Here is a 64,580-nt window from a genome sequence, read left to right as displayed (position 1 = left end):
ATGCAAATCTTGTCAAAAACTGAGTGATTAGGCGGCTTAAACAATTAATGAACTTCTCTTATGATTAATTATTTGGGAGAATTTAAAATCGATTTCTGATATAAATAATTATTGCTTAGATTTTACATATTTTTTTTTATCGAACTTAGAATCCATACCCCCCTAAAAATTGGTGGATTAAGAAAAAAAAAAAAAAAAAAAAGGCAGCTATGCAAATCTTGTTTTAACATCTAAATTTAAATGAAGTGACGGAGCGAGAAAAAAAAAATACTAGGGTGGGCCGCCAAGAGTGGTGGAGCTAGATTTTATTTTTTAGGAAGACAGTTTGTTTGTGGCCAATTTGTTTAGTACGTTAAAAATCAGTCTAGTTTTCAACTCGATCAATGTACTAGGGTACCGTTTGGCCAGGCTTTTTTTCGGTCTAAAAGCTACTTTAAAACAAAGTTAAAATAAAGCTCTTTAAGAAAAAGGTTAAAGCTGTTTGGTTTTTTATTTTTTTTTTAGTTCTAAAGTTATTTTTGAGTTAAAAGCTGTTTGGCAAAATATTGTACAAAACTTTGAATTTATTATTTTTTGGTGGTGTCTGGGGTTCGAACCCGGGACCTTGCATATATTTATGCATTGTCTATAAATAAAAAAACTTTGAATTCATTATGAATTAACATAATAAATAAAAAAATGTCTAAAATATTTTTTGAAGGGAAAAAATGTTTAAAATATAAAAGATATATTTTTACCAATACTATATTTACTCAATGACGTTTATTTTGTGTAACATGAATACAAATTTGTATCATCATATAAACGACTTGTTAAATATTTGAATAGGATAAATAATTTAAGGAGGCTCAAATAATAACATAAATAATATCAAAGTAGTTTGGAAAATTAAAAACAATAATCATTTTTTTTTAAAGACATAAATCATCACAAACTCAAATATTTCTACTCTCCATCAACGCAACTCCTATTTGATTTCTAACTTTATTCATGTAGCCTCCATCTTGCACTCTTCCTGGATTATATGAACTGATTTCTTCATTTATATTGCTTTCTTCGTCACGCTCAATCATATCTATAATATGTATATGTGTGTATATATAATGAGAATAATTGGTTTTTTCTTTTCCAATTATACTCTATAACAAATTTTGTTATAAGAATACCATATTTTTAGTGTTGGTCAAAAAGATAAGAATTTATATATATAATATTATATTTGTTACATTGCTGGTGTCATTGAAAAAGATATGTTTAGTTTTTTTAATAAGAAAAAGATATGCATAGTTTGTTACAATACAAATGTGTAAATTATATATAAGTATAATTTTTTTAGGCAACTACACTTGTACTTTTAATTAAAATCAAAATTTTATAAAAATAATTATACGCATTACACAACACTAACAAAAATTATACGCATTAGCATAACAAAAAAAAAACAGAAAGAGGAACATAAAGTATTACTCTAAACACTAATGTGTGTGTGTATTTCCGTGGTTGAAGAAAGGGAATAAAAATATTCGGTGTCATTCATTGACAGCGTGAATACAAATATTTGCGTGGTTGTGATGATCAAAAGATATTGAAATTAATATATAAGTGATAAAAAGATAATAAAATTCCTTAAAAAAATAGATAATAAACTTAAATGGAACCTCATTAAAAAATTAAATGGACCGGTTAAAAAAAATAAAAAAAAATAAAATGGATGAAAAAAGCGTATTGAAAAAATAAAACAAAAGGTTGCCGGCGGGAGTTGAAGAGAGGTGCTTGTGAAATAAATTGGGGAGAAATAGTTTTTTGAAGTAGCATTCAACAACTTTTGGTTAAAGCTCATTCCATTCAATTTTATGCATTCTAAAAAAAGTACTCTTTTTCGAAGGTACTTTATTGATATTGTGTTTGGCCTAACTTCTCCTTAAAAACGTAGAAAAGCTGAAAAAAAGCCGGACCAAACGGTACCTAGGTCATTGATCGAAGAACTAAGTTATTAATTAAACCACATGATTTAACTGAATAATTCAATAACTCATATGTGTAACTCAACTTTTATAAAAAAAAAATAAAAAAATATAGATATTAAATCGGATTGACCTGAATGACCAAGTCTAATTTATGACATACACTAAAATCAGTAAAATCATTGCATGATAAATTATATTAATAATCAAGTAAGATAGTAAAATTTGTCAAAAAAAAAAGTAAAATAGCGGAATATATTTTAATTTAACAAAGAATATAGTATTTACTTTGTCAAAAAAAAAGTATTTACAATTTTTTTTTTTAAAGAACAAAATTAAGTATATAAGGATATTTTAACATTTATATTATATAATATGTGTTTTATTATATTACACATATAAAGTTGTTTTAAACTCTTTAAAAAAAAATTGTTTTAAATTGAAAATAGTTGTGTTTTATAAATTCCTCTATAAAAGTAACTTATTAATTCATCGCTGTCAATTAATGACATTTTTTTAATAAAAAATAAAAGGAAGAATCAAAATTAAAGATACTGCAAGAATTGATCCAACAACATAACCCAAATCAGAAGCTTCAACAACTACTGAACTAAACACAGCTATTTGTTATAGTTTTCACAAACTAACACATATAATATAATTGTTTGCTATAATATGAGTATATACCTATAAATAATGTTTTTTTGGGGTGGGCCATAACCCACCTCAGTTCATAAGCTCCTCCGCCACTGTTTAAATGGATCATCGTGAGCTTAACTTGATTGGTATGGACAATGCATAAAAATATGAAAGTTTGGGGTTCAAACTCGGCTAAATGAATTTCTATTCAAATCTAATCTAATTTAATTTGATTTGATAAGAACAAGGGATAATTGGATTTGATGACAACAAACAAATAAAGTATAGGAGAGGGTCTTATTAGGTAAAATAAAAAAAGGAAAGAACATGAAATACTTTCCAACTTTGTTATCAATAATAAAAAAAATATTAATGATAAAAAAATAAAACAAATACTTTTTTAGTAAATAAATAAAAATAATAATTTCCAAAACTCTGAAAAAGAAAATAAAAAAGAAAAAAGAAGAGTAAACTGAATGATGAAAGTGGTCCTCTCTCTTCTCTTCTTCCTCCTCCTTTCTTCACACCGTTAATTCCGGGGCCTTTACTTTCTCTCTCTAAATCCACTTTCTCTCTCTATTACTCACTCTTTTCACTCTCAATTTCAGATTTTGATTCTGATTCTCATTCTGTAAGACCCTTTTGCTATTTCAATTCAATTTTCAATTTTGTTTACTTCTGCAACTGTTATTTGATTGAATTTTAGATTAATTTCATGTGGGTGTTTTAAAGTTTCAGTTTTTCGGACTTTGGGTTAGTGTTGATTTTAATAGATTATGTGTTAGTTGAAGTAAAAATTGATTCTTTTGTTTTTTGATTGATGGTTATTGGATCACTGTGATTGTGATTGTTCAAGGTTGTGATTTGATTTTGTTTTCGTTTACCCTTTTGACGGATTTGACTTGTTGTGTGTGAAATTGAGTTACTTGATGTGTATATTGTGGATCGCTGTTTGAACTGAAGATGGGTGTTGATTGAGTAATTGATTGATCAAGCTTTGAATTCTATAGTTTTTGTGTTGCCATGGGCTTTTGGGAAATCTGAAATTTATGTTAGGTTTAATTGTGCTATTAGATTGTTTTGATTTTGACTTAAACTGAAATTGATTAATTTGTTTACACTAGTTTTTAAATTTGATCAAGATTTTTGAAGTCTGATTTTTCTGTATAATTTGGATCACAGGATCCTAGGGTGTGGTTTCAATTTTATGAGCTTTATTTGGAGATTATTTTGCTTTTTTTTACCGTCTTATGTTTAGCTTTAATTAATTACATTCTTAGTGCTGCTTTTGCTTAATTGCTCTGCTTTTGCTTATTTGCAACAACAAATTTTCTTGTCAAAAAATTTGGTTATTTATGATTACCCTCTTCATTTTGATGTGTTCTTTATTTTAAAATGAGTTCTTAAACTTGTTTTTGTTTATTTTCATTTGTAAGTATCCACATTTTACTTCTGATTTAACGACTCTTAGAGTCTCTTAAACTCTATCTGCTTGTTGAAGTTTTGCTTCTGATCAGCTAAATAACCATGTTCATGCTTAAGTTTACTGATCCATTACCATTTTATTTTCTGTTTGGACAGAAGTAAGTGTGTGGTGCTAAATGGCTCCATGATTTCTTTGCTGGCAAAATGAGATTCTTGGTTAACAAAACTTCTAATATTAAGTAGTCAGTTAAATAGCGTATGTAACACAGTGGGATTAAGCTCTTTATAAAATGGATAGTTGCTGGTTCCATAAGTTCAAGTCAAAGGACAAAATGCATTCTTCAAAAAACAAGGAAACTGCAGGTGTTGCAAAAGAAAGGTCAAAGCCCCCAACAAATGAAGAAGCTCCTTCAAATGTCACCAAACAGAAGGTTGAAGCTGCAAAGCAGTACATAGAAAACCATTATAAGAAGCAGATGAAGGACTTGCAGGATAGAAAAGAACGGTATGTTCTCTCAACCTAAGTTTTGGATCATTATGACAGTGAATCTGTTTACGATGATTGTTGTAGCATGTAAAAAAGTTGCTTTAACAACCTATAGTCATCTCTAAGGAAATATAAATGAGAATTTTCTTTAATGTCCTTGCTCACCGTTGCCACAGACCAACAAGGTAGCAACTAGTTAGTATTCTTTGACATTGAAATATAATTTTGCACGACGTTCTTGACATATTATCATGTACTGTCTGTGATGTGCTGCTGTTGAGGAGTAAGTTCAAATACGACCTACAAATGGAAATTGTTGTAAGCTCTTAGTAATGCTAGACACATTTTCTTGCAGCCGTAATATGCTAGAAAAAAAGCTGGCTGATTCTGAAGTCTCTGAGGAAGAGCAGAACAACCTGCTTAAGTATTTTGAGAAAAAGGAGAGGGAATACATGCGACTTCAGAGGCATAAGATGGGGGCTGATGATTTTGAGCTTCTCACCATGATAGGGAAGGGTGCATTTGGAGAGGTACAGTCTACCTTTATTTTTCATTAAAATAAAACCGTGTTTCTAATGTTTTCCATGTGTTACTTTGACTTTGTTAGAATATTTGAAAAATATCTTGTTTTCGGCAAATCGTTATTTATCATAAAATATGTCAGTGTCTTAGGTTATCTCTCTCTTTTTTTTTCTTTCCATTTTTTCTTATTTACTAAATAAATATGGATCAGTGGTTTGTCTTATGTAACATCAGCCGATATATCATTTCAATAATATCAATAAATTTTTATTTTATTTACTATAGTTTTATAATTTTTTTGGGTATAGGTCAGGATCTGCCGAGAGAAGGCAACTGGTAATGTATATGCTATGAAGAAGCTTAAAAAATCAGAGATGCTTCGCCGAGGCCAGGTACTAATAGCATCAGAGCTTCCGCAGATTGTTGATGTGAATTGTCTGTGTCTTGTTATAGTCATTGATTACTTTTATATTCGTTGTTTAGGTTGAACATGTAAAAGCAGAGAGGAACCTACTTGCAGAAGTTGACAGCAATTACATTGTAAAGCTTTACTGTTCCTTTCAAGACGAACATTATTTATATCTTATAATGGAGTATCTTCCTGGTGGCGATATGATGACATTGCTCATGCGGAAGGATATACTGACTGACTATGAGGCCAAGTTCTATGTTGGGGAGACTATCCTAGCAATAGAGTCGATTCATAAACATAATTATGTTCACAGGTAAGCTCAAGCAGTAAATAGTAATATTACATTGTGGAAATTTTGCTATACTAATCTTACAGTAGTCTATTTATCTTGTATTAAAAAATATTTGATGTTCTGATTTGATATTCTTTTCAGAGATATCAAGCCTGATAACTTGCTGCTAGATAGAAACGGTCACATGAAATTATCAGACTTTGGATTATGTAAACCACTAGACTGCAGTAATCTTCAGGAAAAAGACTTCTCTACAGGAATCAACAGAAGTGGAGCCCTTCAGAGCAATGGACAACCTGCGGCTCCTAAAAGGACTCAGCAGGAGCAACTGCAGCATTGGCAGAAAAATAGGCGAATGCTTGTAAGTCATATCAAATTTTCTTAAGTAGGCATTACTGCTTTCTTATTTTTTTTCAGGTTAACAGTTTTTTTTATTCCTTCTCCTATTAACTAACAAACTATCCTTATTCATAATGTTCTTCACTGTGCCTATAAATCTGGTGACCTTTTGTTCTGACTTCCTGTTGTTTTTCCCAACAAAAAAATATATTCCCATGATCCAATTGTGACTTGAGACTTGCAGCATTTGAAACTTTTCTTTCATTGCAACACTGCAGGCCTATTCTACAGTAGGAACACCTGACTATATTGCTCCTGAAGTTCTACTGAAAAAAGGATATGGCCTGGAATGTGATTGGTATATCATATATCATGTTTTTCTAGTTTTCCTTTTCAAAATTTCTTTCAAGTTTTCATGGTTTTATAAGCTTCATATTCTTTCTATATATTCTGATGAGATTGCTCTAATGTTTCCAGGTGGTCATTGGGAGCTATAATGTATGAAATGTTGGTGGGATATCCACCTTTTTATTCAGATGAACCAATGTTGACTTGTAGAAAGGTAATGCCTGGATCAACTATTGGTGAATTACAATGTGTGGATTAAGGTTTAGCACATATGTAGGAGTAGGACTCTGTGTTCATGAAATTTTGACAGGCTTCTGTGCTTAAAGAAAATCTATATTTCTATATTAAGTGCAAGATAAATAGGAATTACAATGTTATGTAGGACTATCATTGATATTAACCTTAAAAGTAAATTATTGGCTTTGTTTGAAAAAATGAAGCTTTTTGTCTATTTACAAATTGAGAATTGTATATTTCTATTTCTCTGACATGATATTAACTCCCCTCTTATAGTAGTATCAAGCAAGTATGTTGTTCACAAAATAGATTTGGACTTATTGACCAGTACTGGTATGTTGTAATTTAAAGTTAGATGTCACATATGAGTGATTAACATTATAATGTTTCTATCTTCTTCCTTTTACTGTGTAGGCTTTTTTTTAATCTATATCATCATATTGTATGTCTTACCCTCAAATTTGCAGATAGTAAATTGGAGAACATATTTGAAATTTCCAGAAGAAGCTAAACTATCACCGGAGGCAAAGGATCTTATTTGTAGACTTCTGTGTAATGTTGAACAGAGGCTTGGAACCAAAGGGGCTGATGAAATAAAGGTGTTTTGATGCGTTCTTTTCTAAATTCTATAATTTATTTTGGGTTACAGTTCAACATTAACAAAATAATTGGCTGGTCAATTTTTTTAGGCTCACCCATGGTTCAAAGGTGTTGAATGGGATAAATTGTACCAAATGAGAGCTGCTTTTATTCCTGAGGTCAATGATGAATTAGATACTCAAAATTTTGAGAAATTTGATGAGGTATGTTATTTATGTTTATTTTCAAGGATATTTTTTTTCCGTCTGTTCTTGTAATCCAGCATCACCCACTCTCTCTTGATTTCCTTATGATATGTAGGTGGACAGCCAATCTCAACCTTCTTCAAAGTCAGGTCCATGGAGAAAGGTTCGTTTTTATTTGAATTCGTTGTGTAAATGGTGTGTTGGTTTCTGTAATTTTATATGTGTCATTGCTAGTTTAATAGGCGTTGATTTTTATTAGGGGCTCTTTCAGTAGCACATTTCTTCTTCTTTGAAGCTTAACTGATATGTTGTGAAATTATTGGATTTTTTTAGCAAAAGTAAAGCTTCTATCGTATGCTCCGGTGTTTTTCTTTTCTTTTAAATCCTGTACAATGTCTATCTAACTAGTAATTTTTGTACCGCTTATCTGTATTAGTTTCTGTTTTTGGTGAAACAATAAATATCTTGGACCTGTAACATGGCATGTAATAAGCATGAAGTAAAATCTTTGAAGTAGTTTGAGTAAATTTTGAGTAGTTAATTAAGGGCCTGTTTGGATTTAAATTTTTTTGAAGTCTTAATTTAAAAAACGCAACCTTTCACTTTTTTTTTTCTTCTTCAAAGTTTTGTACAGGAAACAGTGAAAACAAGGTGATATTTTTGTAATTAAAACTGAAAACAGAAAACATTTTCTGATACCAAATCTTAGGTTTTGAGTCTAATTTAACCCACAAAACCAGCTTGCAGGGTTAGGGGTGGCCGTTCTTTATAAACTACTTTCAAACTTTAGATTTATTCAACGTAGGGGTTATGCTTGCATTAGACTAGTTAGTTTGAAGATAATTGATTTGCTTTACATGGCACTAGAGTTTTACACAACTCTCTATAACGGTAACTCTGAATACAAATGTTTTTTTATTGAAATTCATGGATAGTGTTGATGAGGAATATACATTCTTTCAAGTCTGGATTTGTAACTTAGGCTTGTTTTGCTGCAGATGCTGTCATCTAAGGATGTTAACTTTGTTGGCTACACATACAAGAACTATGAAATCGTGAATGATGATCATCTACCTGGAATGGGTTTGTACATCTTTAATTTTATGTATATATTTGTTGCCATTGTTTTGTTTAACTTATTCATCTCCCTTCCATCATTTTTTCTGTAAGTAAAAAATTCCTCTCCAACATATTGTTTCTTGTACTCAGTTCTTTTGCAAACTCCTCACATTCCCATGCAAGCCATTGGATAATACCTTGGTCTGACTGTAGCTTATTTTGAACGGTCCAGATTGTGCACATACATACCTTGCATTATATGTGCAAATATCTTTGACCTTTTCATGCTTAATCAGCTTACGCTTCCTACTATTTTAAGTTTAATAAACGCTTGCCAGCTTATTTGAACCCATTTTATTGATGTTTCAAATGCAACATGTCTTTGAAAAAAAATAGTGTGTCTTCTTACTAGAATAGATGTATGTTATTCTACCCGTTGTTATTTTCTTGTTTAACTCATTTGCACGCTACATATGGAACATTCATTATTATATTTGGGCACTAATATCTGTAGCTAGTTTTGACGTTGATGCATCAATTCACTTCAATAGACTGTTTTTGTTGAACCTTGCAATTATTGTAGTTATTTCATGCACTCTTTGTTTTATTGTTCCCTTGGGGACCCCCCAAATTTTTATTTCTCTATCCTAGTTGATTCATCATTGCAACATACTTCCATAAATAATTTGAGTGTGTTTTGTCTTATCAGCTGAATTGAAGAAGAAGAGCACAAAACCTAAACGGCCATCTATTAAGACCTTGTTTGGTAAGAAGAATATGCTCGTTGTATTCTTTTATTTGAGTGTTTTTTCTTCATACTGTAAAAGTAGCAATGTCTAATGATATGCTTGAGATCTGATGATTCACTGGACTTATGGTTACTGTTGCGGATTAACCTAACGGTTTATGACTATTTGCCTCCGTCCCGATAGCCAAATCTCAACCATTGGATTAATCTAACAGTTGATAGTGTTGATCTCTCATCCATTAAATTAATCCAACTGCTAAAGTTTTCTTGAAGAGGCTGCAGGATCCAAACTCTTGAATCTTGATCTTACCACTCCTTGTAGAAACAATTACTCGACATTGATGAAAAAATTGATTGAAAACTTTTTAACAATTTCGTGGTTTTAGTTTAATAAATTATGCTATTTACATGCCACAGATGATGATTCAGCTACAACTGCTAATCAACCTGTCCAAGGAAGCTACTCAACAGGAAGTTCCCGAGAAGTGTGAATATTCACAGTGATAGAAAGTAGAAACCAAAAATACTTTACAAGTTCTATAGATGGATGAGTAAATGCAAAGTTAAATACTGACTGTTTTACTCTTTCTTACATTCTTTTGTTATTTATGGGAGGGGAAGCCTCTAAAACTTTGGTTTTGGGTTGAGTGGAGTATTTTATGTGTAGAAAAATCTCTAGGTATATGTTTTTTGTACATTTTTGGTTGGTGGTGTTTTCTTTTGTTCACCATTTTTCTAAGCTGCAATCTGATAAGTGTCTAAGTTATTATATCTTGTAATTAAGTCACTGCTTAAGTGCTGAAAAGAATGTGATATCCATCACATTCTTTAACAGATTACTTAATCTGTAAGGTTGCTTTTTATATCTTACGTGAAAAAGAAAATGTTGCTTTCACCATTTTCTACAAATCCAATCTTTAATCTCACTCTTTCTTTAATATAAGTATGTCATTTTTTTCTTCATAAAAGATAAAAATGTAGATTCTTGGAGGCACACCTCATGCAAGGACGGAGAAAATCACCAACATATTGCGGAATTTTAGACTATAATTCAAACTACAATTGATGTGAGCGGAATGTCTAACTATCTATTTCAATTGCAACCGGTTTGTTCGTATCACTTAAGTACTAAATAATTGATTGAAAAACAATCACTGTTTGTCAAAAGAATCTAAGGCTCTGTTTGGTAAAAATAGCGGATAGTTTATAGCTGATAGCTGATGACTTATAGCTGATAAACTTGTTGAAGTGTTTGGTAAAATTAGCGGTTCAATTGACTTATAAATGTAAATGACATAAAAGGACATTCTTATTTCATATTAAAATTTATATTCATTAATATTTAAGTATTTATAATTTATTAATTTAATATATTTTTTATGCATTATCTTTAGAAAAATATAAAGAGTATCTACTGAGAAAACAAAATATAAAGAGTAAATGATTTGGAAGTAAAAAAAAGTATGGAAATAAAATATAACGAGTTTAGTGAATTTAAGTAATAAAAATAATGTAAAAATGGAAGAAATTTTAAGAAGCTATCAGCAATAAGCTCAAACGCTGTTTGGAATAGCTTCTGAAAAATAGCTTATAAGCTCATGGTGAAAAAGCATTACCAAACAGAGTTTTTTTTGTCAAACGAACTTATAAGCTATAAGCTCATTGAGGTGTTTTACCAAACTGAAAGTGACTGAGGATTCAAATTCAATAACGCCATAGATTCAATTATGTGAGTTGAGCTGTGAATTCATCTAAGAAATATTCCAACTTTCTTGCCACTTAATCCAATAAAGAAATTAAATATGCCATATGTCATTTGATTTGAAATCACATGCTTTATTTACATTGTGATGCTGAGGTCTTACTTTTGTTGTTTTCCTTGATTTTTTTATTGATAAAAAATATTTTAATTGCATGAGTCACAAACTCTATTCACAAAGTATGCATTATTTGATTTCTAATTGTTTACCTCTATTGAAGTCCAAATTACCAGTTCTGAAAAGGTCAAAACCCAAAAAAATATGCATGATTAACTGTACTTTGATTAGTATATATTTTTTTTCAAAAGTTCAACATTAAAATATATTAGAAACAAAAAAAAGTCAAATAATGAAGTATAAAATAACATAAAATTCAAAATTTTAGAATTTAGAGCATCACAATAACAGTGAAACAGAAAATTAATTTTCTGAACTGGAGTTATTATTAATTTTTAAGGAGCAAAGTATGTCTAATGTTAGTGAAAAGGGATCAAAATTGTCAAAATTTCTCAAAACTAAGGGATCAAACATAATTAAAAAATCTATGGAGATCAATCGATACAATCAAAGTAATATGTATTCTGACTATACATATAGATTATCCGCTGGGGGTTGGAATTTGGATAACTCAATGTTTGGGCTACGAAATCAATGAGAACAAAAATATTAATTTAACAATTAATACAAAAAAATTGTAAATTTTAAAAAATAGAGGGTAAAATTGAATTTAAATTAGAGAGTAAAATTGAATTTAAATTAATGTAGGATAAATAAATAGTATATTTTGCATTTATAAAAAAAATTGTATAAAAACAATAAAAAAATCTTATATAATATCACACCACAAAGCTAAATCATACATCTTTCAGCTTAATTAAAAGTGTTTAGTTTGAATCCGATCTAAAAATACCTTTAATAATAATGTGTTAAATCTCTTTAGAAGAACATTGTCATCTATTATGATCGTATCTGATTTACTCGAAGAATTAATATTTATGGTTCCGTGTAGAAAATACCAGATTAAAAAAGAGGTGAGATTTAGCATGGGAAAACTACTTTTTTCCCACCATGGGAAAATTAGTTTTTGACCATTAGATCAAACGAAGAACACATCCTTACCATACTCCCTCATCACTAGATTTTGTAATTTTATTATTTTAAAACCATTTTTTTAAAACAAAAAATATATTTCGAAATTAAAATAAACATATAAAAATAAAAAATAAATTTAAAAATATGGAAATTAATTTTCCAAAATTTTAAAAAATATAAATAAACTTTTTGAAATAAACTTGTTTTCGAAAAATTTAATTATGATTTTCGAAGATTTAATTTTTGTAATTTTCAAATTTAATTATGATTTTCCGAAACTTTGAAGAATCCTAAACTTTGAAGAATTCTCGATTTCACCTTCAGGTAAGGTTTTACATTTTTTTCGAAATAAAAAAATTCTAAAAAAATATGGAAATTAATTTTTGAAAATTACAAAAATTAAATCTTCGAAAATCATAATTAAATTTTTTGAAAACAAGTTTATTTTAAAAAGTTTATTTATATTTTTAAAAATTTTGGAAAATTAATTTCCATATTTTTAAGTTTATTTTTTATTTTTAAATGTTTATTTGATTTAATGGTCAAAAACTAACTTTCCCATGGTGGAAAATAAGTAGCTTTCCCATGCTAAACCTCACCTAAAAAAAAAAAAAAAAAGAAGGAAATACTAGTTTTGGTGTGGACAGTAATCAATTTTTCTGTTATTTCTTTCCACATCTCATCTATCCCACCACCTGACTTCACATCACAGCTTTTCTTTCCATTTTCTTTCTTTCTCTTTCATTCCACTTTTCTTTTCTTTCCTTTTCCCGGAATCCCGAAATTTTCCCAGAAAAATTCACACCTTGTCCTCTAAGACAGATCCAAAATCCACCCATCCATATCCTCTTTCCACACTATTCACTATCTTACCCCAATTTCACTTCATCGACTCAAATTTAAATCAAATTTTCTCATCCCCTTTTCGCTATTTTACCTATTTTCGAGGAAAAAAAGTTTCTTTTATTCAACACATAATCGATTTTGCGTGCAATTCAGGGTTTTGTTGTAGATTCTACTTCTTGATCTTATTTTCATTCATCAAAAATCAAAATCACTTTTTTCCTCTGTTCTGTTTGTGGGTTTTCATTTTTGAGGTACTGGGATTAGTAAAGTCTGAATTTTTTAGTTATTCAACACCCTTTTGTATCTCAATTTTGGATCTAAGATTGTGCTGGAAATATAGGAAATAATTGTTTTAGCAATTGATGGGTGAAGTAGAGTGGTTTTGAAATTCAGCTTGAATTAGGAGATTGGGTTTTGTGATGATGGATCATGTTATTGGTGGAAAATTCAAGCTTGGAAGGAAAATCGGTGGTGGGTCATTTGGAGAGCTTTACTTGGGTATGCATGCACTATGTACCTTATATATTGTTTTGGTAGGATTATGAACTTTTGTTTAATTTGTATAATAATAATTTGGTTTTCTATGCTTTTGTTTGTTTTAGGTGTTAATATACAAACTGGAGAGGAAGTTGCTCTTAAATTGGTGAGTGAAGTTATTGACTTCTATTGTTTGCTTAGGAATGTTGATTTGATGTAGAAGTGAAGTAATTAGTATCTTTCTTGTTATTTATGTGAAAACAAGATGCATGTCAATAAGGCTATTTATTTTTTTGTGGTCAAGTAGTCTGGTGGCTGGAATTGCACCCATTAAGGTGAATAGGTGCGGAATCTGGGCTTTGAACCCCGGACCTTTCATATTGCAATGCATTGTCCCTACAAACTCAGCTATGCTCATAGGGATGTCAATAAGGCTATATTAGAAGCTATATCTTTGTTTACTTTGTAATGGAAAAACTTACAACTCTTGTAAATGCATGCTCCTTTGTGTTACTGAGATGGTGCCTTTAGAAGAAATGAATTTTTAAGGATAACTATTGAGTTGGACATTTTGACGATGAAAAACTTAAGGGAGATTGGTACTTGGCAGATTCCTTTGTGATGGTGACTTCTGATAGTAGTGTAAATCTCATTGAAATTAGAGACATGTAACTAATAAATGAAAGGGTTAATACCTCTTTTTGTCCCTGTAATATTAGCGAATTCCGGTTTTAGTCCCTGTAAAAAAAAAAAATTTGATTTTGTCCCTGTAATTTCAGATTCTTCCACTTTTGGTCCCTCCTTTAATCACGTCAGCAGAATCTACATAAATTATGTCCCTGTAATTTCAAATTCCTCCCGCTTTTGGTCCCTGTAATTTCAGATTCCTCTACTTTTGGTCCCTCATTTTACGTGCCATGTATGCAAATTCTGCTTATGTGGTGGAATGAGGGACCAAAAGTGAAAGAATCTGAAATTACGGGGACAAAATCTAAATCTTTTTTTTTACGGGGACTAAAACCAGAATTCGCTAATATTACAGGGACGAAAAGAGGTATTTACCCTAAATGAAAAGATTGTATGGCTATAGTTTGATCAAATGGAGATTATTTCAATAGACAATAATGATACATAATGTACCTTGAGTCTTGGCATAGAGTGCATATATTATATGATTATATAATTGTTATGAGACTATGTTTGTATCCATTGGAAAAAGGGACAAACAGAGAAAACAAATGGTCTAAGATTTTATTTGTATACATCATTTGACATGCTGGTTTATGCTTCAATATCTACCACATCTGTCGGACCAGCATCCTTTTTAATTAGCTTGATCTTTTTAACAACTCATTCTGTGATGGCGTCTGAAAGTTCAGTTCTGTAAAGCATAGCAATATCCAGATTTTCATTTCTGCATTCAATCAGCCTTAGTATGGACAATTTGTTACCTAGCTGTTTCAAAGTTAAGCTATTATCAATTATTTTTTCCTTTCTCTTCCTTTGTTTGTCAGGAACCTGCAAAGACCAAACATCCTCAACTTCACTATGAGTCAAAATTGTACATGCTTCTTCAAGGGGGAAGTAAGTTTCATCCTTTTATTATTTTTTCCCTCAATGTATGCTTCTTCAGCATTTTTTTCTTGTTGTCAGGACAGTCATTTGTTTACATAACATTCATGACGTAAAATTAGTAGTTTAAGAACGTGTCTGATTGATTAGCATGTTCCTCTTTTCTTTTTGAAGCGGGTATTCCCCATTTAAAATGGTTTGGAGTTGAGGGTGACTACAATGCCATGGCAATTGACCTCCTTGGACCAAGTCTGGAAGACTTGTTTAACTATTGCAATAGGAAATTCTCTCTAAAAACAGTTCTGATGCTTGCAGATCAGCTAGTAAGTATGGATTTAATTTTAATATCACCATACTTTTAAAAGAAAGCTATTGTATTTTTACTTATAACTACTCGGTTCACTTAGCTAAACAGAGTTGAGTACATGCACTCCCGGGGTTTCCTTCACCGTGATATAAAGCCTGACAACTTTTTAATGGGTTTAGGCCGCAAAGCAAATCAGGTATCATCACGTATCCAGCATTGACTTGAATTCAGCCTTATCTGGTTGGCCATTTATGCACAACTTACTTCTCACTTGCATTCTGAACTAGTTTCAGTTGTGATTTAAAATTAAAATTATGATCAAAGATCTTTCATTCAACTTAGTTGATTTGATGAGGACTTCAATACTTGTCACTTGCATTCTGAACTAGTTTCAATTATGATTTAAAATTAAAATTATAATCAAACCTCTTTCATTCGACTTAGTTGATTTGATGAGGACTTCAATGTTGTTGTATATTCCTAATAATTTTTTTAATGATCTCTAGTGTGTAGTATCCACTATCCATAGGATAGATTATTTACTTTTCAGATCATGAATGCTGTAAATAAGCCGACCTTGCTTTTCCTTTAATACTTTATCACTCCCAATAAACTTGTATGAAATAGCCTCTATTTATTGGGATTATTTAATCAATCGTACGTACTCGTATTTATTAAGCTGAAAAGGAAGAATTACAAAAGATGAGAAGAAGTAAAGGAGATCTCCTAAAGTAAAGAATGAAATTTAGATACAGATGAAAATACAGAAGATTATTGTAACAAAGTTTTCCAATCCCTCGATATATATGAAAGAATATAAAAAATTAACCCTGCAATAATGCTTTACGCCGATCTAATAAAGCCATGTTGTAAATTTGAGGATTAAGTATCCTGAATTTGTTTATGTTTAGATTTTAAGTATGGGGGTTAAGCCCCTTTTTCCTAAGAGTAAAAGAGATTTAGAAGAGCAAAGGCTGGAGGGATTGGCGAGGCAGTTACTCATTAGCATTATCATTAAACTATACAATTATAATTGTTATCCTTCTAAACCGCTAAAAACGGACGCAATGGTGCTTATGTTCATTCACCAAATCTGTTATTGATAGAAATCACCTGTCACCCTTCTCTTACCCCCCTTTCTTACACCTCGCCTCCATTCAAGCCATAACTTAACATCCTAGCAAAAAATTCTCTCTTTTCAATTATCATTCTCTGTCTTGATTGTTAAAGCTTTTTGCTAAGATGTTATGTTTTGAATGGGAGGACTGGGAAGGAAATAGGAAAAGCAGACTGGTGATTTCTATCCTTCTATTATAGGTTTAAGGAATCATAGGCCAAAATGATTTCTATCCTTCTATTTCCCGAAACGCATAGCTTTCAATCTGATACATTGATGCTATCTACATTTACCATTATTGATTGATATAGCCCAAAATCTTTATTTAGTTTAATGTCTCTTCCATATATAACTTCATGGCAATTTTATAATGTATAGCCGATTGTTTGAAATTCATGTCTCTAATTTTAAGAGGAATTTTTGCTCTTGATATTAATATTTTCTATCATAAAGCAAGATGTTTATCTTTATCCCTTTGTTGGTTAACATTTTTCTAATTTTCACAAACTTTCACGCATCACCTCAGTTAGATGTTACTTTTGGTCCATATGCTTTGGTAAACGGCTGAATTACCCCATTTGTCAGTGTTCCTTATCACTTGTCAGCCTTGATATCATAAATCATAATTATTTTGGAAACAGCATACATATACATGATTCAACTATGTAGGATTTTTATGAGCTAATTGGACACAGTATTTCTACAAGGAGTCTGTTCATTGAAGAATTCTACTCCTTTTTCTTCTTGGCCTTTGAATTACCTTCATTTTGATTTTTAGGTATTCTTTTTGGCATGTGTTTGATTTTCGCTCACGCTGCTACTCCCACTTTCTGTAGTTACATCTAATTCTCCTGGGTTTTCTATAACATTTAATGAAGTTCATGAATTGAAAAATTGTACTCCTGTTATTTCCTAACCAACTACACACTCTCTGAGTCAATTTAAGTTGAGACCATAATAAGCCATTCTTTGAAAATCAAGTTAAACATGAAGGTTACCAAAAATATTTAGACTCAAACAATGTCATAGGAACTTGACAGGTTTCATGTATTAAAAAAACACTAAGTTGGTTTTTTCTTTATGTTGAAGTTTCTAATGTTTAATATCACTAACTGAAATTATGTGCTGAATTGTTTTTAATACATTGCAGGTATACATAATTGATTATGGCCTTGCGAAAAAGTTCCGAGATCTTCACACACACAAGCATATACCATATAGGTACCATGTTTGATTACTGTAACATGTTCTAAATTTATTCCTTGAGTATGTGGTTTATCATATTTCCTTTTCACCTTTTGAAGTTTATAAACATTATTTTGTTGTTTGCCCATTATGTGGTTCCATATGGCCCATTATGTTTTTTGCTTCTGTATTTGCTTTTCTTTTTTGTAAGTTTACTGCTTTTAACCGTCTTCCAGCTCATTTATGTTAAAATGAAATGGCTCTTCATATTCCTCTTTAGATTCCTTGGGTTGTCTTCACCTTGTCTTGAATAAATAATGATTGTTGTGTTGCTGAATTTGGGATAACTAGCAGACAGGTTAAATTTTACTAGGATGTAAATGGGTATGTGCAACAGTGCAACTTGAGTTTTACTACTTTTGAACCTGAACCAGCATCCAAAAAATATTCCCAAACTTGAACCTTCACCTGATGCCTGCATATGCAAGAAAATCCTCCCATATGTGTCATCACCTGAAGCCATCACTTGTTTATTTATCGTTGATTTTAAAAAGTAATTGTTTTGCCCTACACATTCATCTCCTTTTCTTCCGTGAATGACCATGGTACTTTTGTTCAGGGAAAACAAAAACCTCACTGGAACTGCCCGGTATGCGAGTGTTAATACTCATCTAGGAGTTGGTGAGTGAGATTATCATCTTTTGCAGCTACTAATCAATAAGTTTGATTAAAATTTAAGAATTCAAGTGATTGTGAATTTATAATATAACTCATTCTGTTCATACTTGCAGAACAAAGCAGAAGAGATGATCTGGAATCGCTTGGTTTTGTCCTCATGTACTTTTTGAGAGGAAGGTTGATTGCAATACAAAATCTTATCTTATTTCTATTATCATCTTTCTCTTTTTATTTGAATAACTCGGGAAATTGTTTCCCAGTCTCCCTTGGCAAGGTTTGAAAGCTGGCAATAAAAAACAAAAATACGACAAGATAAGTGAAAAGAAGATGCTTACTCCTGTAGAGGTATTACAACCTGCTTGAAAGCAGCCTTTATGTGATTGTTATGATTACTAGAATGCTTGGGACGATTATCGATAGTGCAAAAAATAATTTCCAATTATATATGTTGCAAAGAACTTATTGCATGAGTTTCTGCATCAGGTTTTGTGCAAGTCACATCCGTTGGAATTTACATCATACTTCCATTACTGCCGATCGTTGCGGTTTGAAGATAAGCCTGATTATTCATATCTCAAGAGACTCTTTCGTGACCTATTCATCCGAGAAGGTTAAATTTGAATTCATATAGATTTGACTATTTCCTTGTGAAAATTCTTTTAAAGCTTTCTAAATGTTTCTTCACAGGCTATCAGTTTGATTATGTGTTCGATTGGACTATATTGAAGTATCCACAAATTGGATCTAGTTCCAGAGCCCGGGTGAGTACTTAATAGCACTAATCTTCATTTTGTGAAGAGTTGTGTCACTCATTACATTTCTAGCAAAACCAAAGGTGTGTGCTAATCAACTCTTTTTGGTGCATTTTCAACAGCCAAGTGGGAAACCAGTCATAAATCCAGGACAATCAGGAGAGAGAGTAGAACGGCCTTCAGGTTTCTTCCTTCAACAGCAAGATCTGGAATCTTTATTTTTTCCTCTAATAATAATGGCATATTCATAATACTTAAAAGTTCTATTGTTCTTTATGTCTGTGCTTTTATCATCAGTATCAGTTTGAAACTGATCATTTTCGCTTGTTTAAATAATTTGAGTCTGTAGATTGTACATGACAAGGTAGTGTATTGTTTCAAGTCCTACAGTTGTATGGTAAAAGGTGTTGGTCAAGTTCAACTAAGGATTGTCATGCCTATATTTCAGGTGGACCAGAGATTCGGGATAGATTCTCGGGTGCAGTTCAGGCATTTGCAAGAAGGAATGGATCTGGCCATGGTGTGCATGGTGATCATTCCAGGCATAGATCTTCAGATGAGCCATCTTCTAAAGACGTGGTTAGTACTTGTTGCGTCTTTTTTTTTTTTTTTTTCTTTTCTTTTTCTGTATTGGGTACTTTCAAAACTTTGTTATGAAGGTAACTAACTACTTGTACTCTGCTTGTTACCTAATACTTATTTTTTGCAGCAAGCTGATTCTGAGAGGCCACGTAGCTCTTCTCGTCATGGCAGTTCCTCCAAAAGACCTGTCTTATCAAGCAGCCGTCCAAACTCTTCTGGTGAACCGAGTGAAAGCCGCTCTAGCCGATTGCTCTTAAGCAGTAGCAGACTATCTACTACTCAGAGGACTCAACCAGGTCTTGAGTCCAAATCATCATCATTTAATAATCGTGCTTCTGGGGCAAGAGGTGGTCGTGATGATACCCTCAGGAGCTTTGAACTCCTGTCACTTGGCACAGGAAAAAGGAAATGAAGAACTAACTCTGATCAAGCAGACTTCTTGAGTTAAGCAAGGGTCATGGTTCTGTTCTGATACTTTTTCTTTGAAGATGTCTACCCTTGTTGATTACTCTGTATATTTTCCATCCAATGTTGGGTTCATTCAAGGAATTTCTTCTCGAAGCTTTGGAAGACTCCTCTTATATCTCTTTTGATGTTCTTCCATGAATATTTCAGCATGGACCCGTTCATGAAGAGACAACATGTTACTTTAGAAATTTGTTAATATATGGCTGCTTGTAATAATTACATGCTCTATTTTTTCTGCTGAAGAGAAGGAAAAGAAACTGCAATTTGCAAAATTGCTATGTAAGTTTCTGCACCCTTGTGATGCATATTTTATACCTGAGTACTATGTTCTAGTGTACATTCATGGAAGGGAATAGGCGAGTAAGGATTGGGACATAAAACACCAACCTTCTCCTTGAACAAATCATCAATTTGCAACTTATTATTTAAAAGCATTCTACCAACAAAAAAAAAACGTCTTATTTGCAACATTTTAAAACATAGGGGGAAAAAGGTGCATTTAAGTCTATTATTTTTTTAGAGGAAAAAACTCACTCCCTCTGGTTTAAAATAGCGTCACTTTAGCTAAAAAAAATTATTTTAAAATGAATGTCATTTTCGATTTTCAATGCAATAATAACTTTATCTTTTCAATTGTACTCTTTAGTTAATATTATGTACACTACTTCTAAAGTATTACATTTTTCTTTAATGAAAAATAAACTAATACTACTAGTTGATTAAGATAATTTGATAAAATAACATATCTCTTTCTTTTAATTAGTGTATTTCCTAACCTGTGCCTTTAAAAAATAATAAATAATTTTGTATTGAAAGTATAAGTATCTATAAACTTTTGAAAGTATAAATAATTTTGTTTGTGTTCATTATGCATGGCAAAATAGTTGGTGATTTATTGAGATGGGTGCACATTTGAAACAAACTATTTGAATTTGCCCTCTAAAATTTAAATGACTAATATATTTAGTATATGATATAATTCATGGTGTAAGATATCAAGTTGATGTGGTATATGAACTTCATATCATTCATGGTGTAAGATATCAAGTTGATGTGGTATTTGATAAAATAACATATCTCTTTCATTTTCTTTCATCTCAGTTTGCATATTGCTTAGATCTAATTTTTGTGGTTTATGGGTTTTTGTGTTTATTCATTGTTTAAGCTTGTGACAGTAATTGTGCTGCAATTACACATCAACAAACACAAAAACCTTGTATTGTGTGCCTCCGGTTACTTTTCTTGGCATTCCTCTTGGTTTTTTCTGAGATGAGACAGGTGGAGTACTAGCAGTTTGAGTATTGTTTGCAGCAGTTTCAGTTTGAGTATTATATCTGTGCAGTTGCAGTTTGCTAACAAGCATCATATGTCTTCTTTTCTGGATCGTTTTCCCTTATGCGTTCATGTTATTCAAGTAAACACCGGAGGCCACATTTTCCGACATAAATTAAATGAAATGTTTATTATTTTGCCATATGGATCTCAAATCTCACTAAAACTCAGCACAGAATAACTAACTTTGGAGGCGGCACTCATGCCATGAGTTTTAGTTCATCTCAGATGTGACATTTGTAGAATACTGTTTTTGAGTTAAAAGAAAAGTACTGATTGTATATTCTAAATATTACTCCTATTGTTTTTGACTGTGCAGAAATTTATGTTATAGTATTAATAGAGACTTATTGAAACTGTGACCGTCCAATTTTTTTTTATGTAGAGCTACCAATCACGGGATGAGATACTGGAAAATGGACAGAGCAATTTTTTTATTATTTCATTTAAAAAAATGACATGGGAAAACAGTTGGAATTTTTTTTTTTTGAAAGAATAAAAATGAAAGATTTGTTCACAAGAAACAAAAAAATCATATGTGACAGTGACAGCATATGTAATTCTTCCAAATAGTAACTACAAAATACCTCATGTATGATTAGCCAAAATATGTTTGTGAATTGATATGTTTTTACAGATTCTTTTCTTTCTCGTGTTAAATCCTTGGATTAAATTGTGACAAGTTGCATTATCATTTATTATTTAGTGAGCGCATCATGCATAGCTTGTTTGGACCTACTCATTCACTCATCTAATTAATTAATTAATGGTATGATTCAGGGATTGCTGAGAGTAACAAGAGAAAAAGAGATTGAAGTACTTGTGACTGAGATTGATGGCTTAAAATTCAAATTAACAGATGGGTTGATGTTGCACATGATGGTACTATTTATTTCACCGACGCTTCATCAAAATACTCAATCAAGGATTCTGTCCTAGATATATTAGAAGGAAAACCTAATGGTAGGTTTTTGAGTTATAATCCAGCAACAAAAAAGACAACCCTGCTAGTCAGTGACCTCTACTTTCCTAATGGAGTTGCAGTCTCACCTGATCAAAATTTTGTGGTCTTTTGTGAAACCTCCATGTAAGTTATTTATCACCAGACTCATTATTTTCTTACCTTGTTGATTTATCGCGTGCCTATTCAGTTCGCATTATAAAGTTCGAACAATATGAACAATCCCATAAAAAAATTTCAAAACACGTTAAATTATTTCAAATTTTAGAATCCGAATGGAACACGCGAACGGATGGGAAAAACAATGACCTACTTCTAAATGTTGTTGGACTTATTTTAATTTTATTGGCTAATGTTGCAGGATGAATTGCAAGAAATATTACATACATGGATCAAAAAAAGGTAGCACAGACAAGTTTTGTGACCTCCCTGGCATGCCTGATAACATTCATTATGAGGTGGCATTTACAATGCACAAGACACAAATTTGTGCATCATGCACAAATTGTTTGATGAATGAATAATAGCCATTGATATATTATTAATTTAAAGGAACGGCCTAGATTTCATGATGGCAACCTTCTCTTAACTTATTGGTGTTAAACATATCACAATAAATTTGACCTCACAAAGAATATTTTATGTACATAATTCCACCCCTACATACCATTGAAAATTCCTATTTTATCCTCTTACCATTTGATTTCATCTGCCGTCTACACTCAATCCTGTTTTTTCATCACCATCTTTCGACAACAACCTCTCATATCCTTTTCCTGTCTTTCTCTTCCAGATCTAGCTTTAATTTAATTTTGAATTTTGAGTTTTAAATTATATTCTTTTTCCTATGCCCTATTTAAATTTTAACAAAATCAAAATAATTGTTCTACTTCCACACATTCAACAGAAGAGGAGCATTTGAAGAGAGAGACCACCACTCACTTATGACCCATAAATCTATAGCTTTGAAAGAGGTGGAAGAATAATCCGTCAATGTTGAAGAGAGTGAATAAAGAAAAGATGTGAGTTGTTTGATTTGTTTGTAGAGATGACATTGCAAAAGGGCTTATCGGTTCAGATTTGAAAAAGAAATAAATTATTCAACCTTCAAAAGTGGGAAATGGAATAAAATCGAACACATTTATTCATTGATGATGATCTTTTTAGAGTTAATGGACAAAACGATTTTGCTGGTGAAATGAATGCATATCTGAAAATATGAAGAAAATAGAGGCATACAGATTGTTTTTCAAAGCAGAGGTGTATATGAAAACTGGAAAATTAATTAAAAAAACAAATATCTGATATTCTGCATTAATATATTAAAATATGATTTGGGATTTTTTTAGTTTTTTAACTAGCAGGTGATCAACTGCCAGCTGTCCTTCCAAACCATATTTGTGTATCATGCACAAATTTGTGTCTTGTGCATTGTAAATGCCACCCCATTATGATGGACAAGGGCAATACTGGATTGGAATAGCTACGGTATTATTTGAAGTCACTATTTTATTTTTAGGCTTAAATATGGAAATGGTCCCTGCAAATATCTGGTGTTTTGGTTTTAGTTCCTATAAAAATATTTTTTTGGTTTTAGTCCCTACAAATATAGAATATTTGGTTTTGGTCCTTTGTATTTTGTTTTAATCCTTGTAAAATCATTTCTTATTGAGATTGGTCCCTATAATATTCATTTTAGTCCTCATTTTGAGGGACTAAAATCAAATATTCTACATATTACAAGGACCAAATCCAATATGAATCAATTTTACAAAGACGAAAACAAAATACCAACGACCAAAACCAAATATTTTATATTTGCAGAGAAGCTTAAATCGGTACCTACCGGTAACTTTGAAGAGAAGCCTAAACCGGTACCTACCGGTGTTCATGTTATTCAAGTAAACACCGGGTCATTTTTTACAACAAATGAAAGATGGAAAGATCGAGAAGAATTACTTGGTTGGGTTCGTCGACAAGCGGGTAGGGCGGGATTTACTATTTCTATAGATAAATCTAGTACTATAGTGCCATACATGACGATGCCATGTGAGAGGAGTGGTGAATACAAGCCACCTAAGACGAGGAAGAAACCGAAGCTTGAAGGCACGGGCTCAAGGAAGTTGCTTTTTTAGTTTTTGGATAGCGCCTTCGACGATCTCATGTCTAAGGAGCTGATGCCGCCAAACAAACCAACAAATGAGCACAATCCTATTAATTTGGACACTCCGGAAAAGTCAAAGCAAGAGATCGAAGTCATGGATGAAGATGAAGAATATGCATTATCACTAGTCTAGTTAGATAGGTTATGACACTTTTGGGTCGGTCAGTGTTCGTCAATTTTTTTTTGTGGTATTACACCCCGACATATTTTTTGGTGGCCGGTTGTGTAATTTTGATATTTATGGCCAATATGTAACTAATATTATATAAATATATGAAATGAATTATTTTGGATCGTTTACGTGTCATTAAGTGTGTTTAAATTATTACGGATAATTACCGGCGAATTTGTGAAATTTGGACCTTTGGATCGTTTATGTGTGATTACGTGATTGTGAGAAAAACGATGTTTTTGAGTAATTTGGATCGATTATGTCGTATTATCCGATAATCTTGTTAAACTGGCGTAATTCGGTTAAGTTATGAATGTGGCGTGATTACGGGTCATTCTACACTTTTCAAGTTTCAGTTCTGTTATTGCAGTTTCTGTTGTCAGCTATGAACGTGAGTTAACTCACGCTGGTGCAAATGGCAACGTGAGTTAACTCACGTTGCACAATACACTAGCACATGTTAACTTGCGCTAAGCATTGAACAAATAACTCACAAATAACACTAGCGCATGTTAAGTCACGCTACTTATCTTAAGTTACGTTATAATTTGCAGTTTCTGTTGTCTGCTATGAACGTGAGTTAACTCACGCTAGTGCAAATGGCCACGTGAGTTAACTCACATTGCACAATACACTAGCACATGTTAACCTGCGCTAAGCATTGAACAAATAACTCACAAATAACACTAGCGCATGTTAAGTCACGCTACTTATCTTAAGTTACGTTATAATTTGCACTAGCGCATGTTAACATGCATAGGGGCATTTCGGTCATTTACTTTGAGAATGAGCGAATCCATTTGGGTAATGAGCATAATTCTAGTAAAAATCATTTCATGGGTTGCCATTTGGTTCTTCTCAAATTTGTCTGATCTTGTTGCCCCCCCCCCCCCCCATTTAAGACTTCTAAATGTATTATTTCTTCTATTGAATCTTTATTTAAGTCTTTCTAACTAAATGTATTATTTCTTCTATTGAATCTTTATTTAAGTCTTTCTAATGGGGTGGGAATGATATTTCTCGTAAAATTGGCTAATTTGGGTAAAATAATTAAGTTTTTAGGCTTTAGGTTTTATCATGTTAGTCTTCTTTTGTGATTATGATTATGACGTGGGAAATATTTGATGTGGCTATTTTTTATGATGTGGCAGGCCACATAGTTTTGTGAGTCATCAACATTTAAAAAATATTATATCTAAATGTTCTTTTAGTCTCCCTATTAAAAAAATAAAAAATAAATCTTAGTCCTATTATTTTAAGGCAAAATTACATAAACAGTCCCTTAACTTAATTTTAAGTAATGTTTTAGTCCTTTATCTTTTTATTTTCCCATTTTAGTCCTTTATCTTTTTAAAACATTACACACTTAACCTTTAAGTAAATTCTGTTATATTCTCTGTTAACCTCACGTTATCTTCTTCCTATCAAATAGCTAGAAGTTACAACTTGAAACTCAAAAATTGCAATCAATTGCTTCATCACTCGAGGCTCAAACACCCAATCATTTATTGTGTTGTATCGTCTTTCATTTTCTTTCATCTCAGTTTGCATATTGCTTAGATCTAATTTTTGTGGTTTATGGATTTTTGTGTTTATTCATTGTTTAAGCTTGTGACAGTGATTGTGCTGCAATTACACATCAACAGACACAAAAACCTTGCATTGTGTGCCTCCGGTTACTTTTCTTGGCATTCCTCTTGGTTTTTTCTGAGATGAGACAGGTGGAGTACTAGCAGTTTGAGTATTGTTTGCAGCAGTTTCAGTTTGAGTATTATATATGTCCAGTTGCAGTTTATTTATTGGATAATTGAGGTGCCCGTGCCCGGGGTGATTTTTTTTTTTTTTTTTTTTATAAAATCGCCTAGTGGATATTGCATAATATAGGAGATTTTATAATTTTAATTGGATTCTAGATTTTATCTTGAAATAATATATAAATCATTAATTTATCGGTGAAAAATATATATTTTGTCGGATAATTATATATATATATTCGTCGGATATTTTATCAAAATATATTTCGTCGGAGATCCTAAATTATCCAATAAAAAAACAAAAATGAAAAATTGGATGGTTCATGCCTCATGGTGTGTGAATCTGGTTTTAAAAATGGTATATATATTATTGGATGCAAAAATTAACATCAAATGTACACTGGCTTAGTGGCAACACAGACTGGCAATGTCCCACACGCGTCTGGTTCGATTTCCTCTGGGAACAAAATTGAAATTTTTTCTCAATTTTCTGGATACACTACAGGACAAAACAAAAAGCGGTTGGCTTTGACATGTGTCAAAATCTGCCGGTCCCGCCATTTCAAATGGCGGTAATGGCAAAAAAAAAAAAAAAAAAGGCCAGTCAGGATGTGACACGTGTACCGGCGGCCCAGTCCCGCCATTTCAGATGGCGGGAACGAGGAAAAAGACAATAAAAAAAAAAGTGGGTCATTTTGGTAAAAAAAATCAAAGGGGGTCAGACTTGAAATTTTTTTTTATAAAAGGGTCAGAAAAAAAAAATTCTTAACATGTAGGAACAAATTAAAGACACTCTGGCTCGATGAAATAAATTTTGGTCTTTGTAATTCAACTATCAATAAATCTTACAATGGATTTCGCCCAATTTTGGCTTTTTCCTCCTTTTCCAATGAAATCCGCCCTTCTCCGCGTTTGTCGCTGAACTGTGTCAGTTTTCTGCTTTCCGTGGATTTGTAGCTGTGTTCCGCCTCAGCTATATTTTTGGATTTTTGTGGGGTTTGTAGGGCTCGTCGCCGTTTGGGTACAAGGTTGATCAGGTCTTCTGTAAAGGCTTTGTCCTTGTATTCAGAGTTTTTTAAAATATTACAAATTCGTCAGATTGCAAGATTTTCCCCCTCTTTTCATTTCCGTTTTTCACATTCCAAACCACAACAAAAAAAATTTGTTCGCTTTAAAAAATTGTGCTGATGGAGAAGCCTTTTCATTCCGTGTCTGAGATTGCCACTGGTAAGGATGGATGGAAAATCAAGGTTCGTGTTCTGAGGCTTTGGGAGGTGCCTGCTTTTCTCAACCCAGATCAAACAAACTCTGTTGAGATGGTTCGTTGCTCTTTGTGCAGACCCATCTGTATTGAATGATTTTTTTTACATTTGTTCATCTATTCATGTTATCTTCCATTGTTTTGCTTCTTTAATTCTGCAGGGTACCAAGATCCATGCCGGTGTGAGGAAGCAGCTTCTTTATGTTTTCCAAAGCAAGTTGAGCGAGGGAAAGGTTTATCAGATGTCATGTTTCTCTGTTGCTCCAAGTGTTGGTTCTTATCGCACCACCTCACACCCATACAAGATTGTTTTCCAAATGACAACCAAGGTTCAGGTTTGTGAAGATGCTTCAATTCCTTCCTTTGGAATTTCTCTCTGCAAGATTGTTGATGTCTGCCAACACACTTCCGATCATGACTACTTAGTTGGTAATTAATCTGTGTTTGCATCTATTTGTTTATGTTTGTTTTTATACCCCTTCTTTTTTCGGTTGTGATTAGTCTATTTCCCTCTTATTTTGTAGATGTTCTTGGGTTTATGACTGATATCTCTGCTGAGAGAGAGTATGTAAGGGATGGTAAGGTCACCAAGATGGTTGTTTTTGAGATTACTGATGCAAGGTCATCCATGTTTCCATTTTTGTTCTATTTTCTTTGACAAAAAATAACCAGCTTTCATGTATTTGTTCTTCTAACTTATACCTTCTAACTATAACTTTTTATTATCTCATTTTTGAATGTTAGTGGTAAGTGTGAGTGTGCTCTCTTTGGCCAGTATGTTGACACTTTGAACAAACTGATGGGTAAGTCTGCTGGTGGGATGCCTATAATCTTGGTGCAGTTTGCCAAGGTGAAGATATTCAGAGGTATTTTAGTGGTTGCTAGATTGTCTTTTTGTTGTTTTTAATTTAGTGTTTCAATGTTTATGTTTGTACTTAATTTGGTCTTGGTCATTGATTTTTTACCCCAGACAAGGCATCCCTTCAGAATGTAATAAACACCACTTGGATTTTGATAAATCTTCCGATAGAGCAGGATGACCAAGTCAGGAAGAGGTTGTTTTTCCTATTTCTCATTTATGTTTTCTTAATTAAAACATCCTTTTGTTTGTATTGTTTATTGTTTATATTCTTTAGATTCTTCGGTTTTGTTGCATGCTTTGTATTGTTTTGATTGAATTTGTTATTGTCTTGATCTATTTTTATTTTTTTTTGTATCGTATTTTTTCCCAGTGTTACTTTTGGTAGTACGGATGTCTCATCTATTCCCAGGATTGGGTCACGTTCAAAGGTATCCCTTGAGGAGGATTTTCTTCGAACATACCCCAAAAAGACTCTTGAACAATTGCACTCAACCTTTGACGATGGAGTATTTGTTGTTTATTCTACAATTAGTGGGCTGGTTGACCATGAAGATTGGTGGTATCCTGCCTGTAAATGCCATAGGAGTGTGTCAGCTGATTCTGGTGCGTTTTACTGTAAGGGGTGTGCCAAGCATGTTTTTCAGATGGTCCCAAGGTATTGTTTTTGTTGGACTGTTTTCCTTTATCCATCTATATCGAATATATGAAATTGTCTGTCTTCATTCAGTCTCTCTGTGTTGTCTTTGTTCAGGTTCAGGGTTAAGGTTAATGTTAGCGACGCAACCGATGTTCGATGGTGATATGCAGAATTTGCTCAACACACCCTGCAGTAGCCTTGAGTCCTCTTCCTTTGCCTAATATTACTTTAACCCACTGTCCATTTTGCATCTTTGAAGGAGGACTCCAATTAATTTGTGCCGTAAATATTATTTTTTTGAAGGCTGAAAATGCTGGACATTATCCAGCTGAGTTTGAAAAGTTGAAGGGTAAGAGGATGTTGTTCAAGATTGAGAAGTGTACCGGTCGAAGCATTTTCTTTGACGGTTCCTTTAGGGTTAAGAGGGTTTGTGATGATCCTGCTATAATTCAGTCCTTCGATACTCTTGGTGGTCAATATACTCCGTCAAAGATTGTTTTATTACGTTGCTCCATTGTTTACCTTAGGATGTAATATCTGTGTTTTTTGGTTATTATTTATTATTTATTTACTCTGGTTTGATCTTGTGTCTTTAGTCGGTTGCCAAGGCCTTTGTGGATGAAACCCCCCCTGCTGTGCCTCATTCCGATGGAGACGAGTCTGCTTCGTCTGATGTGTTTGTCTCCGACCAAATTGTGACCCCAGCCAGTGTAACGTCTGACTCTTCTAAGGTGGTTTTCATTTTCTATTCCTTTCTTCGGTATTCTACTCTAATGGAGGATGTCTGTTTCGTTGGTTATAAGTTTCCTTTTATGTGGCTTATTTAATTTAATTTAATGTCTTTAAACCTTATATTTGGTAGGAATTTACTGCTGATCTCCCAAGGGATGTTTACCATCTCGGTGATGAAGATGTCGTCGTTCGTTCGTTTGTTGATGCTGCTTCTGGTGAAGGTTGTTCCAGTCCAGTTGCTTCTGTTGGTGAATCTGATTTGCATACCACCTGTGTTGGTGTGAAGAGGAATCTGGAGGGTACCTTCGTTGAGATTGATTCTGATGATGAGCCTTGTCTTTGAGATATGGCAAGTTGAAGCAAGGTTGAGCTCTTGATTGTCTACCTGCAGCTTCCTTTTGAACAATATAAATCTAATGTTTTGTAATAATTGGATTCTTCCACCCACTGGACAAGTTTGTTTTATCATCCTGCTGTTGTTTGTTCCTGTTGGCTTTGTTATGTAAGATATTTGCTATGCATGGGTTTATATCCCATGTTTCATGTTCCTTTGCCTCATGTACCCTCTATTGGAATTAATATATCCACCTCTTGTGGATTAGTATCTTTTTTAGTTTTATAAAATTTCATCTAAAACTTTTGCACTATTTTTGTTGTATCCCTCCATCCTGCAGTTATTCATTCTCCTACTTTTCTTTTTGTTATTTGAGGTTGATATGTATCCTTACCAAAATTATAATTATTGTAATTGTAAAAGTAAACATTGCATTAAAAAGGTTGTATGTGAGGAATATTAAGTGGTAATCTTTTTGACCATGTGGAGTCACCCTCCCTCTATTGCATTGCCCTTAATCCTAGCTATATAAGCCGTTATTTTGCAATGGCATTCCATTTTCTCTATTTATTATGAATCTTTTGCTGTACACGCACCTGTGCTGCTGGAATAATGTAATAGACTCGCTTGATGTTTCCCTATTTATTTGTTTTGTGCAATATCTCTTGTGCATAATATTATCCCTTTTGTTGTTCAATTATCAGTCTAAGCAAACAATTTGTTCGTATCATCTTGGTTCTCTACCAAGTTTGTTTGTAACTTTATTCAATTCACAGAATTCTGCCTCCCTTTGCTTGGTGGTTATTTGTTTTGGAAGGATGACAGTCTTTTGTTCCATTTTCATTTATATCTTCTTCAATCTTTAATTTTTAAATTTTTAAATTTTGTTAATCAATACTTATTGTGTAATGATCTTTTATTGTTTATGTGTATTTGTTGCTTATGTTGTTCTTATTATGGTGTATTTGTTTTTGCGGCATCATCCTATGTTGTTCTTGCATTTATTTTTACAAATAGCGCATAAATTTGACGATTTGTTTTGTTACAAATTTGCATTAATAATCGATAAAAATTTGATATTCACAACGAATAATCGGCCCGTGCATCGCCACGGGTCACACACTAGTTGAATATACATAACATCAATGTTTTAGAATCTTGTCTGACTATTACTTTTTCCACCCTATAGGATTCTCGCGCGCCCTGTGTTTTTTTCAAAAATGCCCTTGAGGTTTCTGGATTTCATAATCCAGAATGGTGTTTTTCTTTGTTATAGGGTGAAAAATGGAGTTACGGATTTTTTCGGATTTTGTAATTTGGAAACTTCAAAAAATAGGGCGCGTTACATGATGTTTCCGGATTACATAATCTGGAAACCCCCTAAACACCCTTTTTTAAGGTAAAATAGTTCGGATTATATAATCCGAACTGTATCAGCACAAATCCTAAACATATTTGTAACATGTATAGCCATTTTAAGGACAATATTTATCTTCCTAAATCTTATCCTTTTGTTTTGGGTCATTGTTACCTGTTCTTAGTCAAAAATCGGGTTTTCGGGCTACTTGATCGGATTGCTCTGAAACTTCCCCAAAAAATCAGAAAAAATTCGAGGACCGTGACTTCCATAAAAGGGACTTCTTACGGGACTACGTCCCTCAAAATCCAAAATTCCATTGTTTAGACCCATTTTTAATTTTTTTTTTAATTATTCATATTCTCATAAAAATCTGAAAAAATTTGCACTAGTTTTATTTGATTTTTAGAATTTTTTGGTGGTATTTATATTTTTATGATTTTTTTTTTACAGTTTTTTAGCATTTTATTACTTAGTTTTTTTGTTATTTTTAGAAGCAAAACTCAAAACTGTTGAAATGTGGAAGATTCTGATGGCTGATTATACATAAGAATTGTCCGAATTATAAAATTCGAAATAGTAAACATGATTTCGGATTATGAAATTCGGAAACCTCAAGGGCATTTTTAAAAAAAACGCAGGGCGCGCGAGAATCCTATAGGGTAGAAAAAATAATACTTTATAATCTTTGAACAAACATAACATAGTAGGATTTTTTTATTTTTTTTTGAGGGAATAACATAGTAGGATTTGATGAAAAGGTTTTTAGAATGCGAAGACAGTTACATTTTCACTTTTATAATCAATAGAAAGATTCTTTGAATTTTCTCTCATTTCTTCTACGAATGTCATTTTTCATAACACATAACATATTAATTAATGTTTTAGTATTATTGGACAAACATAACATAGTGAGATCTTCTAAAAAAAGATTTTAGAATGCAAAGACATTTGTGGTTTCTCATATATTGTCTGATTATATGAAGAAAAAAAAAATGCCAAAATACCTCTTTTGAAAGTTTGACAAAAATACAGGTTAGTCCTTTAAATTTTAAATAGGTTTTTAAGTTTTTCAAATAAGTACTTTAAGTTTTTTAAATTTCAAATAGGTCGTTTAAGTTGTTAATTTAATGCACCTATTTAAAGTTTTTATGTTTTAAATAAGTCCTTAAAAGGGTAATAAGGACCTATTTAAAACATTAAAAACTTATGATTAATCCCGTATTTATGTCAAAACTTCAAAGATTAATCAGGTATTTTTGTCAAACTTAAAGAAACAAAAGATGTATTTAACCAAAAAAAAACGGGGTAAAGTTGACAAACTTGATCGTAATACTTTTTAGAAGAAGTTGATACACTTATATGCACCAATAACTCGTAGTCTTAGTCAATATCATGTCACCAGAGCTTCTAAAAAGAGCAAGAAATGACATTCTACATTCATACACCAATCTTCTGTATTTATTTTCCTTTATTGCTGCCTTTGATTAATCACATTTTTTATGTTGCTAAATAGTTAGTCACACATCCTTAAAAAAAAATGGTTAGTCACACTTCGACAAATTAAAAAAAAATTCAATGGTAACAAAGTATATGAAAAAGGAAAAAAAAACTTAAAAGAAAAAAACCATAGAGTATAAATTATAAACACGAACTTATGATATTGTAAACAAACAAATCTTTCAATTTGACATTCAATCAAACACATAACATTTACAAATCAATCTCAAATGTATTGGATGATCTTCTTTTGGGGTAATAAGTTGAACTCCATCTCTCTATAGTAAAAGAGATATGGTCAGAAAATTTAAATACACAAAATGATATTTTCAATGACCACATGTTATACTCAACCAAGCAATAAGTGACAATATTATAGTATATGAAATACATTGTTCTTAGTTCTTACTCAATAGTTTGTACATAAGATTGTAAATTCAATCGACATTTATTCTCTTCAAAGACAAATGTATATATGTATCTTTAAATTTTTAACCATCTAATTGAATATCTTTAAGTTCATGTTCTTCGTGGATATTATCTAAAAAGGTTGAAACATCAACTCTTAATAAAAATATCATCACAAGTCCATGACTATATTCAACAAAGCTTTGGTTGTTTGTGATTTTGTGACGACGACGACAACAACAACAAAGTTTTGATCAACATAACTATATTCAACAAACACTTGAAGTCAATATGATACCAAAAATGAAACAAACAACAACCCTCAAAGAAAACATGAGCTATTTCCGAACACTTTCCTACAAAAATAATATAAAAGACAAGGAAATGTGAAGAAAACATAACGTAATTTTTTAAAGAAAAAAAAATCGGAAGAGAAAAAGAGTAGAGGAAGAAGCTTTAATTGAATATGGAAGAGAGAAGCTTGCAATGGAAAAATGAAATGAGAGAAAGAACTTGAGATAGAGTTGCTTCTACCGATTTGATATTAGTTGGAAAGAGTAAAAACAATATTGAACAAAGCTTTGTTGGTAGGTTTAAACAAAAAAACAGCTTTTAAAAATGAGTACAACTTTTGAAAATAGATACAAAGCTTGATCAAAATTTTCCATACCATGTGTCACAAAGTCTTTAATCCATGTATCAATAATTGGCAAGCCTAGAGAAATGTTAAATTTTGAAGCAATGTATTCACTTTTCTTATATTAAGAGTAGAAGAGTAGATTAAGTGTAGACTTCATATCATAGTCATATAGTTCAGTTGTTGTCCCATAAAAGGATTGACAATACAAAAAAGAATTGGCTGCTGTTTCATTAAAAGATTAGCGATACATAAGAAGAAAAGAAAAAAAAAAGTGAGGTATTGTTGTTTAAATAGCTACAACAACCAACCATCAATATTCTACTAAATGGTGTCGATTACATGGATTAAATGATGTTATAATATTCTATCGAATACTATTTTTCTATCCAACTCATGTATGTATATCCCTAGTGTCATGTCCCTGAAGATTAACAGAAGATAAACAAATACCATGGAGGCACAAAATGCATGTTAGAGTGAGGGGGAAGAAAAGGTTTACAAATTATTTCATTAGGGGGATATTTCAAGAGGGATCCAGCTCCCTTGCGGTTGGGAATTTCCTGCACAGTTGAAATATCAATGGTCGTTCAATCATGATCGGACGGTTTAAATTTAAATTTGGTATATTAAATTATAAAATAAATAAAGTTTTTGTAGATTGTCTAGTCTTGATTGTATGATCACCAATATCTCAAATTCATGAACCAAAGATATCCTACTGGCAATAAATCCAAATTTATTTTAAGAGACACAAAGGAAGGAATGATTGTAAGTTGTCCTAATAAATTTCTTCTATATTTTAATACTTCACTGTCTATTATTTATTTTTCATTATTATGATAAATATTTAAAAGATTATATAAAATATCCATTTATGTTATTTTGTATATTTAAGGTATAAAATTAGATCAAGAACGCCTTATTTAAAAACTTCAACAAAGTAAACTATTTTTATTTAAAAACTTCAACACAATTAATTGTTGAATAGATATGTTTTTCTTTTTATACTTTTTTCGTCAAATGAAAATGAACAAAATATAGTTTTTTTTTCCTTTCAAAATGTTCTTACAATCTTTTCCAAATGACTGTTTGTACTTACGGGACAACAAAATAGAAATTTAATATACGAGTCAATAATGAAAATTCATTGTCCTTCAAAAAAGAAATGAAAATTCTTTGTCAAGGCCACAACTTTATTTTAGGAGAAATATCATGAGAAATGATTTTTATTATTATAATTTTATTATCATATCTTAGACAAACAAAAGGACTGAATTCCCTTGCATCTTTAGAGCCTTAATTCTAGATTCACTGTGTCATCATTGATCACAATAGCTGGATTATCAATAACCTTATCGATGGGTTTATCTAGTTTATTGATATATGGCTTAGTTTCATCAATATGAGAAACTTCCATATAATCTTGGTGGGTTGGTGAAGTTGGTGACAAAACCATTTCAGCAACATTTTCCTCAGCAGATGGCATACCATGTTGTAAAACATGGAGTGGATGTGAAACAACAGCATGCATGTCACTAAACATTCTTGGTCGAGGTATTGCCAAAGGTGGTGCCTCAAATTGAGGGTTGATGTTGGTTAGCCTGCTTAGGGCAAGGTTTTCTTCAACCATATGAGACTCCATATGAGTTATGAGAAATCGAATGTTTGTGAAAACTTTGTAGCACAATTTGCATGCAATAGTATTATTGCTATCATTATTGTTAGCCATGGTGATTGATGATAGTTTATGCAATGGATGGCCTTTTATATACGTAAATATTCATAAACATTAATTGAATGCATTAATGAAAATTCTTAATTCTTAATATTGTGTTGAAAAACTTCAATTCAGTTTCAAAAGAAGACAAGAGAAACTTTATAAAAAGTGATATCTAATCTGCTCAAAGGGTAGATAATTTACCTAGTATGAGAAGCTCTTTATTTTATTTTTTTGATTTTTTTTTCTTTTTTGGGTTAGGTTCATGACCATCAATTTTTAATAAATTTTAGCTTTATAAAAAGTAAAAGCAACTGTAATTCAATTTTTCTCTTGTTAGAAACATTCATTACATTTTCATTTGTACTACAATAATTGTCACATTTAACTATTTATACAAATTAAAAATAAATGATAAATAAAAGAAAGAGAATAATGATTTGACTGAGTTATCTTTTTAAAGGATATTTTGAATAATACTAGGAGACATCATCGATGAAAAAGAAAAACAAATAATTTATTACTTATTTAAGGGTTAAATTCTTTTTAGTGATTACAAAATTTTCAAATTTTGTTTTTTGACCTCATAAAAATCTCACTTTTTAGTCCCTAAAAAGATTATAGTTTTAGTCTTTGTTGTTAAGCCGATCTATATATTTTTGAATTATCTTCCATAGACATGTTTCGCACATAATAAAAAGTTCCTTAAAAAAAAATTACAATTTTATTAACATGAAATGAGTTAAATATGAATTCTTTTTAAATACAAAATGCTCAAGATAATAGTAACGAAAATATGTTTAGACTTAGAGAGCAAATTTTGAGTCCTCGTGAGCTTAGTTCAGTCGGTTTAAACAATGCATAAATATATACAAGATCTGGGGTTCAAACCCTCTTAGCACACAAAAAAAAATAAAATTTTGAGTTCATTTTTATGGATAACTTTTGATGGTGTTCTAAAAATCATTCAAAAATATATTTTGATTAAAAAAATGGACGGAAAAACCTTGGATGATAATTTTGTAGTGACTAAAAAGTGAAAGTAGTTTTTTTGTCGATGAAGAGCAAAATTTAAAAAATTTGTAAGAAAAAAAAAATCTAACCCTTTATTTAAAAGGGTCAAGATAACTTGTGTGCTAAGAATATAGTTTTACCATTCAGAAAGCTCCCAATATGTGCTAGTGGGAACATACTGCACCATCTTAACATGTCTTTCCAGTTTCCACATTTCATGAGAAGCAATTCTATGACTACCATCATCATTAATTGAAAGTGCAATCATAGTTGACAATAAATAAAAAGGTAAATATAAGAAAAAATAGAGAAAAATAGGATTGAACAAAGTGACTAACCAGGGGATATGGAAATGGATCAAACCAAAAGCTAGTGAAAGAGGAAGTAGTTTGGGAGGGTCAGGTTTGTTGAGTAACAAGAAAACACATAGAAAGTGATGGAAAATAAAGGAAAAGGAGAAAAAATGCATAAGCTAGAATATAGCTTTCTTATTCAATTACTTGAGAATGAAGTCATAACAACTATTTATAGAGTTTCTATTTGATAGACTACGCTAAGCTACTGTATACTCTATCTTATAGGATTGCATCCTTCTCCATAACAAACTCAGAAGTTAGTTAATTACAACTGTTTTCCTTCATTAGAACTTGTGATAGCTTGTGTTGCAAGTAATTGTGGCATACTGTGTTCTTCTTCTTTGTTTGCTAGCAAGCTTGATTCTAAGTCCTTGATGTTATGCTTCAATAAGGTTCGTGGGTTTCTGGCTATGCCTTTCATTCTAGAAATATTTCAAAGAACAAAATGCCGATGAAAAGTAACATCTGTCTTTTTCTTTTCTTTCTTTTATTTGGAAATACCATTTGTTGTTTAATGGGTTAATAATTAATGTATTATAAGGATAATGATGATACAAATTATGAAAAATTACCGTTGAAACTCTTTAGGAGAGTTTGTCGCTTATTTTGATCTACAAAACTCGAGTGATTAGTCTTTACAGTTGTGCACAAAAAAGAAATTAGAAAAAACGTCCTTATTATACACTATATTTAAAGTACTATTGACATTGTAACTTTCGTTGTTAGCTAATAAAATCTTCAAAACATATAAACAATTGAGTTCAAGTGGTTAATGAGCTCCCAAAGGACAAATCGTTTGGAAAAACCGAGTTCTATTTATGATGGAACAATTCATGGCAGACTATACTTACCTCACGGGTGAACTCGGATTACTAGGGCTCATTCCCCTAAAATAGTAGGGTTGACACAAAAAAAAAATACAATTGACCATATGAGAATACCGATAGTAAAAATATATTCCAAATTGTTTAAGTGATTGTCAACGACTCTTAATAAATCAAAATATAACCTTTTCCTCCAAATCATATCTACCCATTTTTGTAATCAACAATCGAGTTCCATTTCACATTCCTGCAGATTGATCAAGGTTTCGCACTGACACGCCAACTTTCAATTTTATCATATGATTTGGAAGTCGATGCAATTGTGCTTAAGAATTCAAGAGTGTGAATGTAATCATGTGCACCGTCATTTGAGTTCATTTAATACATAGAATCAAAACTCAAATATGTTCTCTCTTCTCCAGGAATCAATGATAGCATGTAAATATTGATCTCACAGCAACTAAATTATTTGGAGTTAGTATATACGTGTCTTGAAAATATGAGTGATCATTCTTATTAGACAAAACATCAGGATATGCAACAATAGACACAATACGAACACCAAAGTTTTGAATAAACAAATCATATGTATATAATGGTGATATCTTCATCATTACTCTCTCTGATACTTCCATCACCACCAATATATGAGAGTTTTTGTTGTTTTTCATTCGTCAACATCATACCTTTTTCATTAGTCCATGCATGAGTAACTTTACACGCCTATGATTATTCTCAAAGTGACTATGAGTACCTCAAACATGAATGACGTCAAATATGAAAAATTGCTTCACAAGACATTGCAATGAGCATGTAGACATGTTCGCAATGTAATATCAAAATGAGCATGTACTCATATTCCCAAGAAGACCAATTTCCAAAGGTTTTTGGAGAAATACAAAGGTCGTAATAAATTAAGTGAAATCCATACACCCTCCGGTCACTAATATAAGCAAAAATCCACTTTTTAGATACATTCAATTAATGATGTATGTGGTCTTTATTATATGTCACATACATCCTTAAATGAATGTATCTTAAAAGTGAATTTTTGTTTATATTAGTGACCGGAGGGTGTAGTAGTTAGAAGTTATACGTATTTTAAGGTGACTTCGAGCCACTCACATATTAGTGACATTGAGATATGAAAGGTTGGTCGGAAAGGCAATCTAGTATCGAGCTTGTAGACACATGCACATTTAATAAACGGGTTGTTTGTGGTTTAGTGCATTTAAATGATTGCTCGTATTTCAATCTGTTTCCAATATTTTCTTGAGAATATGATATATCCTACTAAAGGCATGTAAAACGTGCAAAAGTGTGGAATAAAAAAGGTGAGATCACTTTTCAAAGAAGATCAAGTCCATCTCTAATGGTATGGTCTTCACCATTTAACATCCGGTACCTAATAGATATCTCCATTGAGGAAAACAAATTTGAGGTCTCTTAAGACCATCATTTTTAAGTGGACCTCACATCACTTTTTAATAAAATAATCATTGTTTGGTTACTTTTGTTGAAATGTAAATGATAAAGAGTTATTGGTATGACCCATTTAAACATTTTGTTAGAAGATCTTTAATGGAGTTGTTGAATACCTATTAAGTACTATTATTAAAAAATATAAAAAGTAATATGTCTATGTGAGATCCGTTTAAGACCTCAAAATTGAAGATCTCGATTGTAGATGCTCTAAAAAATTTATCAATTTTGATTATGGTAATGTCTTAATTGTCCAATATAAACAATTGTCGTCAGAATATATAATCCAAACAACTCATGTATGTGTTGTGGAATTTAAAGATGATCAAAAGGTAAGGTTACAACGATGATAAAGTTGTTACCAAATATTCATTCTTCAAAATTAAAAAGAATTATCAAATACATTTATAAATCATCAAAAACATTCTCCATTTTAAATTTCAAATAAACATAAAATCAAATCAAGCGATCAAGCTGAAATATTTAATGAACTCCATCAAAAGACGAATCATTCGAAAGATCTCAAATTCATTCATAGATAACTAGACTTTATATCCACATCTGATTGAAAATAAACACAAAATCAAACCTAATCAAAAAACTCATTGTCTTTTTTTTTTTTTCCCTTGAAAATATTCAAAGTTAGTCCACCAAATGAAGAAAAAAAGCATTTTAAAAATTTCATACAACTTGTTAATTGCAATATTTTTTTGATCAAGTCTTTGTTAATTGCAATTACCAACTCATCCAGTCACATAAAAACAACACATACACTCCCGTCTCTCTACTGTTTCTCTCTCATCATTACCATTTCGATTAATACCTCAAATTCGTCCTTGAATTTTGAAAAATCGGTCAATTTCGTCCCTGAATTTTGTGAAATATCAAATTAGTCCCTGAATTTTACAGACGTCCGTCAAATTAGTCCCTCCGTCCAAAAGGTCCGTTAGTAATGATGATGTGGCTTCTTGCATGTTGTGTTGTCTTGTACACGTGTCAGCAAGTCAGCCATGTGTACAAGGACTAAATTGATGGAAATAGTCAAAATTCGAGATTTAACATTTCAGTCTCTTTTTTCCTGTGTTTCCAATTATACCCCTCTATTACCATTGTCTTTCATCCTCACATTTTCACTCATAAGCATCAAACAAGTCCCTAACCTTTCACCTTCCCGCCTAAACCGTCACCCTATTCACTTCACCAAAATCATCATCATCACCGACGATCATCCTTGGAAAAGATTCAGTTTTGAAGTCAGATTTCGTGGTTTGTCAAGGTAACGCCATTCAACTTTGTTTTCCATTCACTCTTGTCGTTTCTCCCTGTTTTGTGTCCGTTTTTTGTGATTTTCGGTTTTATTTTTAGGCATTATTTTTTCAACTTTTAACTTCATATCATGTTTCGTTGATGTTTGTTTGTGATTGTTGTGTGTTTGATTGCGTTTTTTAGATTAGTAATTTTAGGTTTTTTTGTTAGAAACTTAATAATTTAATGTCTTTATGTTTGGTTACTAAAAATGAAGAACATTATATTTGTATTGAACGAAATCACGTCCTGATTTAAACAATTTATAAAAAGGGTTTTTTGAGGTTGGTATTGAAGTCTGATTTGCATTTTTGATGTTGTTTTGCTTTTGATTTTGACGATGTTGACAAAATTCGCAGGATGGAAGACTCTATTACGGTAATCTTGCATCACACTGGTTGTTTAGAGCGAGATGAGTATCGGAGGCTGCAATACATCTGTGGTGAGTTTTGTGTTTGGGAGAAAATGGACGTTGATCAGTTATGATTGTGGGACATTGAGAAGATGGCGAAACGTTGCAGAGGTTACTTTAAGGTATCTAAACTGTGGTATTGAAAGATGTATGAAGGTGCCGAAGATGATATATTTGGATAACAGGTAAATGTTGTTGTTAGTTACTTATATTGTGTACTTACAGGTTCTGGCAGTTAACAGGTAAATGTTGTTGTTAGTTACTTATACTGATGGTTTATGTATATTTGGATATTTATTTTGTTGGTTCGAATGAACAGGAATGCCATGTATACATGCATGTTCAACACTTGCATTGAGAGGATTCAAGCCAGAAGATCATTGTCATACTTGGTTGACCCTTGGATCATATATGACAACTTATAGCTACTTTATTCAACCCGTGAATTCTCAAATTTACTAGGAACCAACACCTTATGAAAAACCTGTGCCACCAAAGGTGAAATTGTCAGCAGGAAGACCTAAGAGAGGAGAAAGGATGGCAATGAAGAACCTATTGGTGGGAGTAGCATGAAGAAAACCTATAATGACACTCAATGTGGAAGATGTGGACTGATGGGACATAACTCAAGAAGTTGTGCAAAGCAAGGTGTGACTAGGAGGCCAAAGAATTGGATTGACACTGAGCCTGAAGAACAAGTACAAAGTAATGTGGCAAGTGTGGAAACTGTTGTTGAGAATGTTGCTACTAAGGTGCAACAAAAGAATGTTGCCGCTGAGGTGCAACAAGAGAATGTTGCTACTAAGAATGTTGCTACTGATAATGGACCTGTAACTGATGCAGTTTCTAGACAAGTATGACTTTATCCAAAATGTGGATCGATTTGAGACTTACTGTTATAATTTGAGGACTAATTTGATGAATTTTGTAATAATTTAAGGGCTGATATGATTGATTTTATTTGCAGAGAATGAGTACAAGGAGATATGGCATGAGAGGACCAGTGATTTCAAATGACATGCATAAACAAACACCAATAAGGGGTCCTGCTCCACAAAATCCAACTGCTCCGGGAGTTATTAGAGTTCCAAATCCAAATTACAGGTCATCCACTTCTACTCAACCCCAATACATGAAGTTTATTCCAACTCCAGGATTTCCAAAACATTGATGCATGTTTAAATTATTCTTTTTGACTAGTTTAATTAATGCTTTTTGAACTTGTTTAGTTTATGCTTTTTTGGATATGTAAACACTTAAGAACATCAAATGATTTGATGACTTGATGGCTATGTAATGTTGTTTTTTTGGTTATGTAATGACTTATTAACATCAAATATTGACTTATGATATAATGCAAATGTCTGTCTTTTTACAATCAAATTGTTTGTCTTTTACTTTTTACTTTGTTCAGCAAATGTATGCACCAAGGATCACATTGATATCTGTTGTGAAAATTCAAGGACATATTTGATAGTATTTTCACTAATTTGAGGATCGAAAGGATGGATATGCATATAATTCAAGGACCGATTTGATTGAATTTTTTTTGACAGAAAGGTTGATTCATTCATTGACAACCTCTTTTCATTACAACTTTACAACATTACATGGACTTGGCACAATACAATAGCATTTTAAACAACTCAATCAAACAAAATACTCCTATCAATATCTTAATCAACCTAAGCTGCCTTCCTAGACAATCAACTTTATCCATCAACCTTGCCCTCCAAACCTCTTCCCTGCCCCTATCATTTGCCTTCTCTATCAACCTTGCATTTCTTCCATGACCATCACCATTGTTTTTAAAATAGCCTAGTTCTTCAGATTCATCAACCCACACAAAAAAATTTACAATTTTCACAATCATCCTATACAATCAAAAGACAAAATCAGTATAATTTAAACAAAACATTCATACATCAAATAACCATTGTTAAACAAACCTTATGCTGAGGGCAAACATAGAAAGACCTTCCTGGGTTATTGATAGTGTTTGCTTTTCTTACAACACAAATTCTAGGACACCAACATTGAAGCTCTCTCACATCATCATTGTACATAGAGTTTGAAGATGAAGACCGGTTGTTGTAGTTGTTTTTGCCCATTCACCCACCACCCATTAATTCTGAACACCGAATCTACAAGGCAGACCACTTGATTTATGAATTTCGAATTTAATCAAAAAAAATCAGGGTTCTAAGTTTTTTGAATTGGGGAAGAAATTTGACATCAATTCATGGAAGAAATTTTGGGGATTTTGAACTCTATGTAAGGAATTATAAAATTAGGGTTCCAAATTTATATATTTGTGGAAGAAATAGCTGTTAATGAGGAAGAGGAGAAAGATCCGTTACTCACAAAGAAGAGAGAGAGCCATTGCCAATTTTCTGAAAATCCATCAATTTGGTCCTTGGAAATTTTGTGTAAATCAATCAGTTTGGTCCCTGCTTGCGTGGCATATGACGTGGTAAGTTTTGTAAGAGGTTAAAGTTACACGTCACCTCCGTTAACAGACCAACTTAATGGAGGGACTGATTTGATTGACATTTTGTAAATTCAGAGATTAATTTGATATTTCGCAAAATTCATGGACGAATTTGACCGATTTTTCAAAATTCAAGGACGAATTTGACCGATTTTTCAAAATTCAAGGACGAATTTGAGGTATTAGTCTTACCATTTCCATTCCCTCTCTCATTTTTCATTTCTTTTTCAAACCTCAAAACCAACCAAACAAGGGTTTTCTTTTTCTCTTTCTTCTTTTCATTTTTATTTTATCACTATTTCACACTCGAATTTTCTCATACCTTGAGAAATTTTCCCTCTCTGATTCTTCTTCTTCTTCTTCCTCTCATGCTTACAAATTCCCTACAATTTTCAATTCTGGGTCGTGGTCATTCTCCTCAACAATTGCACAAAACGACCCATTTAGATTTTTTTCGTAGTTCGTGGTGACCCATGATCTTTTTTCGCTGAAAGTTGCGAACTTGGTAACTGGGTTCTACTCACCGAAGTGATAGAAGAAGAATAAGCGAAGGAATTGAAGTGATTGTTGAAGAAGTGGGGTTTAGGGTTTTTGGTGAAGTTACGAATTTTTGATTGAATTAGGGTTGTTAAGTGTATGAGAGATTGAATTGTGTTGTGATGGATGTGGACGAAACTGGGAAGTTGGAATCTTTGGACCCAGATATGTTGCTGCTTCAAGAAGTGTCTCCTTTTGCATTGAAATCGAGTCCCGTTGTTGCTGAGGAGCTTTTCTCGCAGTGGCTTTCACTTCCTGATACTTGTCGCCTGGTACATACACACATAGTTGATTTGAACTGAACTAGTTGTAGTTTTATTCATGAATGTACTCTGTAGCACCGACACTTCTGATTGAAACCGTGTCCGGTGTCTACCGTGTGTGACACCGACACATGTGGCTGCATTCAATTATGCTATTTTTTAATGCATTATCAGTGTTGATGTGTCAGTGTCGTGTATGATGTTTGTGTTTGTGCCGTTGCTTCATAGTCAATGAATGATTTTGGTTAGTGAAATTGAACTAAAATGGGGAATATGGATAGTTTTGTGCAAATTGAAAGTGTTTTTGTATTGTTTCGTGAGGGGTTTTTAGTTAGTGAAATTGGAGTAAAATGTGATTGTTAATGTTTAAGTTTGGAAAGAACACCCTTATATTATTGTAGAATCAGAAAAGTTCTATAGAAGAAAAAGGAAATTACAGTATCGTATTAGGTTTTTTTTTGGATGTTAGTAATTAGTTTATAAGCCCTAATATGATAGTGGCTTATTGTATTATTATTGGATTGGATCCTTTGGATCACTTTAGCTGCATGATTGTAACTAAAAGTAGCTTGGATTTTTCTGTGGTGTTGTGTATGCTATGTCGTAAAAACTTGTTATCTGAGTGTTTCTTCCCTTTTGTAAGTAGCTTTATTGTGTATAATATCGACCCCAAATACATTAGTTTTTTTAAAGAATTTCTTTAATTCGGTTTTAGGACCTCAAATAGAACAGCAGTGAGAGAAGAGAGTCTCTGGATTTAAGTTTTTTTGGGTTTTCTCTTATTTGGAGTCTGGGTTCAGGTGAGGTCAGGTCACATGACCCAAACCTCCTTTTTTCCTGATTTCTTTAGAAATTTCCTCTTTTTCCGCCGTGTTCACTAGATTCCTTGCTGTTGCCACTATGCAAGTCCTACCATAAAATTGCAGTCTTACAGATTTCTGTCACTGCAATCTGCCATGGCCCTTCCGTGGTTGTTATAAAACTTTAACTTTCCGTATGAAAGGTATAAGCTGTCTCATGAATAGTGTGAATTCATTTTGAAGTCTCTTACATGACCCTGTAAGAGACGTCAAAAGGACAATGTAAGACTCCATTTTTGCTTTTATACTTTCAAACACAATTAACGAACCTCTCCTTTTCCTTGATTAAACTTTAAGACTCCCATCAGCCAGCCATAGAAAGTGGCTTCCAATTTAATGTTTTGTACAATTGAACTCTTCTGTGGCCATAATTTTTAGTCGTGGAACTTTCCTCTACCTTCAAGATGACTTTTGAGGCATAGCAAGTGATTAACTTTGCAAAAGCTTGTGCATTAAATTTAGCATATTGAATGCTTATATGTTTCTGAATTTGTTTTGTTCTGACAATAGACGGACGATTGTTCTTTTGTTGCGTTCATTTTAATCACCATCTTATAGAGCAGTTTTACTTCAGGAATAATCTTATACAGTGCTTGCAGACAGTTGTATCTATTTTACTAGCAGTGGATGCCGGTTTGTGGCAGCTAGCCAAAGATCTACCACAACAATATGGCAGTTGGCATTGTGGTGTATGGCGGAAGTGTAACTGTTATAATACACACACACACACACACACACATACATATGAAATAATTGCTGAATGATGAGGCTAACTTGCCATTAGTAGAACCGCATACAACAAATAGAATAGGGATACTCGTTAATTGGACTATAAGGAGATGTATGTAAGGACACCTGCCAATGTTCAAACTACTGACAACAAACAGAATGGTGAGATTGATAATAATAATAATAGAGGGAGCAGAATAGAGAGGAGAACCATTGAACAAAGAGGGTAGATTCTCTTCAATGGAGTAACAAAAAAAAAAAAAACTCAGAACAGAGAGGGATGTAGTGGACAAGACAGATAGAAGGATAGAGAGGTAGACATAACAGAACAAAATATGAGATTGGGAACACACAACGGAAATGGAGGAAAAGAGAACAAAAGAATATAGAGACACTAAGAAAATTGCAGTTAATGAGATTGGTTGCCCACCAACAATGTGTGAGCAGGTGATTTTGGCGTGAGATGGCGAAGGAGATGGACAAACAGAGAGAGTGAGTTTGATATGAGATGGCAGAAAATTTGCACGCTGATGATCTATGTGGAGCTGGGTTCTTAAAACACATGTTAGGAGTATTGTAAAACAGGTTTTAATTAACATGTTTGTCTAAATGGTTTTTTCCTATAATTGTGCTTTAACCTCCGTGACAGTGTGTCCATCCCTATCCCTACATTGCAATGCAAATAGCATCCCAATAGGCTGCAGTACATAAATAAATATAATAGTCAAAGACCTAACATAAGAGCCGTAAAACTGTAGTGCAGAAATAAGACGGTAGAGTGAACTGCGGAAATATAAATGCTTCACCGCCGGAGGAGAAGGCAATCACTGTAGGAGATGGTCTTGTTCTGTTTGAGCTCTCTCAGACGTAACAGAGGAAGACAGTTCAATAGAACCATGGTGAGAGAAGAGAGAGCCTCTTGATTTTAGTTATTTTGGGGTCTGGGTTCAGGTCAGGTCACGTGACCAAACCCTTTTTTTTCCTGATTTTTTAAAGAAATTTTCGCTTTTTCCTCCATGATCACTAGATTCATTACTGTTGCTACTTTGCAAGTTCTGCCATAAAATCGTGGTCTTTCAGAGTTCTGTCACTGCAATCTGCCATGGCCCTGCTGTGGTTGTTATAAAACTTTAAATTTCCGTATAAATGAATAGTGTAAATGTTAAAATTTAAATTTATTTTACGTCTCTTACATGATTCACATATGGCTCAATATTGAGCTATGTATTTTTATAGAATATATATGTTCTGTGACAATTACTTGAAAGCAGAAAAGGAAAATTTACTTAAAAGGTATACAATATCCCATGAATTGTGTAAGTTTATTAGCAAGGCTGATGAGTTTTGATATTATGCTGTCCTAGGCCCTAGCACTAGATATGTTTTAATCTATTTCCAAATTTTCCTCTACAAAAGCATTTCCATTTCTTTTTTGCGTGCTTGTTTGTTTAATCTGCATAGCTGTATTTTATGCATATTTCCTTCAGGGTTTTATTTTTTCATGGATGCGTTCTTAATACAGGTTAAGTCATTGCTTGCTGACGCAAAGGCTGGAGTTCCTTTTAGTGCACTTGAGAACTCAACAAATACAAATGCTCTTTCAATCAACCCGTTACCTTCCTTATTTCCTGCTGCGAGTACACCACCACTTTCACCACGCAGTTCGTCTGGTTCCCCACGAACCATGAAACAGAGAACTAGCCCTTCTTCATTAGGTTCTCCACTAAAAGTACTCCGTGAACCTGTAAGGGAGATAATTCCTCAGGTATTTGTCATTGTCTTAACTAATCGTTTGTTCTTTTTCGTAAAAAAATATTGGTTATGTCTAGAAAAGATTAATTCCTTGTATGGTTATTAGCATTACTTTGAATGTTTGCAGTTTTACTTCAAAAACGGTCGTCCACCTCCAAATGAAATAAAAGACCATTTCGTGTTTCAAGTTGATAATCGATTTTATGGTCATATGGATGGTTTGCAATTACTCGGTAAGAACATGATATTTGTGAGCTTATTGGTTCTATATTCTCAATTACAACATCATTCTGGAGAAATACTAGTTTTTTTTTTCAACCTAGTTTTTGTATTCTAATGTCAGAATTCAAGTCTTTTACGAAAGAGATATGCAAAATTCCATCATTTTTCTCGACTGCTCTTTTCAAAAAGATTGATGTCAATTTGACAGGAACCATAACAAGGTACCAAATCTCTTATTGGACTTTTCATCATAATAGGTCATTGCATCACATGAAGCTTTCTGAATTTATTTTAGATTTAGCTCTAATTTTTGTATAGATGCTGTTTCTTTTAACTGGATATATAAAGAAGGAAAATACTAATGAGTGCCCGAAGGGCACAAGTTAAGGAAACTAATATAGTAATATTTTCTTGGAAAATTGTGAATTCAACTTTTTTAAAGTTTAAAAATTGTTCTTTTCAATAAAAAAAATCTACTTTTAGTGTCCTTAACTGCCCTTAGGACACTTGTTAGCATCACCCTATAAGAATAAGGAAAATAGGGCTGCCAGATGTTTGCAGATAAAATAAGCAGTTGGAATGTGTTATAATTTTTGACTGAATAGGTTATGCTCCATAGGGTTTACACTGTTTGGTGCACTTTAATTTTCTAATATCGCATTCTTTCCCGTGAAGCACTGTTTTAAAAACTGAACCGGACATGGAACCAGCGAGACCACTGAGTCATGGTTCAACTTCTTTAATCCACTCGAACTGGGACAAAACCACAATCAAATTGTTTAAATAAATGAACCGTAGACAGATTGTTTAATACCCAATTGGTGGGACCCCTTCCCAGACCCTGCGTATGCGGGAGCTTTAGTGCACTGGGCTACCCTTTTAACTGTACCGTAGACAGTGACCGTTCACGGTTCAATCGAATTATCTGGTTTGGTTTTTAAAACATTGCTTGAAAGAAATGTAGCTTAACCTTAGCTCAGCCATCACTGATACTCTGATAATATCATTTATGTTTGGATGACAATACTAACCCAGGGAAAATACTGCCCTTGGTGGTTTGACTATTTTATGGGTGGTGATTTCAGAATTATTTTTTAGGACTCATAAACTGGACCCTCTCTTTGTTGTTTGAATTCAATATTGAAGTGAATTTTGAATTTAGTAATTTACACAACTAAAGTTGGTAGTTCTTGGTGACACTTCTGGGTAACTCAATGCAGGACTATAGTCTATAAAAGATAGAGATGGATGTAATGTTGTCAAACTTAAGAGAGGGTGAAAGATTGTTTCTGGATGATCGTAACATAGATAGTTAGGTCCTACGCAAAATGCAAAATTTTACATATACACACAACACACATGTTTGAGTGTGTGTGTGTGTGTGTGTACATAAAAAATAACACAACAAGGAGGCTAACCTCTAAATCAAAACACTAAACTAACTCAAATTAAAAAATTCATTATCGACATCATTATTAGTTCATATCATTTACTATTCAATAGACTAATGAAAATAATACCTGATATAGTTTTTATCATATTATCTGTTCAGTCATTGTTAATTTTTGACAAGTGGTGTATGATGTATAGCATAATATATTTTTAATTAGTTTTTGAAATATGTCACTCGTAATATATTAACAACAAAATATGCGTGTAACAAAAGCATTATTTGTTTTACCTGATCTGTTATTGGTTATTATTTACTACCTTCCTCACTATATAAGACCCTTTAACTAATTCACATCACAAGAAATTAAGAAAAGTTGGATATTTTAGTTACTGACATTAAGTTTCTTGATTTATATTATTTTTCTACAATTACCCTTAAAATTATTTTCATCTCACTCTTGCCACCTAATTGTTCACCTACTTAATATTATATTGGGACTCGTCAAAACAGATTTTCCCCCACTCTTCACAAGACAGAGATTGTAAAGTGATTTACAGTATTTTAGTAAAAAAATAATTAACGCAAAAGAGAAATTAAAGAGGACCTTATAAATGGGAGCATGCTAACTTCTCAAAAGGGTTTTGTACAAAGGGAGGGAGGTAGCATTTGATCCAATACTGTAATAGATGGATAAATTACAAACAAATGATAAAAGCTGGCTCATTTATGTGTTTCCACTGATAGAGCAATCAGGAAAGCATCACCTGTTCGTTTTTAGATGAATTGTAGCAGTCATTTTCAAAATTATCTGGGGAAAATACCACCCTCAGTTTTCCAGTTCGTTTTTTTATTATGAAATTTATTGTATGTGCAAAACTTCTTTTATCGTAATAGATCATTTGTGGCTTTTGTTGAGAACTAGAAGGGTAATAGATTTGCTATTATTTACTATGAAGTTGTTTCCGTAAACATTTGGTCCTGTTGGACTGATGGCTTTACCATTTCATATATATTTTAGGGATCAATTTATTGACTATTGGATTCGAGGCAACATGTTAGCTATGGATTTACCGACACAAATATATACCATATTGAAGCAGCCACATCGAACATACCTTGTACAGGTTTGCTTTGTTTTATATAAGCTGTCATACCCTTACTCCCTAAGTATTTTGCTGTTTATCTCTCAACTCTCAACATGAATTATTAAAGGCTTACTAAAATGCTATACATTAGAATTAGAAATGTGTTTACGTTTTCTATTTTTAATGTAGGATGATTTCAAACCTATCTTGAGGGAACTATTGTCCTCTCATCCTGGATTGGAGTTTTTGCAAAGCACACCTGAATTTCAGGAAAGATATGGTATGTATGATCATATTATTTAGATTATTACTTTGTTTTTTTTATATATAATCAGATCTCTTAGTCGCCAGCCTTGCCCAATATCTAATTCTGATCGGCCTGTTTGGAACACTTTTAGTATCTTATTTTGGGGATAATTTCCAATGAAATGTCTGACAATAAGATTTTCCAATTAAGATATGATTTACTTTAATTTTTTCTTTTCCTTCCCCCTGTTTTTCTTATGGGGTGGGCATGCTAGAATGCTGACTATCTCATAATATTATCATATTCTATCTTTATTTACATCACATATATTTTATATGTTTCAAAAAAATGTTCTTGGGGTATTTCTCACTGTTGTTTTTTGTTGTGGTTAAAACAGCTGAGACTGTCATACATAGAATATTTTACTACATGAATAGATCAGGAAATGGCCGACTTACTCTAAGGGAGTTGAAGCGTGGGAATCTAATTGATGCCATGCTGCATGTAGATGAAGAAGAAGATATTAATAAAGTTCTGAGGTAAAGGTTTTAGCTAAAAATGTTTGAAAAATCAACTATATTTTTTACTTAAAACATGCCATCTTAGTACTCTGAATGAATGCAATACATACAAATAACCAAAGATGTGCAAGCCCATGACTGATTTTCATTTCCAGTTTAGTTGTCTCTTCATAGTTCGATCTTTCTCTGCTTATTTCTGTTTGCTACATTTGTTCTCTGTTGAAATTTCAGGTACTTCTCATATGAGCACTTCTATGTCATTTACTGCAAATTTTGGGAGCTCGACACAGATCACGACTTTTTCATTGACAGAGAGAACCTTATTAAATATGGGAACCATTCTCTTACATATCGGATTGTTGATAGAATTTTTTCCCAGGTCTGTATGTATTTTCCATCTTTGTTAGCATGCCAAGTTTAGTTTTACTGTGTATGGCTATGCCAGGCTTGTACCGTGAATTCAGTGTTTGGAACAAATAACTTTAGTCTTTAGGGATTGATTTGATTTATAAATAAAATTCTTTGTTTGGAAAGTTTTAAGATATATTCTTATCTGACTTTGAATCCCTTTGCTTTATGTTGTGATTGTTTAGAAGTCCACTCAAACTTGGTTATATGATTTGATTTTAGTTTTAATTATTGAAGTTGATAATTTTGCCTTTATCAGTTTCTCTACATTGCATAGTCTAACTCAAAGGGTAATAATGTAAATGGCTTAAACAAGAACGAGTTCTATTCATTTTGAAGGTATTCTAAATGTGGAACTTGATTTGCAAATAAATTCAAATTCTTTTGTTTAATGATGAGTCCTGAGCCTGATAATTGTTTCATCAATCAATCAAGTCTATTTTATATTTTTGTATGTCTTATTTATGCTAAAACTGAGACAGGTTCCGCGAAAATTTAGCAGTAAAGTTGAAGGGAAGATGAATTATGAAGATTTTGTTCATTTCATACTTGCAGAGGAAGATAAGTCATCTGAACCTAGTCTGGAATACTGGTATACTCCCTAGCCTTCTCAAATACTGAAGATCCTTTTAGCAGCATAGAAAATCGTACGTCTTGACTGATATATGTCAACTTGGATGATAAATGAAAGCTAGTTATTTTCTCTACCATTTGATTCACACAATTATACTGAAATAACTTATAATTATTGTTAAGGTATGATGCTTTAGATAAAAGAATGAGAAGAATAAGATAAACATATATTTAGGGTGAAATATAATTCTTGATAAAAAAAAAAGGGTGAAATATAATTGATAATGATTTGATATTAACTTGATACAAAATTCTAAACACTAACCCCTATTTATAGGCATACAAATACAAGACTCCTAATTCTAAATAAATTAATAGGGAAATCACGAATCAAATTATGATAATGACCAAGTTTTATGAAAACTAATATTAGTAGATAATATTACAAAGATATTATAATATATTTCAGATATTCTTACCAAAACAGCAACGCTGAGTCGCCGACGATGTCAATAAGAAAATTAAAATAATGATAATAATAATGACGATGGTGACAACTTTTCATGTGCTTTATAGCGGTTCTTGTGGTTCTTTTGTTATGTCATACCGTTACTTTTTATGCTCTTCTTCTGGATTGTAATTGTTCAATTGTTATTGTTAATTTATTAAATCGGGACTCTTGTGATTCAATCAATTGCAGTGTGATTTCAACTTTTCAAGCATTGTTTTTTACTACTCTGCATTATCAATTACAAATCAGTACCCCGCCTGCATAAGCCTGCTGTCCCTTTTTAAATAACTCTGTCTATGCTTCAGATTAGTTGGAGTATTGCTTTCAAAACCGGGCTAGACTAAGCTAATTAGACGGGTTTGAACTGGATACTGTATAGTTGTATGATCTATTTAACAAAAAACCTAGTTAATTCCAAAACCTGTGAAAACTAGCCTAAAACATGTGACGAGCTAGTTTCAGCTGGTCAATTTCATTCTTTAGTCTTCCTTTTTTTTCTAAAGAATACTTTTAAATTGATTGAAGATCCAGTGCCATGTTTCACTTTCGATAAACTATTAACCCTATCTTCCTCAGCCTTTAAATTAAATTGAATCTCATAGATTTTATTCTTCACAAACCTTGTAGGTTCAGATGCATTGATTTGGATGGAAATGGAGTGTTGACACCAAATGAAATGCTGTTCTTTTATGAGGAGCAGTTGCATCGGATGGAATGTATGGCCCAAGAGCCAGTGCTTTTTGAAGATATATTATGTCAGCTTGTTGATATGATTGGACCAGAGGTCTCTCCTTTATTCATGTTTTTGCTTCTTTGTTTGTTTTGTTTTTATTGCTCTACCGTATAGCATGTGGTAACTGTCCTATGTTTGCAGAGTGAAGGATATATCACATTACGAGATGTGAAAAGCAGCAAACTTTCTGGAAATGTTTTCAACATTCTTTTCAATCTCAACAAGTTTATCGCTTTTGAATCTCGTGATCCCTTTCTTATACGTCAGGTAGAAGCAAGTCTTAGGTTCTATTTCACTATCAATGAAGACCTTTGGCAATATTTTGTTGGTAAATTCTAATGACAAGGAGGGCACTTTGTTGTACAGGAACGTGAGGATCCAAATATGACCGAATGGGACCGTTTTGCGCATAGAGAGTATATTAGGCTTTCTATGGAAGAAGACGGTGAAGATATGTCAAATGCCAGTGGAGATGTCTGGGAAGAATCACTTGAGGCCCCTTTCTGAATTTCAAGTAGGTAGGTTGAGTAGTACATTGCATGTCACATATTCATTTCATAATAAATATATTGTATTTGCCAGCAGAGGTTGGTCTAGTGCATGTTTGGATTCGTGGTAAGAATGGCAGAATCACAATGAGCCATTGCGAGTTATTAAAAGAAAAAACCACACTTCGTAGCTTCAGCAAAATCATGGTTCACCATGATTTTGTCAAACTTACTGCCTATCCAAACATATACGTAGTTGGTAAGGACTCGGCTCATATTCCACAAGGACGTGAGTTTGAATCTCGCTACCGATTTAAGAACCTTATCCGAAAGTAAATGTAAATACCTTTGTAAGCGTCATTTGATTCATGAGACTTTCCTCGACTCTGATAGAGTTCTCGGGATCCAACTGATCTAAACTTTTTATTATAAAATATACATATATGGTATTTCTTGCACTACCTAATGGATATCATAACTTGTAGGTGAATCAAAGGCTAAGTTGTGCTTCTAAGAATCTTCACACTCTACCATTTGAACATGGGAGTGGGAGTAGTATGCATTTGGAGGTATTGGTATTGGAGGTAGATGTCTAATTGAGTGCTCTGGAGAGGTTCTCCTGAAATTTGTCTAGTAAAGGAAATGAGAATAGCTACAGGGTACCAGCTGGTGCAGATTTATTGTTCTTGTTCATATACTTTATTTTTTAGACTAATCCATATGGAATTTAATTTCTGTAAAAAGTAACTGGAGGGTTTTTTGGTCATCATTCCTTTTGAGTTTTGGTTGTTTTCATGGTTTTGTTTTCTTACTAAAATTTTCACAATTAATTGTACTAAACTTTCAACTTGTTTCTTTAGTTTACTATATAGCGAAGATACATACAAGTCAATATAACTAAACCATCATAGCGTTGTGGATAGTTAGTTTTCTTAATGGAATAGACAAAACTTATATCAAGATTCAACTATAAATGACGTGTGGGTAGTTAGTTTTCTAAAATTCAACAATAGATGTTTCTTAATGGAAGTTATCTAATGTTTTCAAAGATCATGAAGAGGATGTAACCAGAAAGTTGAAATTTCATTGTTATGTTAGTTAGTACAGTTGTATTTAAGTTTAGATAGAGTAAATTAGAAATAACTAAACCTTCAACACACTAATCTTATGAAAGATTAAACCTAAACTATAATTCTGTCATGGTCACTCAACCATAATGGTAAGTGAGCAGGTTAAGTTAACTGATTATAAGAACTTGGGGGTTAAACCTACTCAACTTTTTGTTCTCTCCTTCGATGTACAAGTACAGCCAGTTCAAGTTGTTTCTTTTCTTTTAAATTTCCTCAATTGTATTTGTTAAGTTTAGGATGTTAATTGCTAAATTATAGCAAAAAATACATCTCTCTTTCTAAACTTGAAGACAGATGAGAAAATGTAAATAATGATGATTTGTAATGAGAATATTGAACTCTTTCTAATCATTTTATTATTATTATAAGAAAATAGAAAAATAGATGAAGGTCACTTCAATTTAAGGCAAGACAGAATCCTCAAACAAGGATTACGACTTATATTACAATTTACTTATTGAAATCTACCTATGTTTGGATTGATATTTATTTTGTGTGAACCATATATTTTCTGTGTGCATCTGCAAACACTAATATTTTGAGTTAGATAAGATTAAATATGAACAGTAAAACTCTCCTTTAAAGGATTTATCACTATTGAATTTATATGGAGGAGTTTGAATGCATAACCTCTAGTTAAATTAGAAAATATCTTTATCATCTTATTCAAATATTCTTGGGTTATTTTAGTTTAGTATTATATTATTATTTTTATATATATTTTGTTATATTCTATTCGATGGTTTTATTTATAACTCAACTTTTTAATTCTTTACCAAACCATCCTTATATTCTTGCAAAAACTTATTCCACTTTAAAATGTAATTAACTTATTCTATTCTTCACCTCCAATCCAATCTTACTGAATATTAGCCTAATTATAACAATAATAAAATAAAAATAAAAGAATGATGGTGACCTTTTTGTTGGTGAATGTCTGCAGTATAACAACAAATGGGAAAAGTATGAATGACAACCATATATATATATATATATATAATTTAAATATTTTTGGTCAAGATTTCAATTTTGATTATTAAAAATACTGTTGGGGCCTGCCTGCCAAACTGTTTGAAATTGATTGTGAAAATAAATATTGGACATGCATAAGAAAGTAAAATGAAGATAGTGTTAAGGTGGGACCAGAGTAAAGAAAATCATAGTATTTTAATGTAACATAAACATGTTCTTCTGTTGTGTTATGCGGAAGACACGCTTTGATTTAGTTTTGTTTTCTTCCTTCTGTTCTGTTATTCTTTCCTTTTTTACTTTTCTTTTTCCTTAACTCTGTTACTCTTCAACCTTTTCAATTGCATTGCCATTGCCTCTCTCATCTTTCAATTTCAATCACCATCATCACTTTCTTCTTCCTTTTCAAACCTCTCTCTCTCTCTCTCTCTCTCTCTCTCATTATTATTGGCTTCTACACTCTCTATCAATTTCATTCTACCTAATTTTCATTGATCTCATTCCAAGTTACCTTCCTCTTCCTTAATTGCTGGTTAGTTTTTTTATTTTATTTATATTATTCCAACTCTTGTTTATTTCATCATCACTTTGTTAATCCATACTTAATAGCTTACTTGAGCTTTATCAGGTTTTCACTCTTTGCTTAATTTATTGTTTCCTCTAGAGCCTAGAATCTTATTTTTCTTCTTTCTTACCTCATTCCACTCGGTTCCTTTTGTCTCTTCTCATTCAATATATTTATGTAGTATAATCTTCTCTTTTCAATTCTCATTCATTCATTCATTCATTATTCAAAAGTATGAAGAATTAGTCTCACTTTAATTTTTTGTTTCTTATTTGATGTGACAATGAATTTCTCTTCAATCAAAATGCATTATGTTATGCATTGCTTCAAAGTTTCATTATAGTATAATAAGGAGATGAATGAGACTAACTCACCTTCTTATATTTTTCCTTTAATCATAGATAGCTGGCTTGTTTTCCATAAACATCATCATTTTAACTAACTAAATTATTTATGTTAATTATGGAAGTTAAGTATGTGTGAAATGTATTAGACCATCCCTTTTTTTTTTTATCTAACTTTTGTTTCTGTGTTTTTGTTTCATCATTTAGCAACAAAGAATAATAGCACTGGTTAATTTTTGGTGAAGATGGTATTGGGAATAAGAACAAAGAGTAGAAAAACTGTTTCAGATTCAATTCAAGTTAACTACATCATCCATGTTCATGAGATCAAACCATGGCCACCTTCACAATCACTGAGGTCTGTTCAATCTGTGCTCCTGCAATGGGAAAATGGAGACAAAAATTCCGGCTCTTTAGCATCCAACGTCGGTAACGGGAAAATCGAGTTTAATGAGCCTTTCAAGCTTTCAGTGTTTATGTTAAGAGAAGCATCTAAGAAAGAAAAAAACCGCGAAAATTTCAAGAAAAACTACTTAGAGTTTCATTTGTATGATAGGACAGTGAAGAACCAACTACTAGGATCAGCCACTATAAACTTTGCAGATTTTGGAATTATTAAGGAAGTTAAAGCCATAAGTTTTCAGTTGAACTGCAAGAAGACTTTTAGGAGTTCAACGCAGCCGTTGATGTATGTTAGTATTCAGCCATTTGATATGGAATGTTCAAGCTCATCACCAAGCAGCAACTTGTCAAAAGAATTGTCGGTAGAAAAGGAAGAAAGGGAATCTGTATCACTACCACAGTCAGTTAAAGATGATGATGAGGAAGATGATATTGAAATTGCCTCTTTTACCGATGATGAAACTGATGACATTCCTTCAAATAATTCTGCTACAGAGCCTACAAGAGGTTTGTGCCCTATAAGTGAAAAGTACTAAAGTGATTTATCTTGTGTGCAAAGGGAATCCAATCTACATTTTATGGATATTCCTTTGTTATGATTTGCTAGTAATAGACCATTTCACAACGATTCTATGTCACTCTAACTGGATTTTGCTCAACGAAAAAACTGCTATGATCTTTACATTTGGTTATAGACTTACAGTATCAATTGTTTTTTTCTTTATCGCTGTGCGTATGAACATATGCATTGATCATATGCTTATGTTTGGTTGTATGCTTCTGCAGTTCATGTTCTGTTGGTCTTACCATATTCAGGAGATGACATGACTTATGCTCATTTTACATTTGTATATCAATTACCCTATAAAGTTGGTTTTTGAACTCTAAATGTGTTGTCAGGTTCTTTTAAAATTGTATGTAGATGTAGTTGATAGATACTAGATACATAGTGATGAAACTATGTAGGCTTATTACAGACGCTACAGTTTTTCTTTTGATTACCTGATCTCTGGAGTCTGGACAGATAATATGCGCGCAAAATGCAATTTTCTAATTTGTCATTTTTAATAGCCTGTTGCAATTTGATTTCAGACATCTTTGAAATCAGTGAAGGAGGAAAAAAGGGATCTAATGGAGAATGTATTCAACCCTCAGAAAGTACTACTTCTTGGTTACCTACAAACACAAAGGCTGAAGCATCCGCACAGGTCAATGGCATCGAACCTCCCTCTTCGTCTATGGTTCTACGCTCAGGTATGGCAAATGCTGAGAGTGGAAGGACTTCTGTCCCTAAAATATCTGAGGGAAGTGTCAAGGTTGCTGATGCAAGTTCTGAGATTCAAATAAACATTCAACGATCCCGTTGGCAAGATATCACTGGTAATAGGTTCAAAGACGTAGCTCCATCTCCATACACTTCATCAAGTATGAAACCACGCTTTGAAATATCTTCCCAATCTCAAGTGACATCAGAGGATAGCATAAATCGAGATAGCACAGAAAACCATAGATATAAAGAAAGTTTTCCTGAAAAAGTTAGCAGTGTTTCTAACATTGGTATGATAGAAGACAAAGAAAAAATGGATGAGAGAAGAAAAGTAAGAAAACAGTCAACTGTAAGTAATGAAGTTTTAGAAAATGTGCTTGATAATAATTTTTCAGATGATGAATCTACATGGGCAGGAAAATTTAATAATGATACTCTTCTGCGAAGAAAAAAATCACATGAACATCCAACAATTATTTTGACAAATGATAAAGCCGAGGATGTGAGAAATGAAAAGTTTCCTTTACAAACTACTGAGAGCAGCGGGCAGTTTATCAGGAGTCAAAACCTTGATCGGGAAGAGAAAATTAAAACTTTAAATGGTGTTCATGTTGATGCTGCTTGTCATAAAGACGTTAATGTCAATGGCAGCCTTCTTAATGATAATACTGAATTGAAGGCCGAAGTTGAAAGGCTTCGTGAAGAGCTCAAGGAAGCTGCTGCTCTTGAGGCTTCAATGTACTCGGTTATTGCTGAACACGGCTCATCAAACAAAGTTCATGCACCTGCTCGGCGATTGTCTAGATTCTATTTCCATGCTCGTAAAGCTGGCTCCCCTGATAAAATAGCTAGTGCAGCCCAGAGCATCGTCTCAGGATTTGTTTTTGTTTCTAAAGCATGTGGAAACGATGTTCCAAGGTATGTAAAAGTTGATTTCATAACTTTTTAAACTATGCCGAAATGATATAATAGCTCAGGAGCATACAACTGATCACCGTGTTCTCATAGTTCTAAATTGCAATTAAACTAATGGGATAAAGATTGATTGCCATCGTATCTATTGAATTTTTTTGATTTGTTATCATTTTTCAAAAAGGCCTGAACGTAGATTTCATCATTTTCATGCATTTCATACCAGTTATTAGTTTACTGTTTTGTAACCATGAATAGGTTGACATTCTGGTTCTCAAACATAATATTGCTGAGAGCAATTGTGAGCAAAGGAGTTGAACATAAAGACCTTGGCGATGCTGCATGCATCAATGGTGAACGTTACGTAAATGGTCTCACTCTTCATGAACAAGAAAAAGAAAATACAGAAGAATACTTTCATAACTGGCTGGATCCAGAGACATTTTTAGTCGCATTGGAAAAGGTTGAAGCGTGGATATTCTCTAGAATTGTTGAGTCAGTGTGGTGGCAGGTTGGATCTTTTGCTTTGTTGTCATCTCACAAGAAACTTTCATTTGAAACTGAATGCTCTCTTGTACCTTTTACTGATATTTTTGTTGTTGTTGTTGCCAGACGCTGACTCCATACATGCAGTCTGCAGCAGCTAAGAGCTCTAGCTCTCGGAAAACCAATGGGAAGAGATATATTATCGGTGATCAAGATCAAGGAAACTTTTCTATTGATTTATGGAAAAGAGCTTTTAAGGATTCATGTGAAAGGCTTTGTCCTCTTCGAGCTGGGGGGCTTGATTGTGGTTGCTTGCCTGTGATATCTAGAATGGTATAATTTAACATCCGTATTCGTGATGCAATATGTTTTCAATGCTGGATTCATTTTTATATTCTGATTTTTTACATGTATATGGATGTAGATTTATATGTTCAATTTTTCTGACAAAATATCTAACCTAGTAGTTATATTATTCGTTTATTGTTGAAATGTTTCAAGTTGGATAGATAGTGTGGATGTTCATGTTTGCTCTTAATGATGATATGAGCTATTTGTTCCTATTGTTCCTATATTTATAAAATAATTGAAATGGAACCTGATTGAAATAGGATTTCTCTTGTTTTGGTAGGTGATGGAACAGTTGGTTAATAGACTTGATGTGGCGATGTTCAATGCTATTCTTCGGGAATCAGCCGATGAGATGCCCACGGATCCTATATCTGACCCTATTAGTGATTCTAAGGTTCTTCCTATTCCATCTGGAAAATCAGGCTTTGGGGCTGGCGCACAACTAAAGAATGCTGTGAGTGACTAAACATGTGTTTCTGAACCTTCTTTCTTTTTAAAAAAAACACAAGATTGATAATAATCTTCAGACTTGGATTCTCAATCAGAAATGTTTCTTGCAGTACTCTAGATATGCTTCGCGGCAAGGCATGCTTTTTACAGCAATATGCATTAGCGATGACTTTAAGAAAGTTAGTTAGCATTTACAAGATGTGAAGTGTCTTATGATATTTTGGTGGAATAATTGAAGGAAAAAAACATAATCTTAGTCCTAATAGTGAAAAAAAATGCTAGTGTGTTAGAGGGTATTGTGATACCTCTAATTATTAACTTTTTACTCAAGATATATTTTATAGAAATTTACAGAATTTACCACAACAAATTTGGTGTTTTGAGAAAATGATTTTTGAATTCATCAACATCATTCAAAATTTGGCTTCACTCGAAACTTTCTTAGATTATTTGATCCGTATAGCTAATTATACCTAGTTAGATAAGCTCTGTTGTAATTCCACTAAGGATTTTCTATGTATGTACTATTGGTAACTTCTCGCTGTCTACTCAGATTGGTGACTGGTCAAGATGGCTTTCAGATTTGTTTGGCATTGATGATTGTGACTCTCATGAAGATAACAATGAAAATGATGACTCAAAATATGAACCGCCCTTCAAACCTTTCCCTCTCCTGAACGCATTGAGTGATCTAATGATGCTTCCTTTCGATATGCTTGCAGATCGCTCTATGAGAAAAGAGGTTTGATTACTTTTTATTTTTCAACTTGTGTTTTTCATTTATATTTTTTGGTTTTGATTTTCATCATGCAAAAAACTTCTATAGTTATGTCCAAGATTTGGCATATCATTGATAAAACAAGTCGTCGACAACTTTGTTCCCGATGAGTTCTCTCCTGGACCTGTCCCAAATGCTGTTCTCGAGGCCTTGTACAATGAGGTTGGTTAACTTGTTGCATTGTTTTTTTATTTCTCTTTGATTTCAAGCAATTACTGCAATGCCTATATTATGTGTCTGTCTAAGCATTGTTTTTGCCCCTTAACTTCTAACATAGAGAACATGGTCATCAGTAACATACTTACTATACATGTGAGTTGTATCTCGATTCATAACAAAACCAAACTCAAATCTACGAGTCTTTAGTGTGTGTGTGTGTGTGTATTTTATTTTGGATATGAATCTCATTTTAAATCCTAATCCATTAAATGATTCTCGATTCGTTCTAATGAATCACTACCTAAACTTTGTGTAATAGCCACTTCTTTTTCTCTGCTTTGTATATCCATTAGCCAGCCACGTTTCTTCTTTTGTGATTTGATTTATGACTTGAATCTCTTGAATCATTTTGAAGTTCATATATGACATACCAGCTTATAATTTTGTTATGTCCCTTGTTTTTATTTCAAAACGTTATATTTTATCTGTAATGTATCTTACACTTCACAATTAACTACTTGAATAAATCTTCCGATTCACTACTTGAATATCGATTCAATAACCGTGATAGAGAAAAAAGATATAAGCAAATAACTGAACTATCCTTTTTCTTGATTTTAGGATGTTGAGGATGATGAAGGGTCCATCAATAGCTTTCCATGCAGTGTTGGTTCCACATTATATGCACCACCTCCAACTTCTTCAGTTAAAGAAGTGGGAACCCCTTCACTAAGAAGTGGATCATTTGTGCTTAAAAAGTTATATACAAGTGATGATGAACTTGATGAATTAGATTCACCTCTTTCTGCTCTTGGCATGGATGATCCTAAGAAAAAGTTTTCAGTAGTAAAGGGTGGTCGTAAGGTTGTTAGATATGAACTTTTGAGAGAAGTGTGGAAGAGTAGTGAGTGACATGCATTCAATCATTTTTTTAATTTTTGTATATTTTGTATACAATTTACCCTATAGTATAGCAGTTTTTTTTTTTAACAATAAGAGTAATAATGATGATGGCCTTTTATAATCTTGTACATTTTATTGCAAATGAGAAGTTATTGTGTCATGGTGAATGAAATTTTATCCCTAGCTATAAAACAAGTATCCACATATTTTGATTTCATAATTTGACTTGCATTCTAAGGAAGATCTTTTGGAAAAAGAGCACAATAAAGTTTCCAATATCAACTGGTATAATTTACATTAAACTAGTATAACATAATTTAACGATGGACACTTTTTATCATTTCCTTTTAACTAAATATTCAAACGTTAAGGAATAAATTTCTTTTTATGGATATTATTATATACTCTGTCAGTGTAACTTTTTTTAATCTCACGTGTAAGCTGTAATCATATTTACTACGAAGATTTTCTATAGATGTTTTAAAAATTAATATTATTAGTGTGATGATATTATGATCCCAAATGGTTAAATATAGACGTAAATTTATTTATCCTCCTGAGTTTAACTCATTTGATAAGGGCATTGTATTATATATGCAATGGTTGGGATTCGAAACCTGAATTTCTAACTTATTTATCTTAAGATGTTAATTTTAACCACTAAACTACTTGGGAAAAAAATATTATACATCCTTATTTAAGAGTGTAAATGAGAGTCTAGTTGAATGCTTAAAATTTGAGTTTGACTTGTGAAAAAAATGAATGACTTAGACTTGGCTCATTTAATAGTTTGGTGGGACTCTCTTTCCACGTCTCTTAGGCTTTGTTTGGGAGTTTGAAGGAGAAAGGAATGGAAGGTTTTGGAGGGTTGGAAATATAGGGGGAAATGGTAAAGTCTTTTACAATTTTTGAAAGAGTAATTTTTTAGAGAATGATAAATTAATGCTTATGACTAATATATTTTTAATTTTAAGAATATTATAATTATTTAGATTAAATTTGAAGAATTCATGTAAACCCTCTGAAACCACCCCCCCCCAAAAAAAAAAAAAAAACCCTCCTCCAATACAACTTTTGAGTTCCCCAAATGAGGAGGGTTTTGTATTATAAAGAAATAAAGTGAAACACCAAAGTCTTCCCCTTTCACTAGAGGCACTTATTTTGATCTTATTTGCCAAAATTATTTGATTGTGATATATACCAAAAAAACTATAACCAATGCAATAAAGTAGATATACAATTGTCCCCGTGAGCTTAACTCAATTGGTAAAAGAATTGCATAATTTATGCAGCGGTCATGGTTCGAACTTCAAACACTCCATTTATTCACTTTATAAGGTGGATTTCTAGCCACTTGGTTAATTGACAGGAAAAAAAAAAACAGATATACAATTAAACATGTTCTTTTAGGTCAAGCAAACATTTTCAAATAAAATGAACAATCAAACAAACTCATCATAAATAACTTCTCACATTCAATATCTTTCTCATTCAAACAAATTTATACCCTTAAACAAATTTTTCTATAATAATGTTATATTGTCGATGTCATTGATATATATATATATATATATATATAGGAAAAAGAAGGGATATGAGATAAAACATATATATTTATAATCTTAGTCAAAATCTAACTAATTTTAAAAATAAAAAAAATAAAAAAATTGTTCATAATTTACACATGTTAGTCCAATAAAAAACGAATAGACAGACACTATGTGCCCGTCTAAA

At 32.4% G+C, this 64,580-nt stretch overlaps 4 protein-coding genes and 2 long non-coding RNA genes across 9 annotated transcripts; all 6 read left to right on the top strand.

Moving 5' to 3' along the window:
- Positions 1-3,067: 3,067 nt before the first annotated feature.
- On the top strand, positions 3,068-10,152 carry LOC11425627 (serine/threonine-protein kinase tricornered). Of its 2 annotated transcripts, none has more exons than XM_003590801.4 (14): positions 3,068-3,234; positions 4,188-4,533; positions 4,871-5,045; positions 5,346-5,429; positions 5,521-5,762; positions 5,883-6,102; positions 6,359-6,438; positions 6,558-6,642; positions 7,133-7,264; positions 7,355-7,468; positions 7,566-7,613; positions 8,449-8,533; positions 9,219-9,275; positions 9,675-10,152. In XM_003590801.4, exons 2-14 carry the CDS (start codon positions 4,319-4,321, stop codon positions 9,746-9,748), a joined length of 1,611 nt encoding a protein of 536 aa, XP_003590849.1. In that variant the 5' UTR covers positions 3,068-3,234; positions 4,188-4,318; the 3' UTR covers positions 9,749-10,152. The 2 variants fall into 2 exon arrangements, with proteins under 2 accessions (XP_003590849.1, XP_024636797.1); XM_024781029.2 differs by having other exon boundaries at positions 4,185-4,533.
- A 2,606-nt stretch (positions 10,153-12,758) lies between these two features.
- LOC11420813 (casein kinase 1-like protein 10) lies at positions 12,759-20,496 on the top strand. Its single transcript, XM_003590800.4, has 14 exons — positions 12,759-13,453; positions 13,558-13,598; positions 14,947-15,016; positions 15,179-15,327; positions 15,412-15,507; positions 17,579-17,649; positions 18,233-18,294; positions 18,405-18,468; positions 18,552-18,636; positions 18,775-18,901; positions 18,979-19,052; positions 19,166-19,226; positions 19,492-19,622; positions 19,753-20,496. The coding sequence occupies exons 1-14, from the start codon at positions 13,375-13,377 to the stop codon at positions 20,035-20,037; spliced, it is 1,395 nt and encodes a 464-aa protein (XP_003590848.2). The 5' UTR covers positions 12,759-13,374; the 3' UTR covers positions 20,038-20,496.
- A 1,401-nt stretch (positions 20,497-21,897) lies between these two features.
- LOC25484444 (uncharacterized) lies at positions 21,898-23,534 on the top strand. The gene is made up of 2 exons (XR_003007622.2): positions 21,898-22,512; positions 22,748-23,534. It is a non-coding gene; the product is annotated as an uncharacterized lncRNA (long non-coding RNA).
- Positions 23,535-28,108: 4,574 nt separating this feature from the next.
- LOC11421349 (uncharacterized) lies at positions 28,109-28,496 on the top strand. The gene is made up of 3 exons (XR_003008014.2): positions 28,109-28,166; positions 28,262-28,358; positions 28,482-28,496. It is a non-coding gene; the product is annotated as an uncharacterized lncRNA (long non-coding RNA).
- Positions 28,497-44,076: 15,580 nt separating this feature from the next.
- Positions 44,077-54,989, top strand: LOC11434607 (serine/threonine protein phosphatase 2A regulatory subunit B''beta). 2 transcript variants are annotated; one of them, XM_024781023.2, is made up of 13 exons: positions 44,077-44,617; positions 47,720-47,962; positions 48,077-48,182; positions 48,293-48,392; positions 50,583-50,688; positions 50,839-50,929; positions 51,294-51,435; positions 51,649-51,796; positions 52,308-52,417; positions 53,537-53,693; positions 53,784-53,909; positions 54,009-54,156; positions 54,616-54,989. In XM_024781023.2, exons 1-12 carry the CDS (start codon positions 44,468-44,470, stop codon positions 54,147-54,149), a joined length of 1,620 nt encoding a protein of 539 aa, XP_024636791.1. In that variant the 5' UTR covers positions 44,077-44,467; the 3' UTR covers positions 54,150-54,156; positions 54,616-54,989. The 2 variants fall into 2 exon arrangements, with proteins under 2 accessions (XP_024636791.1, XP_003590841.2); XM_003590793.4 differs by having other exon boundaries at positions 44,078-44,617; positions 54,009-54,160.
- A 1,510-nt stretch (positions 54,990-56,499) lies between these two features.
- Positions 56,500-63,018, top strand: LOC11425070 (uncharacterized). 2 transcript variants are annotated; one of them, XM_003590792.4, is made up of 9 exons: positions 56,500-56,761; positions 57,346-58,047; positions 58,633-59,725; positions 59,978-60,230; positions 60,332-60,538; positions 60,837-61,010; positions 61,560-61,748; positions 61,833-61,946; positions 62,565-63,018. In XM_003590792.4, the coding sequence occupies exons 2-9, from the start codon at positions 57,384-57,386 to the stop codon at positions 62,853-62,855; spliced, it is 2,985 nt and encodes a 994-aa protein (XP_003590840.1). In that variant the 5' UTR covers positions 56,500-56,761; positions 57,346-57,383; the 3' UTR covers positions 62,856-63,018. The 2 variants fall into 2 exon arrangements, with proteins under 2 accessions (XP_003590840.1, XP_024636783.1); XM_024781015.2 differs by lacking the exon at positions 56,500-56,761 and adding an exon at positions 56,816-56,857.
- The last annotated feature ends 1,562 nt before the right edge of the window (positions 63,019-64,580 follow it).

This window comes from Medicago truncatula, chromosome 1 (genome assembly GCF_003473485.1).
Source record: "Medicago truncatula cultivar Jemalong A17 chromosome 1, MtrunA17r5.0-ANR, whole genome shotgun sequence".
In the NCBI taxonomy this organism is placed as follows: Eukaryota; Viridiplantae; Streptophyta; class Magnoliopsida; order Fabales; family Fabaceae; genus Medicago; species Medicago truncatula.
This window is presented reverse-complemented; position numbering and strand designations above follow the sequence as displayed.

Excerpts from the sequence above, each read along its gene's own strand:
- LOC11425070 (XM_003590792.4), top strand. The coding sequence starts at position 57,384 with ATGGTATTGGGAATAAGAACAAAGAGTAGAAAAACTGTTTCAGATTCA. Across the intron at positions 58,048-58,632 it reads TGCTACAGAGCCTACAAGAG|ACATCTTTGAAATCAGTGAA; the intron begins GTTTGTGCCCTA and ends ATTTGATTTCAG. Across the intron at positions 61,011-61,559 it reads GCGCACAACTAAAGAATGCT|ATTGGTGACTGGTCAAGATG; the intron begins GTGAGTGACTAA and ends CTGTCTACTCAG.
- LOC11425627 (XM_003590801.4), top strand. The coding sequence starts at position 4,319 with ATGGATAGTTGCTGGTTCCATAAGTTCAAGTCAAAGGACAAAATGCAT. Across the intron at positions 6,103-6,358 it reads AGAAAAATAGGCGAATGCTT|GCCTATTCTACAGTAGGAAC; the intron begins GTAAGTCATATC and ends GCAACACTGCAG. Across the intron at positions 7,469-7,565 it reads ATTTTGAGAAATTTGATGAG|GTGGACAGCCAATCTCAACC; the intron begins GTATGTTATTTA and ends TATGATATGTAG.
- LOC11434607 (XM_024781023.2), top strand. The coding sequence starts at position 44,468 with ATGGATGTGGACGAAACTGGGAAGTTGGAATCTTTGGACCCAGATATG. Across the intron at positions 48,183-48,292 it reads GGATGGTTTGCAATTACTCG|AATTCAAGTCTTTTACGAAA; the intron begins GTAAGAACATGA and ends TTCTAATGTCAG. Across the intron at positions 51,797-52,307 it reads TTGATAGAATTTTTTCCCAG|GTTCCGCGAAAATTTAGCAG; the intron begins GTCTGTATGTAT and ends AAACTGAGACAG.
- LOC11420813 (XM_003590800.4), top strand. The coding sequence starts at position 13,375 with ATGATGGATCATGTTATTGGTGGAAAATTCAAGCTTGGAAGGAAAATC. Across the intron at positions 15,328-15,411 it reads TGATGCTTGCAGATCAGCTA|CTAAACAGAGTTGAGTACAT; the intron begins GTAAGTATGGAT and ends CGGTTCACTTAG. Across the intron at positions 18,295-18,404 it reads TAATACTCATCTAGGAGTTG|AACAAAGCAGAAGAGATGAT; the intron begins GTGAGTGAGATT and ends TCATACTTGCAG.